The sequence below is a fragment of the Manacus vitellinus genome, unplaced genomic scaffold (genome assembly GCF_001715985.3).
Source record: "Manacus vitellinus isolate BGI_N305 unplaced genomic scaffold, ASM171598v3 scaffold_7_pilon, whole genome shotgun sequence".
NCBI lineage: Eukaryota > Metazoa > Chordata > Aves > Passeriformes > Pipridae > Manacus > Manacus vitellinus.
This window is the reverse complement of record NW_021940813.1, coordinates 23,438,645-23,489,979: the sequence shown is the minus strand read 5'-3', so window position 1 is coordinate 23,489,979 and position 51,335 is coordinate 23,438,645. Positions and strand designations below refer to the sequence as shown.

Below are 51,335 nucleotides of genomic sequence, written 5' to 3'. Positions count from 1 at the left end.
AATGCCTGATGTAAGAAGAAGGGGGAAAAAAAGTAAACCATCTCAGACATGCCAGCAAACAGTGACTAATTGGTACAGGGCAACAGCTCCTTTCTTTGTAATCACAGAATGATTTTACTGTTCCACATTCCACAAAGGTGCTCTTCAGGGGTCCTTTCCTGGTGCCTGGTCAAAACTTGTGCTGATGACATTGCACAGTCAGTATCCCATAATATTGTCCAAATACAAGAAAGGCTGTAGCTCCTCACCCACTGTCCCTAGAATCTTTGCAACCTACTCAAACAGTGGCAGCCAGGCAGGAATCATGTATGTGTGTATGTATGTACCCACGTGCAAAAAAGAAAAGGAATGTTAGCTTTTGGCTAGATGTTTTCCTACTTTTCCCTCACATCTCACTATGACTTTCCTGGGAGCCAGTCAACTCATTTGATTGACTCATGGGATATTTTTAGCCTAAATTTGCAAACCTATATCCTTAAAATTTAGTTTAAACAACACAATTGAATTCAAGCTTAACTGGTGAAATATTCCTAGGAAGAACTTAAGCCCAACCTAGTTGATGAATATATGTGAAAATCAGTGTGTGACTGCAACACTGGCTTCAAGGCTTTAGCTGACAACTTGCATTTATATCCTGGGCTTGATAGCTGACTACCATAATGATGACTGCTACAGAAAACTACACCAATATCTATGAAATAATGGCAGGAAAAAACGCTCTGTTAAAAAATCGGCATTTGAAATTTTGTTTAATTTTGCAGTGTAATTTTAACTATACACCAGTTAAAAATCAGATTAACCCTGCTGCTTGCTATAATCTGGTTTTTGATTTGGGGAGTGTGAGGACAAAGAAGATAATTGTTATTATAGGATCCTCAGGTTCCCATGTTTCATTGTAACAGCAGTACTACCCTACCCATACAGAACATCTGTAGATTCTCTACAGACACTACTAAATTGCTTACAATCCATATGTAGGAATGGGAAATACTCCTGTAAAATATATCCTAAAAATTATAAGCCTGAGAAAATATGAGGCACACAAATGCTGTATGAGTTGTCCAAGCATTGGACACAGGAAGACTGTAAAAAAGTAGGAAGCACCGTATCCCCCCCCCAAAAAAAATTTGTTCAACCAAATTTTTATTAAATATTCAGTCCTACAATCTTAAATATGGAATTTATGTGGTATTCAAACATTTGCTAATTTTAGAGTTTTTGACTAGCATCTTTAAATAGTCACAGTTTCTTCACTCCCACGAATGATAACTTTGCATTTGCTGGTTGTCTCCCTTTTGTTTCCTCCACCCTGTGGCTTGCAGTGACAATGTGGCAATTCATGAATGAGTGGGTGACATGAAAATTTCACTGTTAATCTTCTCTGGTATTGATGTAAAAGGTCTATTTATGTTTGTTGGCTAAATCCTGCATCTAACAGAAGGCATTTATTAGTCTGTTGTTAGAATAATTGTTTCTTTAATGACATAGTGATGTTATATCTGATTGTGCACAGAAGCAGAAAAGACAGCTGATGGAATTATAGTACAAATTACAAATTTCAGTCTCACAGGGAGATAATAATAAAATCTTAGGGTATTTTTTCTGAGAATTGCTCTGTATTACACTAATTTATGTACGTAGCTTCCATTTCATTCCAGGGCTGTGATTAACTAGAATTTCCTTATGTTTAAGCTTAGCTACACTTTGTTCATGTCAAGTGCAGGAATAAATTTGGTGTAGGCGTGTGTCTGCCAAATTGTATTTAATCAGCAGCAATATCAGCGTCTTGATTGAGCAGGATCTACAGGATTAATATGGTCATCAAGAAATTAAATTACTATACCAGTTACTCTTTTTAATCTTTCTAAAGTCAAAGGAGGGAACAAGGACTTTCTGAGGGTAAGTACTTGTAAGCCAACATAAATTGTTATGGTAATTACTCAATAGAGAGCCAGAGTTGTCCATGATTTGCATGCCACAAGCCACGTCACAGCAAATTATGGCATTGCAGACCAGTTGTTTGTCCACAGATTATGGACTAACTGCAAGAAATTACTCCACCCAACTTTTATTTCTTTCGTTACATTCTGATAATTAACTTCAAAAGAGCCATATTAATGTACAAGCCCTGTACCTGTGTGTGAATAACCTGGTGCTTCTCTATGCTCTGCCACAGAATAATCCATGCCTCAAAGCTTAAGAACTGCTACTCCGGGGTAAAAAGTAGAAGAGAGTTTGATGTTTTAGAATCCTGGCCATCAGCAAAGCTCTGAAGTAGCAAATCAGCACCTGGAAACACAGTTTTTGACTCTATACTGTGGTTTGATGTCATACTTCAAACCCATCTGGGCTTCCACAGGAAGGACATTGTTTCCCCCTGATCCATCCCCATCCTACTGCCAGCCTCTTAGCGGAACCAACCAGTTTGGTGCAGGGGGAGGCTCTTTAGCCTGATAACCCAACTGAAAGCTAAGCTGTCACTGCCTTTGGAAAGAATTCTGATCTGTCTGAGGCCTTTGGTGTTTGGGGAGTTTAGTTCCACCTCAGGGTCAAGATAAGATGAACAAGGATTTTATGAAAGAACCTTTTGACTTGGACAGTGAGAAATGTTTAGAAACCAAAAGCCACAAAGGGACTTCCTTCTTACTTGTTCTCTCAAAAGGAACTTGGTTCTTACTAATTTTCTCAGAAGTTATTGGGAAGATCACAGGTCTGTTCTTTGAGGGAGGTGATGGATCTTGTATGACTAGCTAAACTAAAGTAATTTTTTATATAATTCTGCAATAATTCTCATTGGATCTCTTTTCAAATCTGCTCCTTTTTCCTACTCTAAGAATTCTACAGATTTGTTTCCTCATGTCATGTTACAGGGTAACCCTTTAGGCACTCTATACAAATAGGTAATGCTGTTCACACTGGGGAGCTTCCAGGGCAGAAGAATATATCAGTTTGGAGCACACAACACTGGTCATCTGCAGCATTCTTTGCAAACTATTTGGCAGTCATTAATGGGAAAGGAAAAAGAAAAAGGAACACTGATTGAAAAATAGAACAGATAACTTAAGAAGAAACACCTCCTTAGTTTTTACTCTGAGTTTTATATTGAACTCCAGTTCTCACATGCTTGGATTGTCAAAGAATGGGAACTGAAGCTCTGAACTCATGTAAGATTTAAAAGAAACAATGATCAGAAAGCAAGCAGAGAAAATTTACATGGAACTAACCAAGTCCTCCTTAACAAATTTTTGTGGTTTTGACAAAAAAAAATGAAACCAGAAGTAGTCAAAAGTTTAAGAGAACAATAAAAGAACTAAGTAGAAGTATTTAAAAAGCTCCTTTTTAAATTATTGGGATAAACTCTAGCAGAACTGGTTCCCGCTTTATCAGAAAATTAATAACAACAATAACCTTCTCAGTGCTTCTTATCCTGCCAAGGTTTCTACATTGCTGTAGCCCCTAAATGCTGGCTTGAATTCAAGAACTTTTTTTTTTTAATCACTATGGAAAGCATTTCATTCTTCAGCATATTAGTGTGTGTAACAGTTTTTCTGTATTAGTTTTCTATCATTATTTTCTATGAATTTGGTATTTAAAAGAATCAGAGCTGGAGCTAGTACTGCTCAAGAAGACTGTCGTCTGCAATGAAATAATTTATATCAAAAATTTCCAAGCTGGATGTGGGGATTTCCTCATACTATTGAATGAAAGATATGTGGCTAAATCTCCTTTGCTGTTCTAAAGGTCTCAAGCTTTTCTACAGAATCATGACCTCCCATATGCATTTGCAGTTTTAAGCTGTTCTCTTTAAAAGCTTTGCTTAGTCTCCAGAAAGTCCCTTCCTATGCACACTCCTCAGCACTTCAGTTCTACTGCAGTTTAGCAGCATTGAGTGTCAAGTTGGGACAGCAGCACATGCAACTGGCATTGCAGTGTTTTTGGGAACAGGCTGATACCAACTCAAAACCCGCAACAGTAACACAGAAAAAATGCACTATGCCAGCAGCAACCCATACTGATGTGGTTGCATCTGAATGACACTTTCAGCTGTCTTCACATTATTTATCTTTTTGAGTTTTCTTGGAAGAGATAAACCCTGGGATTTGAGGCTGGTTTGTTGACATGATGGAAAACATTTATGCTGTAAATTCACAGGAACTGGGAAGGGAGAAAAAAGACAAACTTTGAGCAATCCTCAGTCCAAAGGCATTCTAACACTGTTTAGAGTATTCCTACCAACTACTACTCTACATCCCCAAACAAATTGTTTTTTCCTCTAACCTCAGCAGCTCTACACAGAGAAACAGACAATGCAGCATTATGAATCCTTCAGAAAAATTATGGACTTTTATACCTCTGAAACAGACTCATTTGAGTTACACAACCATAGAGCACACTTAATGTACTTTAGCTCCCAGGTGCTGCAAAATGAATGACAGAGCTCTGCCAACCTATGGGCTCCTCGCCATAGGAGCCCTGGAACAAGGGGGTACCAGTCCTCTGCCAGCACAGCTCACACTGGGTGAAAGCCCCCAACCTGTTCCAAGCCTGGCTCTGGTGCTCAGCTGATGGAATGAAGCACCAAGTGAAATTGCTGGGCTCACCAAAAATAGCCCTGCCAAAAATAAAAGGTGAGCAGTTTCTGCCTGGTGAGAATTGTCTCACCAGTTCTCATATGAGAGACAGACATGGTTCAAGAGAAGGGGCAAAGCTAGGACCAATGGAGAATGGCAGGGCTGCCCCTTCTGGCAGTGGCAAACTGTTAGTAATCCTCAGATGTACTGTACAGCTACACCCCAATGTTTACACATGCTCTTGGTGCATCCTAAACACCACATAATGTAGTTTAGTTTAAACCTGTTCTACTGTCATTCCCAGCCTAATGGCAGTTATTTTCTTTGTGGTTTCAGAGTTCCCTTAATGCCAGAATTCACACAGATGTATTTTGCAATTACAATTTCTGTGCCTTAAATTTTTATCTTACTTATGCTAATGCATTTTCCATCTAGCCCAGCTCTTCCTGCCTGTGAGGACTTTTGTCTTCTGCTTCCCAAGACAAGTGAAGCATCGCCTCTCTCGAGACCATCAAATGCTTCCAAATGTAGTACTCGGCACATGGCAATGCACAGAAGAGTGACCTGATGAGAAAATTCTTGTGTAACTGAAAATGTAAATGAAGGGGTTGGTCCCTTAAGCGTGCTCAGAGAGCAATAAGTACAAGGATACCAGCCAAATCAGAACAAAATGGAATGAAGATATCCTAATCACTTAAATATGTTGCTTGTAAATAACAATGGAGTCTCACTAGCCAGAACCTGCTGTACCAGAAGAGTAGTTTAGCTGAATGCTAGCCTCCTACTGCAGGGAGTGATTGCCATCAGAATTTCTGTGCTGTGTTTTATACTTATTGTGTCTTTGCTTTGCCCTATGCCAAAATACTTTTTTTTTTAATCCACAAAGTACATAGTATACGCATAAAACAAACAAACACTACATTGCAGTAATGTGCTCTTTCAGATCATGACATAATGCCAAAATACTCCCATTGGAAAGTTTCCTCTGAAACTTGAAGATGAGGTTTTATCCTTACAGGTTCGTTTACACTTCACACACCTTATGGTCGCACCTTCCATCAGATCACTATAAAGGTGCCCCTGCAGATGGTTCTTTCCATCTGCACTTCCACATCAAGATGGTACACTCATTACAATGCAGTACAGTTCGTGTGCAGATAAGGTTTTAGGGCTGAGACGTCCTGCCCTTAAGAGTAAGAATCTCTCATATGTTTTTGGCAGAAATGTGTTCTCCCTTCTCTATAGTAGCAGCAGCAAATAGCTGTTTGATAATGGTTTTGCAAACACAGAAAATAGGACTTTTAGGAAGATCAAAAAGGAGAAGCAAGCTGAAGCATGGATTGAAAATCAAACAGAAAGTAGTTTGAAAATTTGGGGTGAAATTGAAGGGTGAGCAACAGAGCTGCACCTGGGCTGCCAATACCAAGGCAATACTCACATTTTCCTAGTAGAATTGCTCAGAGCATGGACTTGAGACCTTCAGTCCTTCTGCTCTTAGTGGCAAGAGACTGGTGCATCCAGGGCTGACCCAGAGGGAGGGAGGGAGAGGGGCTCTGTTGCTATGGAATTTGCCCTGAATCAGGGCTGCATCTCAGCTGCCACTCACAAACAGGGAGGGCAAGGGTCACAAAAAAATCAGTGTTCTAGTGGCTATTCCTTAAATCTATATATACAGGAAATCTAAATGCTATCAGTAAGAATTTCTGTTTATTTTAACATCCACATGGAGGTCTCTCCCTCATCAGATTAAAGTCGTTTCAGAACAAGAGGTTTTGATTTTCTTCTGTTGGCTCAAGACATCTCCTTCTGTGCACAGTGCAGGCTTGGAGCCCCAGGCAGATTCACTTTCTCTGCCAGCAAACCAGGACTGGGGCCTCTCAGGATGCTCACCAGGGCAGCAGGGCCTGCAGCTCCTGTTTCCTTATTACTGTTTGCATCCTGTCCTGCTCTCTCTTCTTCCCACTTGGAAAGCAACTTACATGCACGAATTGATGCTGGGCTACACGTCTATTCAGAAAGAAAATAAAATTCTTTTTTTAAAAAATTGTTTGTTTCACGTCTGCTCTTTCCCAAAATGAAATTAATTTCTTTTCAGCTTTCTGATTTGGTATTTCCTTGACATTTACTTTCTGCTAAGTTAAATATGAATGAAAATGCTCAAAGCAGAAAAAATGATGCATTTTAGGTCAAATCACAAATTTTGTTTATCCTGAAATTGTTTTTTTCCAACCTTTTGATTTTACCAACCATTTCTGAAAGGTTTCTGGTTTGATGCAACTCAAAATAATTTTTTCCTTTTATTTTTTTCTGAACTACTTGTAATTCAAAATATCCATTATCTTCATTATCCTCCTTCCAGGTAACTTGCATAACCAAGACCTGCTTTCATAGAACATATTTTCATTGCTGGTAATTTTATGCAGAGATTCTTAACTTTCTGACAGAAGAAATGGAAATATTTGAGATCCTTCATCTCAATAATGAGTGAATGCCAGTAGGCAGGATATACTGCCTGTGACAAGATCTATAGAAATGATAGTTCCAGCATGTTATCTAAAGCTGAACCAGAAAGTAAAAGGATGTGAGAGGAGATGAGGAATCTTTAGAAATGTATTCATTTCAGATCTGGTTTCAAAGTATTCTCACTGTCCGTTAAAAAGTACTGGAATTTGTTTGTCCAGAAATCCTCAGGAGATGAATTTTAGACATTCAAACTCATGGCATTCCATGTGGATTTAGTGTTTAGCTTATTTAAATTTTTTCATTAATTCCTGTCACTGTGCAAGTCTGACACCCCAGGGCAAACCCTGCAGTTATTTTTAAAAAATCTGTTAAGGACAACACTGATATCTTTCTCGCATGGTGTCCTTCTTTCATAAAGTTCCTTCCTATAGAACAGGCCTCAAGCAGACTACCCCAGGAGCTCGGTCTGTTCTCTGCTACTGTAAGGGACCTTTTGTGCAGAGAAGTATGTGGAACAGCAACTTTGGATGTCAGTGTGTATACTATACTATAGGCACTGGAGTTCCTTACATGAGACGACTGGCACAGCATTCTTATTTTGGACTACAGAACACTTTTAAAAAATTGTTGAAGAACTATGAATGGTAAAAAGAATCATTTCACCAATACCCATTATACACAAATATCTAATGTGAAAGAAGTAAAAAGGGATTGTTATCTGAAAGAATTTTATAACTGGAAATGATTTGGAAAACCAGCATACATGTCACAGACTTAAAAAGAGGCTAAAAAAAGTAAACAGATGGTCAGTCACCAAATTAGATGCAATCAGAATGCAGAAAGATACTTTATCTTTATTCCTTCTTTTGAGCTTTTCATGTACATACTGCACTTGGCAAGCTGTTAATCTGGTCTGACGAGTGCTTACAATGGAGCTTGGAGCTCTGAACACTGCCAGACCCAGCAGATCTTCTAGTTTTCTGCAGAATTAGTCTTACCAGCTGCAGTTCCTGAGGTGCTGAGTGCTTTGGCCTCACTTGGTCATTTGCTCTTCCTGTGCCCATGATTTCACCGTGCAGTAAATCCAGCATTAGGGCTCCTAGGTCAAAAGCACTGCAGCCACACAATGTAAAGTGCTGACTTACACCAAACTCTTGTTGCTGAGTCAAGTTTTCACAGCTAATCTGTTGTACTGGCAGAGTTGGGGGTTTTTTTGTAGGAGATTTAGCATCATCTGTTTGTGCCACTTGAGCTTTATGCTGGATCACGTGTCATCTCCTACAGCCAGCCTAGGGGCAGCACAAATCCCGTGTCACATTCTTCCTGACCACGTGGGGCTGGGACCTCATGTCCTTGACTGATCCACATTATGTTTGGCCTGGCATGTTCAATACCAGATTATGACACCCTGTTTTGTGCTGCACATGTATAGCTCAAGGCTGAGAGTCTTTCAGTAACAAATGTGCTGTTTTGGTTGTTCATTTCACTTCCCAGGAATGTTTTGGAGCAAATCAGTTCATCCCAACAGCACAGGGGAGGGAATGCAGTAACCAAAGCAGGATGTGGGACTACTGTAACAAGCCTGGGAAATCCTGCCTCTCTGTTTCCCTTGGCCATATTTTCATACCTCTGCTTTCCTAGATTACCACATAACTTCACCCAACTCAGAGGCACAGTGAAACCAATCTTGCAGCAGTTCCTACAGCCTGTCCTGGCTCAACTGCCCTGTGTCAGCAGAGGATGGAGCAGGGGCTGGGGCTGGCTGTGCTGCCAGGGTTTGGCAGCCGTACGCAAGCCATGAGCAGTATGGGTGCAGTTAGACAAGATAGCCTTCCTGCTCCAACACTCCTTAGCCTACCTGCTCCAACACTCCTTGTTTCCGAAGGAGGGAGACCTGTCCCTTGTTTTCCCAATCACTGCTCTTCCCCAACATATAATTCCTTCCTGGCTGGCTATCTGACCCTCCAGTGAATGGTTTCGGTTCCCTACTGTAGACCTATCAGGGATTCAGTTTTATTTTGTGGAGTTAGTTTTCTGCCATCTTAATGAAGTAACTCGGCTCAGAGAAGGGTCAGAGAAGCGCCAGTGTCCAGCCAAATAACATGGCAGTAGCAAATACCTGAAAGACTGAGAAAGAAGGCAGTGATGGCACTGGCACAGCAGCACCTTCCCTCAGCAGAATTTAGTCTGTGATGGCTAACAGGGCTTTCGCCCCACCAGCAATACAATTTCCTAAAATCACTAAGTCAGAAACACTGTAAGGTAAATATGAGCTACAAAGCTCTAAACTAGCATGTAACACTGGATCTGTAAAAGGTCAGAGAAACACAAGTTTTTTTGTGGTCATTTGTCTGTGTTTGTCCCTGTCCTGGAACCTGTGCCACTGGCAAAGGAAGCACATTAATGTTTAACTACCATGTTTTCACAAGGGGCAGGATAGACATTTACAATGCACTGTAACCACTCAAAACATTATTTCTCTCTGCCAGTGAGGCCCTCCAACAGGAGCCCACTACAGTTCCTATTACCCTATCTGACCCTGGTCCGGAACTGTTTATCTCAATGGGAATCCAGGGAGGACAGATTTTGTCCTGCCATGTTGTGACATTTCACTACTTTATTTCCTTCTCAGTGAGATTTAAGCTGTCAGAAATTTCTTGATTTCCATGGTGATGCAGGAGCCCATACTGTAGATCTACAGCCACATGGTAGGAGACAGCTTTTTTTCAGATTATTTCTGGCTCTTCCATTTCTGCAAATGATCTGGAGAATCTGGCTGCCACTTCGATATCCTCGCAAAATGGAAAAAAACACAACTGCCCTTCAGAACTACAGTAAGTCCTTAGAGCACTGCCAAGTTTTCCAGAGATACTTTGACAGTTACCCCTCTTTAATACCCCCTCAGCCATGGAGTCCATGGGCTCGTTCACTGACAGACCAAGGGCTGGGTGCTGTTGGATGCTGCCAATCTGTGGGGCTTGCTTTGAATGAAAGTGAGTCTCCCTTCTCCTCTCCCCTTCCCCTCTGCAAGGAAGCTATCTTGAGAGAGATTTGCTGTCCTCCATGGTCTTCACTCAAAACTACATTTGGGGAAGTATCTCCTCAAACTTTCCTTCAAGGCTTAGTTAATATTCTGCTTCCATTTTAGCAAACTTTTGGTAGATGCCTGGCTTCTTTCCTGAAAAACTGCCTTGAGAGACCTGGGTGTTTTCCTTTTCAGTTACAGTTATGTCAGTGCCCTACAATTTCTGGTTCCAGGTGAACATACAATTCATGGCCATGGAATGACAAAACCGATTAGTGCAGACATTAAAATAGACCAAAGCACTTCTCCTTGAGCTTTTTTCAGAGGGTACCTGATGCAGTGCAGAGTTACCTCCACGGAAGCAGGTCATACTCCATCCAATCAGACAGACCTTAGGGTTCCCTGTAGCTCCTTCCACCTACAGGTGATGATGGGATGGAACCCCAGCCCAAAGGAAAGACACCCCACCATTCCCCATGTCAGCTATATACTATTCTAGAGAACCACAGAAAATTACAGTAATAGTTTGAGACCCAAATGTCGCATTCAGTTTTTCATTTTTACTGTGGTATGAGTCTCAGAAGATAAGCATTTACCAATTATGTAATGCTGCAGGACACAATTTACCAGTAGAGTCTAGTTGCTCCGGCCCAGCCTCCTGCCAATGGGCCAGAGAGACCTTTGCTGGCACATCTTCTCCTAGGTCATGTAACAAGGTGGCTCCTGGGTTGGCAGATTGCTTCTGAAGTTGTCAAAAGAGAACTAGAAAAGCTTATCAAGACCATTTCCTGCTTGGAATAAGTCACACATTCAATTTGCTTGAGTATTGCTCTCCTTGAGATACTGCATGTTCTGTGAAGCCTCTTCCAGATAAAAGGCGATTGGAAAGATAAGAAATGCCTGGAGCAGTCCTAATCATCACAATGAAAGCCAGAAGAAAGAGATTGTCCTCTGTCTTCTACTAAAATAATTAAGGACAAGGTAGGAAATGGCCTCAAGTTATGCCAGAGGAGGCTTAGATTGGATATTAGGAAACATTTCTTCACAGAAGGATTGTCAAGCCCTGGAACAGGTTGCCCAGGGAGATGGTAAGTTATATCCCTGGAGGTACTTCAAAGACATAGATGTGGCACTTAGGTACATGGTTCAGTGATGGACTTGGCAGTTAGACTTGATGATCTTAGGATCAACATAAATGATTCTGCAATTCTGACTCAAATTAGCTTTGGTTTCAGTTTCCCCCACCTGGCAAACTTCATAGCTAGATCTCCTTTGCTTCAGGGATCTCACTGAGGAGTGGCTGGGACTCTTCTGGTAGAACAACAAACACAGGCTTATGGATCTTAACAGTGCTGCCTAATCAATTTGAGTAGTGAAGACCTAAGTCTTAGAGATAGGCTTGATACCTCTGCCACATTTTCTTTTCCAGCTAGCAAGATTTACTGTCATGTGTTGGTCTCATCTTTAGCTTTTCCACATCGCAAAATTGCAAAATTAAATTATAAATGTCTGATACTTGCTCTATTCCAAGACTTGAGATCAGCCTGGTAGCACAATTGATTTTTTTTTTGTCAAAGCAGGAGAAACCAAAAGAAAGAGTGATAGCTGGCAACAGGCACCAAGCGCCTCTGCTAAATACCCCCAGTCTTGCACAAGAGCATTATTCTATCCTGAGCATAAAGAACAGCACTGCATGGGCATATACCAGTTCCTACAGGCCTGCTCATCACTCTTACTCACCCACTCTCAGCATTTTATATGGGCAAATTGTAGCACACATGAAAGCAGCTACCTTGGCCAATTCAGCGTTTGCAAAATATGTTGGCATCGTCACAGGAAAGGCACCTGGGGAGGGCTATGAAAGCTTTGCCAGCTTTCTGTTAACATAGGAGAGGCACAGAAAAAGCTGCCGTGCTTTTATTACACATCTTGCAGACATGTTCACACAGCAAACATGGCAATAAAGGTGGATCACCCCTTGAAAAAATTCCCCACAGCCAAAGCATTACATCTGGTCAATAGAGCCACATCTGGGGGCCTGTCACCTGAGCTTCACACTTACAGATACTTTAATTTAGGTCTGGATCTGGCCCTTCACACCCATGCGCAGGGTGAGATGAGGAAAACAGCAGGCAATTGTGGACTTTTTAAGTAAAAAAACCTCAAAGTTCTCGGCAGAGGGGCACTTTTTAAACACAGTCAACCAAAACACAGCTGGAAAAAAATCCAGCTCCTATCAGTGCTTGTTGCATAGAGGTAAGGCCTCCTGTTTTGATCCAGCTTCAGCTGCCTTCTGCCACTTTTCCTCCTCAACGCTCTTCCCTGTCTGGAGCCATCTGAGCAGACAGCCAGCACCCTGGGCCAGCACGGCTGGGCAGGGGGGAGGGCACGCAGGGAGCTGACTTCAGTGCTCCAGACATTGCTGCTGGAAGATTTTCACTTGCCTGAAGGTGCTCTGATTCACCATCTGCTCCAGGCTGAACAAAAAGGGAACTTCAACTGAAACAGCTACTAAAAGATACAGCTAAATGTGACTGTGGTGCCTTTTGCCTAGTTGGCTGCCTGGCTCCTTGGGACAGGCCCATGGCACATACCCAAACCTGACTCAGAGTTGCTCCAAGAAATACTGGGAATTTGTTAGTCTGTGAAAAGGGAAGAGCAACTGGACCCTGGAAGTTTTGCAAATGGGTAACTGACCTCTGAAACAAAGATGGGAACCACTCACCTTGCTGTCAAACAGGGCGGGTGGAGGAGACAGAGATTGCCCTTATCCCTCCCCGTGGGCACACAGCAAAGTGAAAAGTCATCTAATCACCTGCAGAAGTTTTAGTAAATCAATTTATGGTGAAAGTTTGAAAGCTCACTGCTTTCTACTGAGAAGACTGTCTTTTGGGGCTGTGGCTGCCTGGCTCCAAGGAGAAGGTCTGTGGTTGGTACTGACTGCTGTTTGCTGCAGAGAAGATGTAGTTGCTGTCCCACAAAGGAAAAGCTGAAATCTCAATGCCATCAGTAAGAAATTGGAGGAAGGAATTATTTTACCACACATACTGAGTGGTAAAAGGAGAAGGAAGTTACCACCTTCAGCTCTGAAGCTGAATCTGTTTTATGGCTGCAGACCAGCACTCAAGTGTTTCTGACCAATAACTGAGTCACTTCAGAGATCACAGATTTGCTGGTAAATGCCCATTGCAAACATCCATGATCTGATGGTGACTGTTGGCCCATGTATCAAACAGTAGATGAGGACCTACTTAATCTATGTCATACTAAGATTGCCGGCTAAGTAAAAATGGAAGCTTAACCCCAGATCTGCAGTGATAATGTCAGATGAGGATATTGTTGGCATTCAATTGCTTCACTTCTGGCATTCTATCCCTTCCAGATGGGAATTATTTGTACTTGAATATGTGCAAAGTCTTTAATTAGCATGCTCAGAAAGTCATAGATTAAAAGACCTACACAAGGCAAAAATAGTAACAATTATTATTCCTATGGTGATCTTTTCTATTACTGTTTAAAAATATGTATGATATGCTAAATATGGGTACTTATTACTTCCTTTGTTTAATTATTTATTATTTTAATTCTTTGCAATTTTTTTTTACTTCTTTTGATTTAGTTCCTCAATACTCTTATGAGCTAGACCCTGTCGGGCTAAGTGATACAGAGAAAAGGAGGAGATTGTCACTGCCTCAGGCCTTTACAGTTTGATTGCAGTATAAGACAAGATAGTGATCGAGTGTTGAGACAAAGACAGTGCAATTTGTAACAGAGTCCTTGGCCCACTCTGCCTGCTGGTGGGTATCTTTGAGGAGGCTCGGTGGAGTGGAGTGTCGAAGAAGGATTTTAAGGAGGGATTGTAAGAAGGATAATGCCTGTGGGGAATGGCAGTTTCAGTGAAAAAGGAAAATTCTCAGTGTTCCTCTTCAAAGTGCTTCATGAGCAGGGCTACTCAGGCAGAGGCTCCAGACACACTGGCTTGTTCATCCCATTTGTTGCTGCTGCAGGCGGTCACATTTACAGTGCACAAGAGATGCACCTGCCTTGTGAAATGCTGTTTAAGTTACCCTTTGCATAGAAAAAAATCACAGAAACTGGGAGGTGTTGTTTCCATTGGTTCTCAACATCTTTTGTCAAAGAAGCACAGAAGATTCCTTGTACAGCAGTGCCACAGAGATCTGTACTTGCAGCCATGAAAACGGGCCAAAGTCTGAAGGTTTATCTATCATCACCACTTCTTTTTATTGTTGTTCAGTCATACAGATGAGTAACTGCATGACTAATTGTTTAGAAATACTATTCTGCAGCCTTTTCCTGGATCTCCTTCTCATGTTCCATGGAGCTAACCACAGACTGGGGAACACCAATTTTACCTGTCTTTGTGCCTGGAAGTGTGATCAACTGTACTTCAAATGCTTGTTGAGGTGTTACCCAGGTACAAGCCTGAGCAGCCAGCAGCCAGCCTGCAGTATTGCTGTCGGGGACAGAGCAAGGAGATGGCCAAGAGCAAGAAGGTGATGTGTTTTGACTAGCTCTGCTTGATCAAACTGCAGCCAGTGGTGACACCTCCACAGTCAAGTGGCAGAGCAATAGGCTGAGACGTGAATCTTTGCAGGAGAGACAGGCTTTTCACACAGAAAGGTATTTATGCAGTGATGGTACAAACTGATCCCCGTCCATGGTAGCTTTCTGTTCTGTGTAATTGTGTAGCAGGGAACTGCATCTCAGGTTATTTACTGTTTTGTATTAAAAAGAATAGGATTAAGGTTACAGGTTAGAAGGTGCTATTTCAGAACAAGTCGCTATCCGTGCAAAAAGGAAATGTAATGAAACATGTTAGAGGCTTCATATGTTTTCTTAAAAGATTGATATGGTTTTGGCCACATTTTCTGGGCGAAGAAAATGGTGAGACATCACCACTTTTTTATTTTGCTAGTTTTTACATTGCATATGGCCTACATTGAAAACACTAACTCCTTCTAAATAACATCATATTCTTTCCATAGTACATCCTGTGACTCAGGTATGGAAAATCTGTTGCTAAACCCTGCTGTCTATGCTACCTGCCAGTGTTCTGGAAATGAGTAATCCTCAGAAGCAGAACAAACACACCTAAAGAGGAAAAAGGCCCCTCCTTTCCTAAGGATGGAAAGTTTGATAACAAACTAACATTATTTAACAGACTTATCTTATTCGTAAGTAAAGAAAAAAAGAACATCCCAAGAGAGATACAACTAATACTAAGGTCATTTGCTTCTTGAATGTCAGGTTGGTGTGCCAGACTATTTTGGCACTAAACAAATGCTCTGCTTGTAAAGTTGATGCAAGGTAAGGAATTCCCACAACATTTCAAAGCAACAATAATAATCATGTATTAATACTGCTAACCAGACACAATGAGAAAATACTTCTCTCTTTTTAAGATGCTTATGCCTTTTAGATATTCCAACACTGACAAAGGCAAAAATCCACCACTTTCAGTGTAGGTGAAGACCTTTGATGAGAAGCAATAGATCATCTCCCACTTGCTAGAGAGTACAGTTGATGGTTGTCTTCCTGAGGATACATCTTCCTTTTAGGCACATACAGCTATGTATTTTAAGGTATTTTAATCTTTAAGCTTTTAATTGCTTTTAAATAGCAGTGTTTGGTTTGGTATAACACCATTCTCCCAACCAGCTGCTAGGCCAAGTGCCCATTTTGTCTACCTGTCTCACTTTGTATGGTCAATTTTGTGCCTTAAAGTCTCTCTTCCATGTCTCTTGTCAGCACAACATCTCTTAATTTCTCATACTTGTCTGTGTCCTCACCACAGTCTAAATAAATACAATAAATGCTGCTGGAAAATAGAGTCTGTAGCAGGTCATTACTGATACAACACTCAGGATTTTTTTGGTGGGATAAGAATTGCAAACAAAACCTACCTCCCCTAGATTGTACACATGGTTAATATCAAAGGACCTAGAATAACATGTTAAACATTCTGTTTGCTTGTGTATTACACATATGAGTCATCTTCAGGCATATCTCTGGAGCAGATTGGGCTGCAATGCCAATGCATGAGAGAAGACATCCTTTGAAGGGAAAGAGAGCCTTTCAGCAAAGTGAATGAGGACAGAGAAAGCAGGACTGAGAATTCAAATGCCCAGCTGATCACCCTGTTTGGCAGTAGGTAAAGAGGCCAGGGGATGAGGAGCTTGGTAGCAGCCTGGGCTAGCCAGTACCGAAAATCAAAGCACAGTATTTCCCTTGATGCAAGTCAGCATAAGGCTTTGCCATCTGGCCCCAAACTACTGACAAAGAACAGCTGAGCCATGTTTTAATACGGACTTAACTTGCATGCTGCTACTAGGGCTAAACCATAAAACAGTATTTCTTGCTGGAATGAATGGTAAACCCTCACATTTGAGTGCTGCTTCACCTTTTTAGGGAATGTGCTTGCAGAGAATACAGGCCCAGTGAAGCCACCTAGAAGAGCCTATTCTTTGGAAGAAAAGCTAATGACATGTTGCAATTGTAAGGAATAGTGTTGCAGACATGTAATCTAAAATATAGAGCACCCTTCAAAATAATGCTGAGTCCCTGAAATAACTCAGAGCACCAGGCTGTACTGTAAGTAATTCCTACACCCATCACATTTCCTAGCAGGCCAGTGACAGACCCTGAGACAAGACACACACACACAGAGTATTCAATCGTAATTCTATAAGCGTAGGCAGGTTACATGTGGGTAACAACGACAGGCGGAAGCAAATGAAAATGCAGAGATGCTCAAAATATAAATCTTCTTTCACAGGTTCAGGGAAATACAAGTTTTATTTCTGAATACAGAGGGCTGCATGTGTTTTTCTCAAGTACGGCATTCTAAGAGCTCGATGATCTGATTGGTTTCTTATGTTTCCTGTACAGTTGTGTCTGAAACAGGACAGATAAAATGTCTTCTGGAGATGCATACGTGTGGCTGTTGTTCCCTGGTCGCAGAAGGAATCCAGGCCCTGGGCTGGGAGGATGCAGCCAGTGTTCAGACAGCCATAGCTGAATGCAGGAACCCACAGAGAACGATCAGTCATTGCGGTGTGTGTGGTGCTCAGAGAAGGGCATCATGCCCCAGCTTCTCTTCTTGTAAGCAAAGAGTCCTGTGACTGCAAGAATTTCATCAAGAGTTCTCCAGTCTCCAGGAGCAGGATTTCACGGGAACTGAATGTTATTGCTCCGGAGAGACACTGGGATCCAGCTGATCCCCTTGTGAGGTGGCAGCTGGGAGCAGGATCGAAAAACACACATTTTGACACACATGTTTTCAACAATTGACCCAACCACAAAGATCTTCTACTCTAGGAGGTAAATGGAGGGTAAGCTCCTTGGGGCAGCACAGGGCAAACCTTCATCTGGGAAAAAACGATGGGAGAGACACTGTGAGAAAAAAATCTCATGGGAATGGTGCTCTCCTTCACATCCCTGATGTCAGCCTGGGCTTTTCTGCTCTCCCAGTGCTAGTTGATGTGGAATGAATCACTGCAGCAGCTTGATGAAGCAGCAAGCTGTGAACATATTTCCTTGTGTTATCTAATGGTGATACATGGAGGATGTGGCTAATTAGGGAATCACCCTCACTCCAGCAGATTTTCTCAAATGAAAATGAGGTTTGAAGTTTGCTGACTGCGAGGGTGACGCTGCTGAGTTGGTAGTCACAGAAGCATTTAAATGTACATAACTCCTCTGCAGGTCACCTGTTACGCAGCAATATCCACAAATATGTCAAAAATGTAAAAAACACAGAAGATTAAAAATACCACCTTTTTTTTTTTTCCTTTAGGAGGGTTTGGATATTATGTGCTGTTAACTCCTCTGAAACCATGATAAAGCCACAGATGATCATGTCAAAGAGCTATGGATGGGGGACAAAAGTAATTTGCTGCCAAGGGCAGCAACAAACCCACTGCCATCTGAGTGTAATTTCTGTAAGCAGATGCAGCTATGGCCTTTTTTTCACTGTGAACAGTACCCTCATTTCTGACTCTGGAAGCATATTTTCTTCCTGTTCATCTTTGCAGGAAGAGAATTTTTGTGTTTGTTTGTTTTGCCTTTTCCAGTGTATTTGGAGCTCTAGATCACAAATGTATTTGTATGCGGATAAAAAAGAACATGGCTTAAAGAAACATAAATCTACTTATTGTAGATATGCTTGATAGCTCTGGCCAGAAAAATACCTTGGTTTCAATTGTTTATAACTTTGAACAGATGGTCTTAAATTTTTCATTCTCTGACTTTAGTTTGATTTAATCAGGGGCTTTGGGCAGGGGGAAGTGTATTTCTTTTCATGTCAGCTGTGGGAGATCAGGCACTGCAGAATAATACCATGGGACAAAGCGGGTTTTTCACAATGAAAATTATGTAAAGGTGGCAATGTCGTGATCATCATGAGGAAAAGAACTGCAGCTTGGCATGCAGTGTGCTTTTTCCTATTTTCAAGTTACATACAAATGTCTGAAAAAATATATGTTGCATACGCTCAGTAGAGACATGCTAACAAATTTTACCTTTATTTTCTGAAAATGTGGTCCAGCTTAGAGCTGTTTAGGCCCTTCTTTTTAAATGCAGTTCCTCTACTCTCTTGACTGTCTGAGGGAAGGCAGGAGAACTGAGACTAGAAACCCTTTGTTTTCTGTGTTTTCAGTCCCAGCAAGAATTTGAGAATGAACCCTTCCCACCAGGCTTGCCTTGGGTTACTGCCTTTTGATTTGAGGAAGTGCCAAAAAATGCCAAATGGTCCCAAATGCTGGGTTTATAACACCTCAAGCAGGACATCCAAAATAAATAACACACACAACATGGACAATTCTGACACAGGTCTTAGTTCCTGTGGAGATGATGCCACTCTCATACCTTGCATAAGCCATCAGATGGTTATTGATATAAACCATATAGAATGTCTTCTGAGGAAATAATAGTCTTTGAACAAGACCTGAGGAGTCAACAAACAGGGCTTGAGGCCCTACAAGGTAAAAAACTACATTATTGCATAGCTGACAGTCGGTGTTACCCATGCAGGGACTGTCTACTATCCCCTTGCACTGAAAGGGTGTACTGCAGAAGAATGAGTTGTGATAATATGTTTGCCATCCTCTCTTGCCATGCTCTCATTTATTTTCCTCCTCCACTAAACTATTCTGGTCAGAGTCAGACAAGTTTGATCCCTGGCATGTTATCCTGCTACAGCTAGACTGCTATGTCTGCCACTCAGAAAGAAAAAGAAAAGAAAAAAAATCCAAGGGAACTCATGTGGATTTTGGCCCACTATCAAAAATATTGCACTGGGAAGTCATGACAAAATAAAATTTCTGAATTGCTGAACTACTAAGTGGTCTTAGTAGTTTTAAATTATGGCCTTACAAAGTGTCAGCCTCCTGTACAGCCCTGCTTGGGTGTGATCCCTTACCTCTTTCTGCCTTCTCTGCATCAGGAGCTGGTATGACTGTCCCAGTGGTGACCATCTGGAGCGATGGTTAAAAGAGAACCAGGCACCTTGCCGAGATAAAACTCACCCTCTGACATACCCCTGTCTAACAGCAGTGGCAAATCCCCGCTGATTTGAGTGCCTACCACTGCAGTGGGGAAGGAGCCTAAATTTGTTAGTGAAGAGATACAAGTGCTTGTCCTAAAAAAGAAAAAAAAAAAACAAACCCCCCCACCCAAATCAAAACTCAAAACAAAGGAACAAGTCTAGCTATTTAGTACTAATTGTGCTGTGATAGCTGGAATTCAGTGAAAAGATCTATCTAAAATCTACCAGGGAGATGCATTGTAAAAGAAAGTTGTCAATATATACGTGGTTGAAATACAAGTAAATACATTGGTTTTTGTGTGAGTAAACACATGAGAAGAAGAGGACAGGATCCACGTCTTCTGCCTGGGTAAGCTGGTATTTCATTCTACCTAAATTCTCTGTGACCATCAGCTCACCTAAGTAAGTGCCAACCTGCTTGGTGGGGGAAGAATGGGGCCCTCTCAGGAATATGGGCTTGATCTGAAGATCAGGGGAAAACACTATTTTACCACTGTTGTCAACAGTTCCCACAGAGAAATGAATACATGAAAATGGTCTTGTTTACATCCCAGTACTGCAACTTCTTAACTCCCCAAAGCACCGACAGGCAGTCTGATTCTCTTTCATACACAGCTGCAAAGACTGAAGCATTTATAACGTGCCTCTGTGCCTTTTAAAACTCCCTGTGGCACTCGTGGCAATGGACTGGATTGATTGCAGAGATGTGCAGAGGAATCAGCTCCCTGGCCAAAAGCCAGCCAACTTACTTCCTCTCCAGTTACTGGATCGCAAGTATCAGGGAAATGATGTAGCTGCTAAGAACTGCTGAGGTCAACAGCTGAAATATGTTCTTTGTTGGGTTTTAAAATATTTCCAGGCAGGCCACAGACAAAACTTGCCAAGACAGATTGAAGAGAGAACATTCTAAGAGAATAGCATGTTAGGTACTGAAACCCAGCTCTGCAGGTGGAAGAGGCCTTCTGTGCAGCATGAGGGTAAGAGCAGCAAGAGAAGGAAACAGCTGGACTCAGTGCAGATGTTCCTGCCAGATCACCATGGACAGGAGTAATGACTGTACCACTAAGGGAGGAATCATTCTGCATCAAAGCCAAAGTACAGAGAGCTTTCCAATTTCTTGCTATGCATGGCCAAAGTATCTCAAGAACTCTTTCAAGATTTCACCCACAAATATGAAATCTGATCGCTGGTGATTTCATGGGATTTCCAGCACCGACTGGGAAAATGACCCAAAAAAGGTTTTTGTGAAAGACAGTGTTATTATACCAGGATTTAAACTAAAGGCAGAAAAGTAATTCAAATGTAAACACTGTTTCCTTGGCTAATCCTGCTCAGAAATCTTTTCTAGCAAGAGGTAAAAATGCATGTTAAATCCTCTCCTGTTTAGAGCAAGCCATTTTAGAAGTTGTTACTGCATAGTCTACATCCAAACAGCACTTAAAATATGGCAGAAACTTTAGTTTGTATATATTATGCTAGCTTAATTTAACATCACAGTGAAAAGACATTCAGGAGTCAGGCAGTGTTGTTTCTAGTTTCAGAAGGAAGCTTTCTTATCTGCAGAACCTGAAGTTCTCTCTCCTCTTTATTGAGCAAGGTCATCTGTGGGCAAACCAAGTCCAAGAGAGCCACCATTAAAACCAGATGGCAGCTTCACTCCTATCCTCACTGTGAATCACATCAAATCTTGATACCTCACTTTACTTGCCAATAAAACTTTAGGGTGGAAGGGCAAATCCATGTGGGTTCATCAGCTACCAGTCAAGGAAAAAATTTTGTAATCAGTTAGTCCAAAGTTCTACAAAACACAAACTCTAGGTGTGTCTTTCAAAAGAGATTCAATTTGAGTCAAACTTACTCATTCAAACCAGAATTCATGCAGGGAGTCTTTTGGCTTAATGCTGTATATGTTTGGAAAGACATGGGTTTTTTTAACTATAACATCTTGCTATAAGACAAAAAAAAAAACAGGTTGAAGTAAAACTTGCTTTTGAATATGTCAGTGGCAATAAAAACATTCACATTTGTTCTAGTAAATTTAGTATCCAAAATGAAACTTTATTGCTACCTCATTTTTTTTTATGCTGAATTTGCATGGTCTCTGTTTTGAATTTTAAAAAAAAAGAGAGAAAACACTGAGAAGGTGACATTAAATGTTCAAGTGCTTTAATTTTTTAACTGAGATCTGACATCTCTTCTCCCCCCCCTTCCCCTCCCCTCCCCTCCTCTCCTGTGTTTATCAATCTCATTAGAGTGGAATGTGAATGCCTTCTAACCACAAATTAAATGATGCCTCTAGGTACTGTCATACCTGGTTTGCTGTCTTCATTACCATCTCCCAAGGGCAAGATGGGTATCTGCAGTGGCTTTTTTTAGATATACCTGCTGCTCAGTGTTTATATTAGATTAGACAAATTGAAGAAGTACACTTGATACTCACAGTAGATGACAACACATTTGTGTAATTCCAAATGTCATCTTAGTTGTTTGGTCTATTTATTTCAACACTTGTTTTTCACATTTTTTGTGGTTTTAACATCCTTGCCCCAACACAAGATGATTCCTACTTCTTTTCAAAAGTATGAACTACTTTCGTAATGATATATTAAAAAATTGCTTGCCTCTGCCATAGTTTCCTCTCTCAATTATAAGTCAGTGTTCCCCCTTGCAATTGTGAATTTTTTTTTTGTTGAAAGGTACTTCTTAACATTGTTATTTCCCTGTCCTGTCTTATACTACCCGTATTCAAACAGTTGCCTCAGCACAACCAAGACGAACAGGGTGAGCAGCTGGGCTGGGGGATGAAGTGGGAAATTATTCAGCTGCTTTCACTGCCAGAGCAAACACATTGTGTACCTGCACCATCAGCATGTGGTTGTCAAGCTTTAAAAAAAGAAAAAAAAAAAGAAGAAAGGAACAAACAAAATGCCCATGATATAGGAGATGTGTCATACACAGTACAGCACGTGGTAGAGGACAACTACCCTCAGTCTGGTCCTGTGGTGAGGTTTCTGCATGATGAGCCCCTTGCACGCGCTTTTGTGTCCAAAGAACATTTGCTGCACTGGGGTACGTGGGAAAGGGCGTGTTTCCTGCACCTAGTCATTTGGTGTGAGGTGACATGAATGTTCCCTGTATTGTGTTGTTCCCTGTAAGCAACTGGAGGCTCAGAATCCAGGCCCCTAATTCCTAGATCTGAAAGGAGGCAGAGGGAAAAATCTCATGTTTTTGGTGAACAGCATGATACCCAATTTCTTTTCCAAAGAGTTCTTTCTAAAATCTCGCTCTTACATTGTCAGAAAAAAGTATACTGGGAACACTGGCACAGTGGTGGGCATTATGGAACTATCTCAGCCAGAGCAGAACAGCCACTCCATGTACTCCAGAGCAGCTATTCTAACATGGACTGCTTGTTACACTGAATTTATTCAGATAAACTGTGCAGACTTTAGCAGGAATGCAATTTCACCCATGCTTGGGGGCTGCACTGCTTTGAGTTAAACTTGTCTAACTGCACTCATGCAAAACCCATGTACAGGCGAACCCTAAGATCCTCAATTCTCAGTGACTTGTTTTTGACTCATGACCATGCTGAGAAAAGGCAAGACTGTGCTTGTTTAGTCAGCAGATGAAAGTTGTCATACTAGAAATACCATTATGGCAAGATTAGCACTGTGTGGAATTTGCAATAATTAGTTAGCATACCAGCACATAAATAAAAAGACAAATTGCTGACAAAAAGCTTTTATATATTGGTTGTAAATAAAAGTAAAGAGAGTGGTTTGGGTGTTTTCAAAACAAGGAGGAGGTGTGACAGCTTTTGTTTGACCTATGACACATCCCTTGGGATGAATTTTCCTCAGGAGGATTTTGATAAAATTCCCATGGTGGGTCATTTCAGCTGTTTTATTAGAATTTCACCAAACATCTGCAGGACATCAAACTTCAATATATACAGATTAAATACAGTTCTGGAAAACGTATCAGTGTTTTTTTGCAAAGCATTTCAAAGGAGGTGTTCTTTATGAACTTGGCAAAAAAGCACAAAGCATTGAATAAATTCTTGTAATTTAGGGAAGGGGCATGTGTGTTATCTTTGTCTAAATTTTTTTTTTAAAATTGAAGAACAAAAAATGCACTTGGTAAGTGGCACAAGGACAGCCCTACCTCCTGCTCAGGGCAGGTGAAGGTCACGGAGGGTACTCTGTCACACACACCACAGTTTTACCCCAGTGCTGTGAGTGTGAGCTGCCCAGGGCTGTATGTTGGGAGCAGCAGCCCTGGCCCTCATGGCTTGCAGCTGGCCCTGGAGCCTGTGCACCAGCAGTGGCCTGCACAACATCTGCTCCTCTCTCCTGCTGACAAACTTAATTTTAGCTACAAGACAAAGGACACCAGAGAAGCCACATTTTCTCGTTTGTTGTTCCTGCATAAATATTTCCTAAACCAGTATCTTGAAGAGTATTTCAGCCCCAACTGACTGATTTGGCAGACATCCTAAGAGGTTTACATCCAAGTGGACACAGACGGGCAGTGAGTGGAATCAAAACACAGCTGGTAAGCAGTGTGTACTTCCCCTCATGACAAAACTATGGCACACCACAGGGCTTCTACCAGGACAAAAGAACTGGATGGCAGATGGGAACTTCAGTATTGTGACCACACACGTACTACTCCTTCAGCTAACTACACTGCCCATGAAACGTCTCAGATGGGATGGGCCCTTCATTTTAACCTATGCCTGTGCCCAATGCATTCTTTGTTTAAATGACTGTGACAACATAATCAATTATGTAAAATTATTTACGCTAGTTTAGATTGGTGAATTAAGAAAGCACCGTGGTTTCCAAGCACAGATTAGACAGGTAGATGCATGTAATATAAAAAAATGTTGCAATGTGAGGTGGGGGAGCGTACAGTAGAATAGTAAAAACAAGTAATATAAAGAAATGCAAGTTTACATTTTTTAAAAGATTCTCAGTATTCTTCTTGGACATGATCAATGTAATCAAACTGTTCACTGGTGATACTGCCTTTCCTTGGACCCAGCTCAGTCATGCCCAAAATGGGGCACTGCAGCACGAATAAACAGAGAAGGTGTTTTAAATTTCTCTTCCACCTGAGATCCACATTCCTGAGAACCGGTTTATCATCAGGACCCACCAATGTGCCAGCCTGACTGCTCCAACCCGCATCGCTCACATACTCCTTCCGTGCCTCGTGTACCACTGGTGACTCAGGTGGCAAAGTCAATGCTGTCAGTCTCAACCATTAATGCCAGAAATCATGCCCCACCAGAAAAAATCTGAACATACAAGGTCCTTATGAACTCAGCTCTCCTGCAGGCTTTTGAATTCCTTATGCATCACATATGATGGCAAAACCAATTCTAACTGAATTGCTGAAGTATGGCCACGGTGACATTTAAGAACCGCCAAACACATTAACAACTGCACTTGGAGACCAGCAATTTTACTCCGTGCTCCACCCAAGAAACTGGAACTGCACTATTTGCAGTCGTGATTATTCTTAGCTAAGTTGCCATGGAACAAAGCCTGGTTAATCCTAATGGACTGATTCAGGAACAATCTCTCTTTCTAATCTTATTGCCTAATTCTCTATCACTTCCATTAGGTTAGCATTTATCCAAGATGTAAGAGCAGCAGGATTTTCAAGAAGTTGTCATTTCACTATGTAGAGTGGTAGCAGCACGGTCCTCTTACTAAGAATAATAAAGGATGTTTTTGTTTCTCTTTGAAGGAAGCAGAGGGAAGAATTTTTCCTTCCAGAAGTAGATTAAATATCCATTGAATTTTCCTTGAATTCATAGGATTCAGCACACATGAATTCATACATTCCTTCAAGCCTTGGAAATGACAAAAGTATCAGTGATACTTTTGCCACAGAAATTAATGTTTTGGAGAATGTTTATATAATAAGACAGATGGGCTGTTAAAAGAAGTTATTTTTGTTTCCCATTTTTCACAGCCACCTTGTTTCTATCATCTAAGCAATAGCCTGGCCTCTTCTATTTACCAATAGCAACACATAACATTTATTTCAAATACCTCACAACCCTCCTGGAAACTAGGCAAGCACTGGTGTTTGTGCTAGCATCCCCCAGGGAATGCAGGCAGCCCAGCGGTACAGCGAGAGCCTGGGATAAATGGCCCCATATTGCAACCAAGTAAGTTCATGTAGTAAAAGCTTGTGCTATGTCCAGTCACTCAGTTCCTCCAGACCATATCATACAAGTGTATTGCAAGACTCTCAAGAGAGCTGACTCATATATTGTGACACAGCTCTCAGGAACGAGGTGTGTGCACGTACACGTGAATCTGTGCATAAGTACATGGGGAGAGGTGAATTCTTCAGGGGTTTTTTGAGAATTGATATATCAGGAATTAAATCATGGTCAGGTAGCAGAAAGGAGATACTGGGGAAAAGAATGCCCTTCATGTTTGCAATATGCCTCTTTATACAAAACCACACAGACCTCCTTGAATAAATCCCTGGAAAAAAACAGGCAAGCTCCCTGTGCACAGAGATAAGCTTGCAGTGATTAAAGTCACAGCAATATTTTCTTTTCAAGAAATAGCACCATAAGGTCACTGCAGACACCACCACTCTGTTGTCTGCTTGAGGTTATGGAGAACAAGGTCATTTAATTTTAAAGTACCTCCCTACTGGAATAAATTTGAGAAAGACATTAAAACCAGTCCTGACCTGACAATAGACATATTCAAACAAATAAGTGTTTTGATGAAACAGATGGTAACTGTCATTAACTTTGGTGTTTTCTGCCATATACCACATAGTTTTAACTCAATTAGCTAGCTGTTTCTTTTTTTAATTAAACAAACCTAATTCTATCTATTCAGCAACCAGTTTATATCCAAACAATAAAATAGCCAGTTTTAAGAAATCTGAGTAGGACACAGCTCAGGCCAACAGCAATCAAAGGCTCCAGTGCCTGCTACCTCTTAACTGGCAGTTGGGCGGCTCCTGCACCAGCAGCCTGTCAGGAGCCCTTCCCTATGCTGGGATCATATCTCTTTGTTTACACAAAGTGTAAGGAACGCATCCTGCAGCTGCTGTAAAGCAATGTGAGCTATGCTGCACACACCAGTGGCAGTGGGTTGATTTGCTGCTATTTATCAGGAAAACTGGAATCTTCATTCCAGCTATTTGCACAGAAACGTGCTGACATAAACCAGAGCAGATAAATCATTCCAGTTCTGTTGTAAATGCATAGGTATTTCAATCCTTCCTTGCTGCTTCAAAACCACAACGAAGGCTATGCCAACGATCCTGCCTAAGACCATTTATCACTCTTATTTTGTCAGTTCGTTTTGCAGTCAGAGATCATTACTCAAAATTAGCATTTGCTTCCAAGTGATGTGACCGTCTCTGGTGATGGTTTTTATTACAATTAAAACAGCCCTACAGCTTCACCTGGGTTTCTTTAGTGGGAAGATAAATTTCAAAGGATTTCTCATTGACAGGTTTGAAAGATCAAATTATGAAAGTCTTCTGACTTCTTTCTCCTAACGTTTTGTGCAACGCCTTAGAGTGCATGTGTATCAGAGAAGTCTGAAAGTGAAGGAATTAAGGATTTTTGATTCTTTTTTACTGTAAATGAAGCAGGAAGGTTCCTATGGCCAAGGCAGTATGTTTGTTTTTCCCCACACTTTCAACAACATTATGATCATGTCAAGGCCAAGTTGGTCATTTGACTTATTCAGTTTCATTATTATCTTAAGTAATGAGTACAGGGAGGAAAAATGCTGGAGACAGCCCAGACCACAGTAAGTCAATGTAAAATGATGCACAGAAGTTTCAGGGCTTGTGTTTTATATCTGCAAACAATGTTTGCCTCAGTAAGTCGAGCACTGCACAGCCTCACTCAGTCAAAATTCCCCTTGAAGATGTCAAATGGAAATATGACTGCAGATGGGCAGGCTGCATCTGAAGGCAGTGTGTCAGAGCACAGACACATCAGAGAATCACGGAATCGTTTTGGTTGGAAGGGACCTTAAAGATTACCTAGTTCCAACACCCCTGCCATGGGCAGGGACACCTTTCACTATCCCAGGTTGTTCAATGCCCCATCCAACCTGGCCTTGAACACTTCCAGGGATAGGGCAATTACAGCTTTCCTGGGCAACCTGTTCCAGTGCCTCACCACCATCACAGTAAATAATTTCTCCCTTATATCTGATTTAATATTAGATAAAATTAAGAAATAAATGTCTCTAAGATAGTGACAGCAAGACAGTCACTGTCTCGCCATCCACCAATAGTCAAGAAAGTGCTGTCAATGCTGGAAGTGGAAACACACAAAACCCAGCAAGTGCCAGCTACACCTGGATTTGTATTTTCAGGTTTCCTGCTTGGAGGCAGTCCCCTCTCTGCTCAGACTTGGGGAAGCTTAACCTGGATCTAAATTTGGTTTCTCACATTTCTTCTCTTTTCCATCTCACTAGTTCCCTCCAGTGCATTTCTGTGTGACTGTGAATCACTGTGCAATTTCTGTGTGACCCTCCCCTCTGTAAGCGCTGGGTGACAAGCTGTGCTGGGATCTTTCACAAAAGCAGCAGGGGCCAGCTGTAAGTGCTGTATGAGCAGGACTTGCAGGGAATGCTTGTGGCCCTGCTTCATTCTCTCACCTTCTAATGGTAAACAGGTCTGAGATTTTTAAACCCTCATCAGCCAGAGGCTGCATTTCTGTTGCATGCACCAGCTGCCGTGGACTGTAGTTAAATCCTCTTTGCACTTCCAGAGTTTTTGCACAGCACAGGTCCCTGGCACAGCAGGCTGGCATTGGGGAGCTTCAAGTACAGCCCAACGCTTCAGTGCCACCATGGGAAGGGCAGGCCTCCTCTGTAATTCCCTTAGAGATTTTTCTTACCAAGATGAGAGGAGTAGTGACCTAGGAAACAAAAGAGCGGTTATATTTTGGAAATTACATAAATATTTTAAACATCTTTGTAAATGACGCACGTGATATGGGAATGGAAATACTGCACAGCAGGGAGAGGTGTCAAAGAAAACAAACAAGTGCTTTAAAACAGAGGACTTAGGATACAGTGGCAAGGAAATCAGTCTTAGGAAGGCCAAAATTAATTCACCACAATAAGAACAAAAGTCTAGAGTAATTTCTGAACCAATCGTTTGTGTATTATTATTATTCCACATGTATTTAATATGTTTAAAGCCGATATTCTCATAAATTGCTCTGTAGCTCCCTCTAATGACAACTTCTCCAAAACTGTGTTCCAGAGAGCAGTGAGCAGTAACAAGATAAAAAAGCACTTAGTGCAGCACAGAATCACGGAATCACACAATGGTTTGGGTTGGAAGGGACCTTAAAGATCCTGTAGCTTCAAACCCCCTGCCATGGGCAGGGACACCTCCTACTACACCAGGTTGCTCAACACCCCACTCGACCTGGCCTCGAACACATCCAGGGATAGGGCATCCACAACTTCTCTGGGCAAGAGATCAAAAAAATCAAAACTCAAGATCCTTATGTCATAATAGTTCTCATGTGTGCAAAACCACAACGCTGTTATCATTGCCTGTCCATCACTTTATTTTTATCTTAGCAGATATTACAGTTCTTCTTAAAAGAGGTTAAAGGCATAGTAAACTGAGTCAAGAGGCAAAGGCCCCACAGCCCTGGTGGGGTGGTAGAAGAGCAGAAGTGTGTGCATCCCACACCCCACAAGGCTGCACTGCCCAGACACATGAGCCCTGTGTGGGGCACACCAGCATCTGGAGAGCCTAATTATGCTGTATAATAATTTGTTAGCACAGGAGAAAGCAGTAGTAGCAGCAAGATTTGCAGACTAGGAGGTGGCTGGCACCTCCCATGCTCCCTGCCAGGCTTCCCAGCACAAAGTCAGGCAGCCAGTGTTCATGTGGGCAGGCTGATGCACTCAACCCTCAATCAGACTTCTCTGCAGCTACAGCAGAGGTACTGCCCAATCAAAAAATGTGTTGCTGATCCCAGAGTAAATAAAAAGAATCTTATAACAAGGAGACTAAAAAAATTAATAACATAATCTAGCAATGCACAAACAGCAATGTCAGAGTATAGAATCATTTTAAATGTGAAAGCATCCATACTGAATTAGAGTTAAAAAAATCAATTATAAAAATCTTTATATTACAATTCAATAAGGTGTCAGTATTTCTCTTGTGTAGATTAAAACGTACATCAAATCTGGCAACACATGAATTAGTATTTCACACTAATACTAACACTCTGTACTCCTTTAGTTACTGCAAACACCCCAGAAATTAGCAGAGTCCAAAGGGTATAAAGTCTGTTTTGTTTCCAGTTTTGAAAATCGTTTTAGCTCTGAGATCTTCAGGAAGTCAGACAAGAGAGAAAGCAGTAACAAAACAATCTCTCACATCTGAACAAGTGATACTAGTAAAAGCCACACTGCATTTGTACACACATAACCCATTTCTGTCCAATGCATATTTCTCTCACATGCATACCAGGAATGTTTAGTTTGTTTAAGAGATTATTTGTGTCAACTCCACCCTGCCTTTAGCCACAGCAATTATTTTTTTTATGAGAAGGTAATATTCTATATTGTCACTTATTTCTAATGCTGACTTTTAGACCAAGATACTGGTTTCAGAGTACAGAGGAAGAGTATCAAGGTATAGTAGTTTGAGTACAGAGCAGAACAGCATCTGGAACAAGAAGAAATTAGTATTTCACAATTCATTGGGTATAATTTCCACATAAATAATTAATTTATGCAGGAAAATATTTTAACTTTAAGGAATACCATTTAACATTCTAATACACAATAATTTGCCTCGCAATGATGTGGAAAGCATTTCATTTAACAGGGAGGCCTGTGGCTCAGCTGATACAAGTCCCAGAGTACTCAGTGACAGGGTCCTGGAAGAAACCTGAGGTGACATGCAGTTGGTCCACACAGGCTACACACAGAATCACAGAATCATAGAACTGTTTAGGTTGGAAAAGACCTCTAAAATCATCAAGTCCAACTGTAAATGTAGAACTGCCAGGTCCACCACTAAACCATGTCCCCAAGTGTCACATTTACATGTCTTTTAAATACCTCCAGAATGGTGACTCCACCACTAGACTCCCGGTCTAGACTGTCTGGCTGAACACTCCTTTCGGAAGAAATTTTTCCTATTATGTGTGTGCTCTTTTGCTAAGAAATATTTAATTACTACCTACCATTCAGTCCGACCTGACTTCTTCTGCCCCTTCTGGATGTTAATACCCCATCTGCACCACAGTGGGATGCTTCATTTAGCCATAAATGCAGGCACTTACAAATTATTCTGGTTTTGAAAAAAAAATATTTACAGACAAGACATTTTAAGAGACTAGTTTCTGCTTTAGAAATCACACAGGTGGACAGTTCAACAAAAAGGGGTTAAGGAACAGTGCACAGACAAAGGGAATCAGACAGCTGAGAGCAGTAACCCCTTAAGCCAGAGCCACATCAGAAAGGTCATTACATTATCTCTTTAGTGCACATATGTCTTCATGTAAAAACCTTCTGTCCCACCTATGAGGCAGTAGTACCAATATGTGTGTTACTGACATGTTGAGATATAATTTCAACTGCAGAGCTCATTTTCTCCAAACTCTTCATTTGGTCCTTACCAGCTTTCCTGTTCTCCGTAACAAAACAGCACCACCAAGCCAACTCACGTCTGTAGCAACTGCATTGCTGAACCTTTATAATGTTACATATTTGGAAACTCTGCAGGAAGAGGGAGAACTGAAGAAGCTTTAAGATGTACATCCGCCTGCTTCAATTTTCAAAAAGATTCTGTCCTCAGAGTCACCATAAGTATTAATGTTCATAGAATGCCAGTGATAACTCCATCAAAGATACAACTGCCTTAGACATCAGCCAATGCTCACAGTACCCTGGGAAACCATCCATAGGGTCCCATGGACTTGTACGAGTTGAGATTGAGTAACTCCCAACTCAACCCTCTCTAATGGTAGTAATTCCACTCCTTCAACCCTTGGAGTAATCACAGAGGCCTGGGAGACCTTGCTGGTGAGGGCAAGACAAAGGTGGCACTAGGTACCTCAGACTTCTCTGTGTCTGCAGTCACCAATCCACCCACCCCACCCAGTAACAGTCCCATGTTTTCCTTGTTCAAGTTTTTTCCACTAAGGCAGCACTTACATGTTGGCTTTGCATGGCCAGGTTTTAGTAGTGAGGGGCTACAGAAGGATGGCGGGCTTCTCTGAGAAGCTGCCAGAAGCTTCCCCCTTTTGTGTCTGTGAACATTTGACTATTCCTAACTAGAAGTACATAGACGTATGGATGCTGTAACTGGTAAAACTTCTAGTCTTCTACCAAGTCACAATGACAGGTACCTATGTTAGGTATCTTTATTCTTAATACAAGCATTTCATTTTCATCATTAGATTTAAATGATTTATTTTTCTTTTCACTTTTAAAATGCAGGTTTGGAAGTTACTTAAAAGGAACTGGTTTTCCTCAATATGCTTCAAGTTCTACAGCTGTGCATGGAGGAGAATAAGGAATGAAACTAAATGCTGAGTATACAAAGAGAAAACTATTTTTAAATTTTCTCTTGCAGCACTGGAGAAAGCCACTGGGAATCAGTGCCTGCTTCTCCACTGTTTTGCTTAAACTCTGGAGCTTGAAAGGTACAGCATCCGGACATCTATGTACTTCTAGTTAGGAACAGTCAAATGTTCACAGACACAAAAGGGGGAAGCGTTAGTCTGACATTCCAGACGGCTGTGCACTTTGAAGAGTTAATATTAACACAAGCATTTGAGACGGGGAATCAGAACATCTAGTTTTGATACCTATACAAACCTCTGTTGCAGTCATGGATTGTTCAGGTATAATGAGAGTTACCCTGCAGCTTCAACAGAACAGCACGTCTCAGCTATGATTCCAAGGCTCTGAGCTCAGCTAATGAAACACTAAGCATACACACACAATTTATCCTTTTTGTCAGGGGTTAGCACTTGTGGCTTTGGCACTCTCTCACGAGGCCTAAGAAGAATCTTGCCTGGAGCATTCAGTAACATAGACTACAAAGGTAGAGAGGCAGCGAAAGAAAAGACCAACCCAGCAGACAACTGACAGGTAAGAGGCAGATGTGAAGAAATAATGCAATTGAGTTGCCAAGACATCACAGATGAGCAACTTAGCTAGCATGTCTGTGATGGAGGGTGCAGTTTCTGAGTTACCATAAGCCCACCTGAGCTCACTGTCCCTTCTGGACTTGGGCCTCTACCTTCAGAAGAAATGTTCCCCTCACACTTATTTCCATTGCACCAGCACTTGCAGTTGCAAGACAAGTCAGATCAACAGACTAAATCAACAACACAAGAAAAAACCAGCAAGTTCCCAGCAGATTCTGTAACCTGAACAAATTAGCAAGAATTCCTTTGACTTGGTTTCTACTATATGAATTAAAATTTAATTCTTCTTATAATCTTTCTCAGAATAGGCAATTGTGAAGTCCATAATTCTTATTTTAAACACTGAACCCTAAATGGTCTTCAGATTTTAAAAATATTTCCTCCCCCCCAATTAATCATTAATATAACACCAACCAGTACCATTACCATTATATATAAGTTCACATTCTAGGTAACATTCTATATGATTTTTTGACCTAGAGCTTAAGTAACATACAGGTATACCTAGACAGGTATACCAGGTGTATATATATATATATAGATACTCTTAGGTATGCTGGAATAAGAGAAAATATTACTGAAACTAGTAATTGCAAGAATCTCTTCCCAAATATGAAATGTGTTCTCTACAGACTACTTTTAGTTTGAGAGAATGCTTGTGAAAATGCACTTTGAAAACATGACTGGACATTCCATACAATTATTAACCTCTTTTTACAATAAAAAGATGAAGGTAAGTTCGTATAGCATGTATGGCCACAGCTAACATCTTTCTGGTGTTTCTTTATTCTGTTTTCATTTTGTACTTTCCCTCATCCATTCTTTGTGAAAGTGACTGAAACCTGCATCCTTCCAAGCATACAGAGAAAAGATTTATCTCCAAGGATAGGGAATGTATAAAAGAAACTGCCTAAAAGTCCATACAGAAGCATTTTTTCAGTCATATGCTTACCTATTAAAGTAACCTCCTTTAAAAATTCAGAGAATCTGAAAGTTGAATATTGTGTTATACTCAAGTATATATTAAGGATATACTATAGAGTTAGGAAATTATTTCACTATGCTGACTTTCGTCAATGTGCATTATTTGTCATTGCAAGAAATAGTATTTGCTAATAGTTAGGAAGTAGAGAATGAATCTATGATTCTATGTTGTCAAGTGAATTATTTCTGTTGGTTTTTAGTAAGTCACAGAATGCATTCAAGTTATTTCTATGGACACGGTAGGAAGTTAACTCCTTCTCTAAATAGGCAGTGCTGAGAAATCATTGAAGTACAGAGCTTTAAATACCTGTTGCCATACTTCCAGAACACTTGAAAGACAAAAGGAATAAAGTACCGTCTTCAGTCAAACCAACCTAGAGCTCTTTGATGGGAGCTTACACTCTAAGACTTTTTTACTATTTAACACTAACACCTTCATATTCTAAACCAATACTTACAACACCTTAAGTATATGCATAATTTAGCCTGAAAAGAATTAAACCTTCCTTGTGATACCTCCACTTAAAATCTGTATTCCTTCTGAATTATAAAGTACTTGTGCTTTTTTAACAGATAATATGCAAATCACACAGGACAGCATGCTAAATAACAATGCACAAATTCTTGTTTTGCACGTTTTCCTTCATTTACATATGATGTGTTTTTCTAAAACAGACATGAAATTTAGACTAACCCTTCTTTCACAGGCTGATGACCGGGAAGTTGAAGCATTCAGAGCAGAACTCCTCAGTAATTCTGCATCTCTTGTTGCCAAAGATACTTAGAAGAGAATATGTTGAACATGAAAGGTTTCATTCTAGATTTGAAAAAAAAAAAACAAAAACAAAAAGGAAAATGGCTAACACCAGGTTGGGTTTCTTTTTATTGTTAAAACATTAAAGCATAACATTTCACCAAATACAAGAAAATTAGAGGTTGTCTGACATTACAAACATCTGAATCATCAAGAGAAAGTGTTGAGCTATACATAGTCTGACGTTAATCTATCAATTTAATGTATATTAGTACATGCTTAAAACATGGCCAAAACACAGAATCACAAAATAGGTACCTTGATGCTTCTAAATCTGAGACAAGTCGAAGAATTGAGTGCAATGAATTTCCAACAATTGACTATACACTCAATTACAACGTCAGGGCATCATTATTCCAGGACACTGGTAGTTTCTCATACCTGGCTCATTCACATTCAATTTAGTGAGAATTTTAGATTTGAGAACTTGATAAAAACATTTTGAAAAATACAACATTTAACAAATGTGAAAAAACAAGTTGTCTTCACAGGAAAATATGGATTGCTTGCCATTCCAGTCCTTAATTGCCTATACGTTTTACAAATCTTTACAAAACTATTTTGTATCCATTTTGGTTTCAAAAACATAGTACATCTGAAAAATAAAATATGACTCTACTGATGGGTAATACAAAGACATGAACACGTATTTAAAATGACTTTCAAAAGTAAATCTCTTCAGTAATACAGCTATAAAAGACAAGGTAAACATAGCACAATAAACCATGCATCTTCTGACTTGTCAGATCAGCTAAACTACTTGGTTAACATACAGTAACACTTTGAACACTTCTGTAAATTTAGCTTTTCTAGCACAAGGAGAAAAAAAGATTAAATTTGTTCTTCAAGCGGTTCAAGGTTGTCCAAGTGTTTTTTAGGTGCATCATCACTATGACGGCTTTGGCAATGGGTTAAATGTTTCTTAAAGCCTCGAGGAAAATTTGATTCAAAATTACAACGGGGACACTTCAACAAACTTTGACCATGAGCAGCAACATGGTTTTTAAGAAGAGACTCCAAGAGAAAAGCTTTGCCACATATTTTACATTTGTATGGGCTTTGAACATTATGCTTGTTAACTAAATGGTGCAAGACAGCACCTTTTTTCATTGCACGACAGCAACAAATTTTGCAGTAATACTTTCCCTTGCCACGCTTCATGTATTTTGCTATTTCTTCCTCAGAGATGAAAGCCTCTTTTTCTTCAGTAAACTGCAGCACACACTGTGGCTGCGTGGGAGTAGTTGCATCCATTTTGCTCTCTTTGCCATAATCAGATGACTCCATATCATATTGCTCTTGGTCACTGTTGGATTCTTGTTCCTTTATCTCCATTGAGTCCAACTCTGTTTTTCCACACTCACTGATATTTAGTTCAGAATCTGAGTTCTGGTTTTCCTTCTTGGGCTTCTTTTTTGGGCATGAATATAGCATGTCTTCTGGTGATTCTTTGGCTAATAATGATTGTTCATCCTGTGAGAATAAGTCATCCAGTGGTTTCTGATCATCTAAAGTGTGAGAAAGAAAGTCACTCTCGCCAGACTCACTAGGTGTTTGGGGCTCGGAGAAAAAGCCTGAAGCAGACTTGTGAGGCTCGGAAAACAGGATATTCTTCTGGATTTCAGAAGGTACAGTAGTTTCAGCATGTCTCTGGACATCAGAGGATAAAGCAGCAGCAGGCTTCTGCATCTCAGAAAATACAGCGTGCTTTTGAACATCAGGGGAAATAGTAGATTTCTGGGAGTCAGTGAAAACAACTTGTTTGGGTGTCTCAGGAGAAACAGGAGTAGGTTTTTGGGACTCAGTAAAGAGGCCATGTTTCTGAATTTCAGGAGATGTGGATTTCTGAGAGTCTGGAAAGGAAGTAGACTCCTGAACTTCAGAGGAAATGGGAGCAAGTTTCTGGGCTTCAGAAAATAGGGCGTGCTTCTGGACTTCAGAAGAAACAAGAGCTGATTTCTGGGTTTCAGAACACAGGGCTTGTTTTTGACCTTCGGTAGAAAAAGCAGAAGTAGATATTTGATTCTGGGGCTCAGAAAAGACGGCACGTTTCTGGACATCAGTAGAGGCAGTAGGATTAGATTTACGAGACTCTGGGAACAGCACTCTCTTCCGAGGTTCAGGGAAATGAGCCCGTTTCTGAATCTCAGACGAAGCAGCAGAGGTGGATTTCTGAGTTTCAGAAAAATACATAGATTTCCGTGACTCAGAGAGTTTCCAAGGTTCAGGAGATACTGAAATACCGGGCTTACGGACCTCAGGAAAGAAAGGAGGCTTCCAAGAGTCTGAGGAAACAGTGTGACTAGACTTTCGAAGCTCAGGAGAAACAGGGGGAGAATGCTTCCATGTATCAGGGGACAGAACAGGTTTCCAGCCTTCAGGGTAAACAGATGAGATGGGTTTCCATGGCTCAGAAGAAACAAGAGTAGACTTCTGGGATTCAGAAAACGACGTAGACTTACACGAGTCAGAAACAACCCTCCTAGGTTCTGGCAACACAACAGGGCCAGGCCTTCGAGACTCAGGGGCAGACCTCCGGGACTCTATGGACACTGACATGGCAGGCTTTGGAGCCCAGGGAGAAACCGTCGGAGACTTTTGCACCTCGTGAGACCTCCAGGGCTCAGGGGAAACAGTCGGACCAGGTCTCCATGACTCCGGTGAAACTGCAGAAGCAGGTCTCCGGGTTTCAGGAGGAGAAGCAGAAGCAGGCCTACGCATTTGGGAGGGATGCCGCCGTGGCTCAGGAGACCCAGCTGGGGCATACCTCCGCGGTTCAGGGGATACTGCTGGAGTAGGTTTCTTTGGCTCTGGTGACACAGCTGGGGAATATCTGCGGGGTTCTGGAGACACTGCAGGAGAATGGCGCCGGGGCTCTGGTGATACAGCAGGGGAATGCCGCCGGGGTTCTGGAGACATTGCTGGGGAATGCCGCCGGGGCTCTGGAGACACAGCTGGGGAATGCCGCCGGGGCTCTGGAGACACAGCTGGGGCTGGCTTCTGTGGGTCAGGGGACACAGCAGGAGATGGCTTCTGTGGGTCAGGGGACACAGCAGGAGATGGCTTCAGTTGATCGGGGGACACAGGTGGGGATGGCTTCTGTGGATCAGGGGACACAGCTGAGGCTAACTTCTCTGGATCCGGAGATGTAGCCTGGGCTGATTTTTCTGGATCTGGGGATACAGTCTGGGCTGACTTGTCTGCCTCTGAGGAAGTCACCTGAGCAGATATCTGGGGCTCTGGAGACGCAGAAGATTTCTGAAGCTTGGGGGAAACAACAGGTTCAGATTTGGGGAGTTCAGGAGAAAGGGCAGGTTTGTGCGACTCAGGGGAAAGGGTAGGTTTCTGTGGCTCCAATGTGACACTTTTTTTGGATGAATCTGAATCTCCTTCTACCCGTTGTTCCTTCCGCTCCTCATTCCACTTCTCAGGTGCTGCATGCTGTGCTTTGATGTGATAATACACGTTGCAATACATCTTGCTGGTAAAGAAGCATTTGTGGCAGTGAAACAGTTTTGCACTTTTTTGATAAAATATAAGTTTACCCAAACCAGCAGCATCCATTTCGTCACAATACTCTGGGTGAACGGTACCCATATGAATTTGTATGTTTTCATAGTCCGTTCCTCTGAAGCTGCAGTGGTCACACTCTAAGCGTTCTGTGGTTTTACGGAGTATCTGCAACATGTCCATTTTTCTACGGTCAGTAACAGTTTTCACAGCACTGCACCTTTTAAAGAGGAAGTTTCAGTTTCTGCAATAAAGGAAAAAATCTGTATAGTCAGTTGTCCATGTTAATTTCAACTCTTTGTCATTCCTAAATAATCAGGTGCACTTCCCCTCCCACACCTCTTTTTAGAAAGCCTAAGTTTTGCACAGGTACTAACAACTTCATAAAGAAATACAAACATAGGTGTCTCCAACTCTGGAATTCATTTAACATCAGCTGAGCTTGAAAAAAACAAAGCTAATATTTAATAATAGGCTTTCCTACCTCTGTAAAAAATCTGGAAGCAAACGATAAAAAAAAAGAACCCAGGTGATATTTCACTTGATAAACCTGACTTGCTTTCTCCATTACACACGTAAACTGAAAACAGAAAGTCCTTTGAAATACTGCCACTGAGATAAAGACATTTCAAAAACACACCTTCATCATTAAATTTCAAAACAAATCAGCAATTTTTGACAAAGACAAAAAAAATTCAAGAAAACAGCAGCCTAAATCCTAGGCCCTGTTTTCATCTGTTAAACACTGTTTTCCTTTCACTAATTACATGAAAAACAAATGCTGCTGATCATAAAAACTTTATCCATTATAAAAAGAATCGTTTCCATTCCATTATTTCATTTGCTGCCCTAATAACAACAAAAATACTATTTAAGAAAAACAACAGGGTGTTTTTTTCAGTTGGTGTAGTTGACAGTCCTATGTATCAAAAGCATTTTTTGCCTCACTACAAAGAGAAAGATGAGAATTTCTCAAAATTATTGCATTTGTAAGACCTTAAAAAAAACCAAACTAACAACAAAATAACCTCGACAATAAATCAACCAACCAAACGAGCACCCCAAAAACAAACACAACCCCCCCCAGAAATGCAGCATCTGAAATGCAATTGTCTTTTAATGATTTGGCTAGATTCCACTATTTCCAACAGAATTTATCTGGATCAGCTACTACAATAAGCTGAAAACCATATTGTTGGACATTTAAGTGAAATGAACAGGGTTTTTTCTCTAAGTTGAAATTAAACAGTTGTTACATGATTATCATGCTAAGCCATCAACGTAATTTTGGGGGGTCTTGTAAGACACACTGCTTCAAAACACTCAAAATCTTTGTGTCATTTTAACACTAATTTTCCTGTCTAAATATATATTAGACTAAAAACAAATCTAAAAATATGCATTCAAGCAAGTTTCCTTAATTTATTCCTAAGGCATTTTTACCCTTGTTTCTCATGGAAATGAGGCTTACACAAACACTTTGCCCTATAGTCAACGCCAATCAAACTAGACAAAGCAATCCAGCCTTGTTTTACATTTCTACACATTTCAAGAAAATCAGGAACTGAGAAGAGAATGAAAGCAATGCCTCCACTGAGGCTACAGTCGAATATGTCATTTCACAGTGCCTGGTTCTGTTTAGCCTCTGCACAAATGGTCAGTATGCAAAAACACGCAGAACAAGCAATGTCTGATTCAGCTCGTAATTAGGGAGAAAGAGACAATTAAAAATACTACAGCAGTGAGATGCTTTGGGTTTGGGGCAGGGACAGAATGAAAGCAAATTAGCAGTGCTGCTAAAGGATGAGATGGATACAGCAAAAAAAAACAAGAAAGAGGGACAGGTTGAGAAGCAGAGGACACAAATCCCTAAGAAATAAAGGTTCACTAGCTCAGTTGCTCATGGAACAACTTCTTTGCATGCAGTGTGCATACACACTTCACATTAAGTCACAGGAACAGGTAGATTTCCAATTGGGAGACATAGCAGGACCACAGACAGAGCTTTAAGAAGGATCCTACTTTACAACTATGAGACAAATGCACAGCACCCAACTGCAGTCCAGCTGCACATGAGAAGTGCACTGCTCCACAAACACTGAAGTGGGAGGACCTTCGGGGTGTAAGTTGCAGTTTCCCAGTGCTACCAGCAGCCATACAAAAGACACCTCAAAATGTAGTCCATACCGCATTCAGCGTTGACCATGAAACACTTCCTGAAGTCTTAAAACAACTTTTTATTCCTGTAAAAGATCAAAACAAAACAGAAAGATAGAGTACAGTGGTCTGTAACTGCAAGAGCAAATAACTTGCCAATTGTAAAAACCCAAAGCTCGTCATGTCTTACTTAACACTCCAAAAGACCTTCAAGTCTTTATGAATTACAGTGTATGTTTTGTTTGGGGGATTTGGCACGATGGTAGGAATGGAAGATTTCAATTTGGAAGCCAAAAATTCTGAATTGCTTATACAAGGTAAATAAAAAGGAGGCTTTTTTTACCAAATCACAGCAGAACGTAATTAGGACATACTGCACTAATCACATTTTTAGATTTGAAAGGGAATTTGTCAATTCCAAAATTGATGGTAATCCTGAATTATCCATTTTCTTCTCTCTAGAAAACAAAAAAGGATTTTCCAAATTGAATTTACCACAGCTTACAACAAAGTCTACCAGACAATATTTGCTATTCTCTTCACAACTTCCCTCCCCTTTGCACATCACCTAACTTTTGCCATTTCTGCAGTTTTCTGTAATTCACTCAACTACACTCCCTATCTCCCATCCTCTCCTTTTATTCAGTTCTATCTTACCTTATGATGAAACTTTCCATTTTCTTTCCAAATACAGCAGTGAGAAAGAGTCCCTGGCTCCCTTCCAAAAATTGTCCAAGTTGCTGCTAAGCTTTTTTGACCACAAGAGTATTTTGGAACCAAAGAAGTTACAGGCACAGCCCAGACATCCAAAGGTCTTGACATTCAAGCCTTTGGCATAAAAAATAACATAAGAAATAACATTAAAGAGCTCTCACACTGCCATCACTCAGCATTTGTAGTTTTGTAACTTCAGCCCACTGTAGCTGGCAGTCACTGAAGAAACTGCCTCTTCTGTTGAAATCTCTATCTATTTAAGGCATACTACTGAGCAAGACAATTCTTTGTTACTGCAGCATCTTAGGCCATGAGTATATGGAACAGTAAATCTAGTTTTAGAATAGTTACTGTGAGATTAGTAACAAACTTAAACAGCACTGAGCTACTACTAACTCATGCTGTCAATTTAAATTTGTTGAAACACTTCTGAAGGAATGAACTCTGAGATGTTGCTGGTTCACTTAGCATATATCTAAACAGCTAGTCTGAAAGACTGTCCTGTCAATCCCTCCTGATCCCTTCTCTCTTTGAGCTCCAATGCCACTGTCTCTACATGGCTCTGTTTGATGCTCTCCTCTATACTCAGGTTTATCACACAGATAAACGTCTGCTTCACACTGCTCTTTGCCGCCTACTCCTGCACCAGAACTTGTTCTGCACTAGGTCCTGTATTTGGGTGAAAGTGTAAGGAACAACACATCACTGTTTCCTAAACAGTTCCACACCAGCAGAGCCAGCCAGTCTAGAAAGCATATGCTCAGTAACCAGGTCTCCATGGCTTTGGACCTGCATGAACTGTGATGGAATCTGTGCTCAGCAGCATCTTTTTGGCAACACTAAGAGAGATGGACCACACTCCCTCAGTGTAAATGAACTACTACAGACATTAAAGGGAACTAGATCTGCACTGCTCCAACTCAAACCCATAAAAAGGGTAAAGAAAATAACTGGTGTAATCAATTTGTCAGGGTGCTCCATGTGCACTGTAGAGAATGGGACCAAGTACTTAATCCAAACATCATTCTAGCCTTCTGAAGCCCTTTGAGGAAGAGTACGAATTTCAGGATGAAGATCAAATTGCCATGAGCAACAGGTCCCCCATGAAACAAAGCAGAAGGGAGATGGCCACTAGAGTATGTCTCAGGCCTGCCTGAATACTCCTGGGAGCAACAAAGAAGCTGCCACCCATGCACATATAGATAACTGCTGTGCAGGCCCCAGGCCACTCTGTTTTGCTGAACACTCTGCCAGGCCATACATATATTGTAAAAAGAACAGTTGAGCATCGCCCCTACACAAACTCTCAATTACAGGATATGCAGTGCAGCAGTGGCTACAGCTGAGGCTGCATGCCACTTCAACACCACAAAGCACAATGCATTCCTTAATTGGTCATTCTGCATCCCCTCCTACTTTTCTCACTTTTCATGGCTGCAACACTGAGAAAACAAATACAGATGCAGCCAAACAGAACTAATTATCTGCTCCGAGAACACATTACAATCGAAGCAGAAGCCTGAAGCCCAGCATTTATGCTTGTCCTGTGTCTGCATCCTGCCTCCAGTTCAAGACGAAATACTATGATTCAACTAAGATTCTGAAGTTTGCAATACTAAACTTAAGGCAGCCAAGACTCATTCAGAGTCTTCCTATGACATGAAGTTTTCCACTGAAATCTACCTGAACAGATAAGTGCTTCTGTCTACAAGCTCACTATATCCACAGATGTCAAGCACAGTAACAGCATCAGCACCAACTCAGCTCTTAGATGACCTGAAGTGACACAAATCAATGGCCATCATTCACATTAAAAGCTGCTCGAAGAGATACAGAAGTCTCAATGGTGGGACCACCAGTCTCTCCTGCTCCATCAGCCACCTATCCCCCCCCCTTCTTTCACACGTCTAGAACCTACATACGTCTAGAACCTACATACAAAGGTTCCTACCATCAGCTCTCTCCTCGCTCCACAGAGATGCTGAAGATCCTTACACCAGTTCCTTGTCCCCTACACTGCAGTCCTGGCCATAATCTTCTCCATCACAGGAAAAACAGAAGAATAGCAGGGGGAAAGGATTGGAAATGAGGACACTTATCTACCTAGAAAAGAACAACCATCACTATTTTCTTGCTTGGCGCTCAGCACCCAAGAGATTAAAGTCATGATTTAGCAGACAGAAGCACCCAAGAAGTCAGAGGCAATGAGATAAATGCAAACTTATCAACCAAAAGTTGGTTACATATATTGCAGGGCAACTGCAGAGCTGAGTCAAACAGCATCAGAAAACCCTGTTGAGCTCATGTTAGACTGAGAAATAGGAGTGTCCTAAGCTAATGCATAAGCGGAGAGATCTCCTGATGTCTTCCCAGTCAACACACACAGGCACTTCAGAAACAGTTCCTGGATTCCACATCCCATCTTCCATAAGGATCTCACTAAAGATTAAGCCATAATTCCTGCAGCCTTTCAGAAACCTCCCCGTGGAAAAAAAGAAATGCACAGGAAATATTACATATAAGAACGAGTCCACACAGGGAATGGCACAACACTGACTCTGGCAGCGAACAACCTGTGTCCACTTCTCAATTTCATTCCAATTTCATAGCTACGAGTCTACCAATCATTCCTGATAATTTTTAATAAACACACTCTACACTCAGTGTTGCAACATTTAATATATGTCTGCATTTTTCCTCTACAGAGGTTAAGCTGTAACTGTCATGAGGTAGCACGAGAGGGAAGCAGTCAGGGCTCAAATCTAAAGATGTAGACTGCCTGCGAGCACAGAAAATTACAGGTTGCTTTTAATATTCCATGAAGAATTTCAGAACACAGCAACAAGTAGTCCATCATATCATTGCTCAGATAAGGCTGTCTTGGTTCTCACTGGCAGAAGGCTCTAGAACTCTTTTCCTCTCAATAAATAATCAAGCCTGGTGAGACTCAAGCAGACAGAGGACATGCAACACACATCAATGACACCACCATAACTGGGAAAACCCTCCAGAAGAAAACCCTGTGATTTTCTGCAACGCTCTGCAACTACATTGGTTTCCCTATATCAGCCCCTGCACAGGAAGGATCACTGTTTAATTTTCATCAGCCTTGGAAGTTTTGTATAGGCAACCAGATCAGCAATATCCTCTATCAGTGAAGAGGGCCAATGGTAAGTGTGTTCCCAGCACAAGAAAGCTGGATAGTTGCTTCACTGCCTCTGCTAGCAGGAGCAGATCCAGACTACTGCTGTGTTTGAGCAAAAGGAAAAGTGACATGTTCTGCAGTGCCAAAAAGTAAATGGCAGTCTGGTGGCAGCATGGTGCTTCTCTTGAAGCTACATCCCTGTGTTGTGACTGGCAAACAGAAGTTTAGCTACCAGAGGAAGCTGCACACAAACATCCCCAGAGTGTGGCAGAGCAGGCGCTTCACAATGCACATGGCAGGTATGGGGGTCGCTTCCAATGCACTATGATCAGGACAGCCAGCACTATGCTCCTGCTAATCCAGAAGCGTCCACAGGAATTTGACTGCATCTTCACATCTGAACTCCCAGCTAACAGTCAATCTATTTGGGCTAAGTTCCATGAGCAACAATTGCTGAACCAGGTCTTTAAAACCACACCTAAACAAGGCACAAACACCCTGACCCAACCAGCCACTGAATGCTAAGATATGCTGAGAATATGGGAGACACCAGATCCAGGAATGAAATGGCTATATTATGAGGTTCCATGTTTTCAGGAAACGTTCAGGTTACAGGAGAGTTGCAAAGTGACAATACTTGATGCACATGCAAATGATTTAAGAAACAAAGTGGCCAGAACTGGAGGTCTTTTGCAAGATTTCGCTCTTCATTATGAGACTGACAATTCTCTTCATCAAGAGAATAATATTAGTTCTCAACAAAAGATCTAATAACAGTCTAAGCTGCAGAGTGAAATCAATGTACCTATGACAGACTGGGGATAGAAAAAAATTAACTCCATGTAATTCTGACAAGGATTTCTAACTCCAAGTTCACAATTCCACATACATGGCTTCCAAAAACGGCCCCAGAAATGCTATTGCTGCAGTGCTGAACCTGAGCTGGTGAAGTGCCACTGGACCCACTAGAGTATTTAATCTAGTCAGGAACTGTGAATTAAGGTTGAGAATCTTGGTGACATGAGGGTAAGAATTTCATTTACACTGCTCTGAAAGCAAATGGGGTTCAAGGGGAGATGACGTAAGAGAAAAATGAAATCCAAAGTTTCTATATTCCTCACTTATAAACAATTCACAGAACCAGAGAATTCAATTAGATTGGAAAAGACCTCTGAGATCATCAAGTCCAACTATGACTGATCACCACCACGTCCACTAGACCATGGCACTCAGTACCACATCCGGTCTTTCCTTAAACACCTTCAGGGACAGTGACTCCACCACCCCCAGGGCAGCCCATTCCAGCATCTAATCACCCTTTCTGCGAAGAATTTCTTCCCAATGTTCAACCCAAACCTCCCCTGGCGCTGCTGGAGACTATGTCCTCTCATGCTGTCGCTGGTTGCCTGGGAGAAGAGGCCGATCCCCACCTGGCTACAGCCTCTTGTCAGATGGTTGCAAAGTGATAAGATCACTCACCCCTGAGCCTCCTCTTCTCCAGGCTAAACACCCCCAGCTCCCTGAGCCGCTCCTCCCAGGACATGCGTCCCAGAATCGTGCACGTTGTGAGCCCTGGCTCTGCACCTGCTTCCCTGCTCCCACGTGCGACGCAGCCGCTCCTGGCAGCTATTTCTGTCATCAGGGAAGGGCCTGGTCCCGGCGGGGACACGTCCCGTGCCGTACTCGCTATCCCAGGAAGGCGGATCCGGCAGCGTGTCCGTCCCGCCCCTTCGCCCCGCCGGCACCGCTGTGAAACTTTCCGCGGGCAGCGGGTGCCTGCGGGCCCGGCGCTCCCGGCTCCGCGCTGCCCGGCCCTGTCGGCGCCGGGGGGAACGCCGCCCGCCCATTCATCCGCCGGCCGGGCGCTATCCCGCCGTCCCTTCTCTCTCCCTGCGTGCGCGGGCCGCCGGTTTTGTTCCCCCGCGCGGCACCGGCTGCCGTCGCCCCGCGCGGCGGCGGGGTCGCTCAGGGGAAGGCCCGGGCGCGGCGCGCAGGGGGGGGAGGGCGCGGCGGGCCCCCGGGCGGGGCGGGGCCGCGGGCCCGCCGCGCCGCACTCACCGTTCGGCAGCTCCGGGGCCGGCGGCGCGGGCGGGGGGCGGGCCGGGCTCCCCCGCCAATGGCGGCGCGGCGGCGGGAGGCGGGCCGGGTCACGTGTGCGCGGCGCGGCGGGCAGGACGGGGGCGGGGCCGGGCCGCGGCGCCTCCGCGCCGCGGCAGGGGCGCTGCACAGCGGGGGGGCGGCCCCCCCGGGTCCTCACGGTGCAGTTCGTCAGGGTGGAGACAGTCACAGATCCCAAAACACAGAAACACGGGGGCACACAAACACAGATCGGGTTAGAAAGACCTCTGAGATCATCGGGTCCAACCTATGACCAAACACCACCATGTCAACCATGGCACTCAGTGCCATGTGCATTCTTGCCTTAAACACCTCCAGGCAAGGTGACTCCACCACCTCCCTCGGCAGCACATTCCAGTGTATAATCGCCCTTTCTGTGAAGAATTTCTTCCTAATGTCCAACCTAAACCTCCACTGGCACTGCTTAACACTGTGTCCTCTCATCCTGTCACTAGTTGCCAGGGAGAAGAGACCTCCTTTCATGAAGTTGTAGAGTGATAAGGTTACCCCTGAGCCTTCTTTTCTCCAGGCTAAACAACTCCAGCTCTCTCAGCTGCTCCTCACAGGACTTGTGTTCCAGACCCTTCACCAGCTTTGTTGCCCTTCTCTGCATCTGCTCCAGCACCTCACTGTCCTTCCTGAACAGAGGGACCCAGAATTCAACACAGGATTCAAGATGTGGCTTCACCACTGCTGAGTAGGCCACACCTCGAGTACTGTGTCCAGTTCTGGGCCACTCAATTCAGGAAGTGCTTTTTGTCTTTTGGGGGGTTTTTGGTTTTTTTACAGTGCCTTTTGTTCAGTGTGGAGAGAATCACAGAATCAATGAGGTTGGAAAAGACCTCTGAAATCATTGAGTCCACCCTATGACTGAACACCACCACATCAACTAGACCAGGACAATAAGTGCCATATCCAGTCTTTCCTTAAAACACCTCCAGTGATGGAAAGATTCCCTGGAGACTGAGGGCTGACCGTATTGCTCTCTACAGCTTCCCTAGGAAGAGAAGTGGAGAGAGAGGTGCTGAGCTCTTCTCTGTGGTACCCAGTGATATGATATATGGGAATGGCTCAAAGCTGCCCCAGGGAGGTTTTGGTTGGACACTTGGAAGCATTTCCTTACTGACACCAGCCACTGTGTCAGGCAGCATTTATCAGTGATCTGTTGCACCTCACCAGTTGCTTGGATAGAAGCAGTATTTTTTCATCAGTTTTAGCTAAGTTTGCAAGAAAATCAATCCCACATGCTGTGAAAATGTAGCAAAAGTGTAGTGATCAACCACAATTACTGACCGATGAGGAATTTTTTTCTTTATTCCATCTCTAGATCTCAATGAGAAATCTAGCACTGCAGGCTGGGTACCTGCCTGTTCTTCTGTATAGTCATGTCCCAGGCTCATCTCCCTTTGACTATAGGTTATATATTAATTGTTGCCATGTCCTGTAGTTCAAACCCACCTTCCTTGTTCCCTGATTTCAGCTGTCTCCCATATGATGTGCTCTTGGGGAGCAGAAGCTTACTCAGTCTTCCCTCCTTCTTTGTCCTGATCGCCCCCTTACTGACATCTTGAAAGCATCTTCCCTGAACAGTGATAAGCAGTTTTTTGGGTGCCCTGGGGGAGGTCTTGGGGGCATGCTGTGAAGGTGCAAGTTTTTCCTATGTCTATGGGACTTGCAGTGCCTGACACACTTGAGGACAGTGACTGACTTTCCCAGAACCTTAACCTGTTGTGGATTGTGGTTTTCCCATGACTAACTTAAAAAACCAAATGTTTATTTTCATCCAAGTCTTCAGTTAAGAGCACTCTTGCTACTCATCCCTCCTGTACTTGCTTTTTATCTGTGTTTGATCACTCAAAATGTCACTAGCTGACTCCTGCCTTGGTCATTTTTTGGAAATAGTGTGTAAAGTCAATGCAAACCCAGCTAATAACCTGTTTTCACTATCGTTCTCATTTCATCCTGAGATCTCAGTCTTTTTCTGGTTTGCCAGCTCTTTTCACCCAGCTCACGGTTTTTGAATTAATTTCTAGCTTCTGTAGTTTATCTAATAATTTCCATTTAGCATGGATTTAATTAAACAATTAATAAATTCCAAACAAATGAGGTGTACCCCATTTATTACATTCTTCTTGGCCAAACTAAGTAAATTTCTCTTTCCACGCTGTTGATATCTGTAGGTGATTTTGGAATACTTGAAGGATTTCTTTTCAGCCTAGCCAAGAGGTTTTCCCAAAGAAGGTGAAGAAACTCCATGGAGATTTTTTTGCTGGATTAGCAATTACAGAGCAAGTATTGGACTAGAAAACAGAGATAGAGAATACATAAAGCACTAGAAGCCACCTCAGTGAATAACTTTTTCTTTTTAATAGACTTTTTCTGTACTGTATGGTTAAACATTTTTTGTAACTTGTTAAGAACTTTTTTCCCTCTACATCTAGCGAATTCGTTTGATTTATGAAATCATGCTAAAATTCCATAGGTCTTCCCCCTTTCAGTTAATATTATTCTGAAAGATGCTTGAATATAGTTTGCAGTTCTAGATTATCTTTTTTTTTTTTTGCATAAGCAAAATGTAAAAAAAGATCATATTCACTTGTGAACTCAGTGAAAATGTTAACAGTTTGAAGGCATGGAGTATAATCACACAAGACAGCTATTTTGTTTCATTTAATTCTTTCCCTTAGGCCTCTAAATTACTTTCTGAAATTGCCTTTTTTCTTCTTATTATGTGCTAGCGACTGTAACTAATAGAGCAACAAACCTGTTACCTAACATGGTAGCTATGGAGAGCTCACAATTCATTGGCAGTATGTCTTAAATACTCCTGAATACATTTCTACCTTATGTAACGTATTCCCAAGTGTTTTCTTCCTCGCTATTTGATCTTTAACTAAGGAACTTAAAAGTTTTCAATACACAATCAACTTTAATGTTTGTATTGTAGAATAGTATTATAAGTTAAGGAAACAACACTGAGTGTATTCAGCTTTGGAAGTGTTTCCATTTTTCCTTTGATATCCCAATTTTCTTGTCTGAATGCCTTAGAACATAATTATACACATACTCTTGTCTCTGGATGCTGATGACCTTCAACAGCAGACAAAAACATGCAAGAACTTCCAGCAGGTAATGTCAGGTATCAGTGCCCATATTCAAGTTCACTGCTAAGAAACAATGTGGGGTGGAACTTCAGTTTCATTCAGTAGAACCATCTGCATTTCTGCATAACAGAGTTGGAAAGCAGCACAACACAGAGACCTGGGCACAGATCAGTAGTAACAGGCCAGGCCCTTGATGCTGTAAGACCCCAAAAAATCCCACCTTCAAGTTTTATGCAGAAGATTCATATTTCACTTTTGAATATACAAACATTTTTAAAGAAAAGGAGAAAAAAGAACCTTCAATTTCTGCATGTTTTTATATCTCCTGCCTTCTGTTTATGGCTCTTGCATGGACCACGAGTCAATCTGCCATTTTTGTACTAGCATATAAAACCCTCTGAAGTTAGCCTTTACTCTCTCTCTTGGAGAGTATTTATTTTTTCCCTAATCAAGGTTGCTAGTTGTAATTGAGCAAAGAACACTGCAGTCCAATGTCTTCTGTGTTTGTGTCAATTTAAATCAAAATACCATATTCATGTATGTAACAGTAATGACCCTTTGATAGTATTTTCCTAATTGCAGATGAGGTATGCAAATGGGACATGTTCAGGAGATTGGAATGTGGCCTAATGAAGTGTACACCACAAAATATATCTAGAAAATATTTATTTTTTAGTTATGTAGCAGTGAAGAGGTTTGGGAGAGTTAAACTGTTAAGAGAGAAACAAGATGACATTTTCAGTCTTCAAGAACTTCAATGAAAAGCCCAAGTGGATGCAGGGAAGACAGAGTGCATGTCTTTAAGTCACTTGGAAATGATCAGATAAGACTCAATAGGTTTCCCATTTGTTTCACATATTCTTTCTTTCAAATGAAACCATTATAATATGAATAAAAATAACTTGAGAATTTTAAATTTCTCCTCTCATCACTGAAGACTCAAACAGCACCACCCAACTCACAAATCATATTTCCCACTGATTTTTAACATTCCATGAGGTTTGGGGAGGGAAGTACTTTTTTTCCTTTTTAAGCATATTTTATTCTGATGTTCAATATCGTTTTGTGCATAGTAAGTGGGTTTTGTCCTGTTAATATTTCAGGCTTTTGTTAGGGCTGTTCAGGACTAATGCTGCAAGTAGAGGCCGGCAGAGAAACTCCAGGAAAAGCAGTGTTAGCTTAACCATGGCTGGTGAGATGAGCCATTGACCTCCAAAGACTCTCCAAAAACAACTTACAGTCATTTGGTTTTAAATGAAAAGAAGCGACAGAATGTATTTGAAAACGGAATGTGATATCAGTACAATGTTTTGGAATTGAATAAGCTTCTATTTAAAACTGCATCAGGCACAAATGCAGGTTTATTTACTGAATATTGACATTCCAAATCAGTTTCCCCAACAGAATGGAGCCCAATCTCCATTTGACAGACAGGGTGATTTCCATATTCCTAAATGTCACACTTTGGGACTCAACAAGAAACAGGACAACAGAAATTCAGTGAAGCTATCGAGTGGGCAATATTAAATGTAGAAGACAATCTTTTAAATTTTTTAATTATTAAATGTAGAACATTGTATTTTAAAGGCAAGAAAACAGATGGCACCAAAGTCAGCTGTGATGTAATCAGACACAATTCCCATTCCGTGGGGATGCTGTCTCTACTTTCAGCTAAGCTGAATTTGCAAAACAAAGTTACTATTGTGGCAATGAAGCTCTCACAGCACGCTGAGTTCGCTGAGTTCGAACAAAGGCAGGCTGTGAGCCTGCATTTATTTGTTATCATCGGGAGAGGCATAAAGGAACGAGTGAGCACAGAGCAGGTGGCAGCTCCTCCTGCCCAGCTGCCCCAGCAAGGGAAGCAGGCTCAGGCCCTGCTGCATTCCTGAGCAGGTGAGATTGGACCGCGGACTTAGAAATGTGTTCTGATTCTTTAGTCATTGTATTTTGCAGAA

General features: G+C 41.7%; 2 protein-coding genes across 4 annotated transcripts in view; both read right to left on the bottom strand.

Annotated features, from left to right (window-relative positions):
* Positions 1-34,683: 34,683 nt before the first annotated feature.
* CHAMP1 (chromosome alignment maintaining phosphoprotein 1) lies at positions 34,684-45,876 on the bottom strand. 2 transcript variants are annotated; one of them, XM_018084287.3, is made up of 2 exons: positions 45,743-45,855; positions 34,684-38,386 (listed from the first exon to the last, which is right to left on the bottom strand). In XM_018084287.3, the coding sequence occupies exon 2, from the start codon at positions 38,323-38,325 to the stop codon at positions 35,464-35,466; it is 2,862 nt and encodes a 953-aa protein (XP_017939776.2). In that variant the 5' UTR covers positions 38,326-38,386; positions 45,743-45,855; the 3' UTR covers positions 34,684-35,463. The 2 variants fall into 2 exon arrangements, 1 of the variants encoding a protein (XP_017939776.2); XR_003916340.1 differs by lacking the exon at positions 34,684-38,386 and adding an exon at positions 39,243-41,127 and having other exon boundaries at positions 45,743-45,876.
* A 5,254-nt stretch (positions 45,877-51,130) lies between these two features.
* UPF3A (UPF3A regulator of nonsense mediated mRNA decay) overlaps positions 51,131-51,335 on the bottom strand; it is a 25,328-nt gene continuing 25,123 nt past the window's right edge. Inside the window, exon 8 of one of the 2 annotated variants that reach the window (XM_018084338.2) lies at positions 51,131-51,335. This exon is cut by the window's right edge and continues 2,141 nt beyond it. The gene's annotated coding sequence lies outside the window, so the exon portion shown is untranslated. The other variant, XM_018084337.2, reaches the window with a different exon arrangement.

What these genes read in the sequence shown, in the direction of transcription:
- CHAMP1 (XM_018084287.3), bottom strand. Translation starts at nt 38,325, where the DNA reads ATGGACATGTTGCAGATACTCCGTAAAACCACAGAACGCTTAGAGTGT.